We start from the raw sequence: 72089 nt of genomic DNA, 5'->3' as shown, positions 1-72089 counted from the left end.
CTCATTCACATCATACGATCATAGACTTGAGAAAGCATCTCTTTCTTTATTTCGTTTTCAATATGGTTCAATTCTGATATGCATTTTTCTCTCTCTCAATGAAATAGGCAAGGTAGCCTCCAGTATGCGCCAATGGCTAAAGTAATGTTCAGTTTTTAAAAGGATTGGAGGGCCGGCCTGAGTATACGAAGCATTAAGAACACCTGCTCTCTCCATGACATAGACTGACGGGTGAATCCAGGTGAAAGCTGTGATCCCTTACTGATGTTAAATCCACTTGTTAAATCCACTTCAATCAGTGTAGATGAAGGGGAGGAGACAGGTTACAGAAGGATTTTTAAGCATGCCATTCAGAGGGTGGAACGCTTTCGACACCTTGTAGGGGGGAGGGTGCGACTCAATAGTAGGAAGGTGTTCTTAATGTTTTGTACACTCAGTGTATATGACAGACTTAATGTGATCCTTCATTTACAGTATGTTGTAATCTCAAAGGCGGTTCCCCTCATGTGTGCCTGACGTTCGGTATCTTCACTGTATTTCCATTCGATTTATCTATTTGTAACATGAGAATGCAATTATGCGAGCACTGATAATGGAATTACCAAGAGAAAGACATTTATGTTCATTGTTGAAAGACTGACTGAATCTATGGCACGTCTGGCCTAAAAATTGTGATGCCATGGCTTACCTCCCCCACTGGCTTTGGTCTAGGAGTTTAACAATGAGTTTACCTCTGCCCAGATGGCTCATAGCAACACGCAGAGAAAGAAAAAGGACAAAGTGATCACTTTTCACCAAAGCTCTGAGGATTATCAGGACACATTTTCTCTTTCTCTCTCTCTCTGTCTCTTTCGCTCTCTCTCTCTCACCCCCCCTCCCCCCCACACTATTTATTTTTTCTCTTTTTCACTCTCTCTTTCTCTCTCGCTCGCTCAGCGTTCGCTAGTCAATAAAACACTAACTAGAAAAGAGGTCACTGATTTGAGGATCAATCCGCCGAGCCTCCCTGTGGCTTCCCCATCTCTCCTTGGTACTCTGCGTTGTCTCCATTGTGGCCCAGGCCCAGTAAGTAGCATAGTCTAAGCTGAGTGAAAGAAGCCCCAATGTGCTGTGACCCTGGTGGAGAATGGATCCGTGGAGGTAGAGGTGCAGTAATCGAGGTAGTGTATGGACAGCATCCTCTGTGGTATTGTGTGTCCTACGTGTGCTTTTCAAACACAGTCATCAAGAAGTCCAGACTCGGGGAATGATGGAAGATACACATTGAATTGACATCCTTAGAACATTTGATGATTGTCACATCATGTAGGTGTTGGAGGCTTTTGCTCGACGACAATGACAAAGAAAAGACATTTCGACAAATGAAATGCGATAAAGGGGACAGTTTTAATGTAGCATATTATTGGAAAGCAAAGGGATGACATGCTTACTGGTAAATACTTTTGTGTCACTCAGTTCCTGTCATGAGATAATATGAACCAGGTGAGAAAATATGCACCAGGTGAATAACGTGTCTGTTCTTTGGCAGCATCCCGCCAGGCGCACTGTTCTTTGGCAGCATCCTGGCATCTCCTGAGATTCAGCGTACTGAAGATGTACGCATCACCTGACATGTTTCTAGCTTAATGCATCCCAACACTTTACAAATACATCCAATTTCTGTGGCAGGACATTTTTGTTTTCCATTCAGTGTCACAACCGTGAAGTGAAGTTGCCGTATAAACATGTCATAAAAAAGATCAACGATTTTGCACCTGTCCGTTTGTGTAAGAGAGAATATGCTCGAATTGTTTTCCTGCACATTTTGACACATGATAAACAAAGAAACAAACAGAAAAGGATGTCTGTGAAAAGCATTTGAATTCTTAAGAATACAAATTTTGCCCTTTGTCACTCAAATAAAGGAAATGTCTCCAGCTGCTACTCATAGGCCTACTCATATCATGTAAGAACCTGCTATTCTTTTACACAGAATTAACTTTTTTCTAAGTATCCATACTACAGTAAATTGAATTGCATTTGAATACTTGAGAACTTGGAGACCGCCGGAGTCCTGCCGTCCTCCCTTGGTTTGTAAATGTATGAGAATTTCATATCAGTGGAGATCTCCCTGTCTGTTGGGGTGATTGACATAAGCCCATATTAGGAGGTGGTTTTGGAAATAAGTCCATGGAGACGCGGCGGATCCAGGCTGCAGAAGGAGGAGAGCGAGCGCTAGTCTCCTGGAGGAGCCGTGCCTTCTTAACCCCGCTCATTGGTATGCTGATGCGTACACGTTGAGGCACACTCTAAATGGCTGAGCCTTCCAGACTCTCCCCCCCCCGACACAGCGCTGGGCAGACATGATCCCGCTGAGGCCCGGCGACGATATGCAGCGCGGAATACAGAATCATAGAACGAACCCAATTAATAATCACGTAGTTAGTTCATATTTTAGACACTGTCTGTGCAGTGTGCAGCCACAGCGTCGCTCGTCTTGTCAAAGTTTCCAATTGGAAAAGTTGAGATATAGGGTTCAAAGTGATTTTATTTCTTGATATAGGCCTCACTGACAGGCCCATGTTTTTGGTCACATGTGACAGATGCATGGGGTTTTAACTTAAGACATATGATCTTCTGTCATCGTTCCCGTAAGTGAAAAAACACACACAAAATCATGTTACATTTTTTTTAATTTTTCAGATCACACCCCCAGTCCCAGAATTAGAAGAACAACATGTCAGCCAGAGACATATCTGCTGTCAAGTGAGAAGATAGAATATCACGTTACCCTATTGTGACTTTCAACTGTAAGACAGTTATAGACAGATTGTTTTTGTCATATAACGAAGTGACCCTGAACCCTACCACTCTCCTTTCAAACTATTCCGCAAAACTTCTGAAAAAAATCCCTTCAGAAAAAGACTGTTGGAATTTGGTAGACCTTAATGTCATTGTTAAGGAATATTACCAAAAACATACATATTTTTATCTTTATCGTTCTGAGGGACTTCGAGGGTCGAGGTTAGGTTCGACTCTTTGAACATGCTTAATGAAAGGCAACATGAAAGGTGCATCATCTGTTGTTTTATACCGTTTTGTTTCTCGCTATACTACACATGCTGCCACTAATTATACGAGCTAGGTAGTCCTCATACAGTCAGAAATGAAAACTCGACTGTTACTGACATATTCATTTTAAGTTTCTAATCAGATTTAAATATGCAAAGCAGGTCCCGATGGGTTTTCTTTGATATGCAAATAGAGAGTGCAAACAAAGGTGGAGGCGATGTAGATTTTTCAATATAAGAAAATCTCAAAGGTGGGCTCGTCGTCACATCTTGTTAGAAAAGGGAGGAACATTTTTTCCCTATTTCCATACTATAGCATTTAAGAGAAATGTCTTATATTTTCCATGCAGAACAAAATACTTAAACAGAAATAAGTGATATGATATGATAGGATAATTAGTTAGACAGTGTGCTTCAGAGTATTCATAATAGCTGTAATCCCATGAGTAGGATACTGCATGCTCTACAGTCGTACACACAGTAGTTGTGACTCCTATTCATATATCAAAGCCATATCTGATATGGATCTACTGTTTGCCGTCCAGCTGTATCATTGCATGTAAACAAGCCTGACATGGTGCTTTTCTGTGGAGCGTGTCCCAACTGCAGCTTACTGGCCAGTTATCAGTTTGATGGAATGTAAAGGGAAGGTCAGTGTTTCCATAATTCACTCTTACCATAAATCATATTATATGATGTGGATCCACATAGCTATCAACTCTCTCTTACTGCTCGGAGAATGGCAGCGGTATTTTGTTAAGGCATTTTGGCCCTCGGATTGTGGAGGTCACTATGTGTAAAAATGTTTTTTTTTTAAATAAAAAAAATAAAGATGAAGCTCATTTAAGTACAGACAAAAACAATGATCTTTAAAATAGAACACACAAACAGTTTTGTTGCAGAACACACTGCAAGCTGTCCTAATATGGAGACCGTAACAGATGGTTTTATTGACATGAAGTACTTTGTCATATATTGTGTAGGTGAAGACACAAAAGCAGTTATGTGCGTAGACACATGCAGGATTTCTTAATATAGACACTGTAACATTTTATGGACGTACAGCACTTTGTAGGCCACAGTTTATTCTGAATAGTGTTCAAAACACTGTCACCTCTACGTACATTCTTGTTCTTTGCATATCATCCAGTCAAATTCTGTTGCATGGTGTCTACAGCTACTGTATCAGTTAGCACCAACTTGAACAGAACAAACAATAAGTAATACATGGTCAGTGAAGTGGAGCAATGGAGGAAAGCTGACTTTTATTGACTTCAGAAATGGGACTGTCTGACCTTCATTTTCAATTTTAGCCCACAGATTGGAAAACCCTGACTGGTCTCTCCAGTGTCCCATGCGCCATTTTCTGACTCCATGGTGTGGAGAACATGATTTCCCTTACTGAAAAAAACAGGCTTCTGGCAAACAGTTGTGGCAAACCTTTGGCCAATTTGCCACAAAAAATATTTTCACATGCAAATTAGTTTTGTGGAAAAATGTTTTGGCAAATTTGTAGTGACTTGTGAACTTATGGCAAACAATTCTTGGAAATATGTGGCGAACATTCTACTGTTCGCTACAAATTTGCTGCAAACTCCATATGACTACACTAATTCGATCAGGTTTTGGGTTACTGGGTGTTAACAACATTTCAATGTTGAATCTACATAAACCAAATGACATATAACTTTAAATGAACTTGCTTCTCACAGAGAAAATTAAACTAAACATACTACATTTCCAAAATATACTAAACAACATGTATTCAATAACAGATATAAATACAGTGCATTCGGAAATTATTCAGATCCCTTGACTTTTCCACATTTTGTTATGTTACAGCCTTATTCGAAAATGGATTAAAAACAAAAATTGCTCATCAATCAAGCTACAATACCCCATAATGAAAAGTCAAAAACAGTTTTTCAAAATTTTAGAAAATTCAGAAAACATTTAAACAGAAGTACCTTATTTACATAAGTATTCAGACCCTTTGCTATGAGACTCGAAATTGAGCTCAGGTGCATCCTCTTTCCATTGATCATCCTTGAGATGTTTCTACAACTTGATTGGAGTCCATCTGTGGTAAATGCAATTGATTGGACATGATTTGGAAAGGCACACACCTGACATTGCCTGTCAGAGCAAAAACCAAGCCATGAGGTCGAAGGAATTGTCCGTAGAGCCGCATGACAGGATTGTGTCAAGGCACAGATCTGGGGAAGGGTACCAAAACATTTCTGTAGCATTGAAGGTCCCCAAGAACACCATGGCCTCCATCATTCTAAAAAGGAAGAAGTTTGGAACCACTAAGAATCTTCCTAGAGCTGGCCGCCTGGCCAAACTGAGCAATCGGGGGAGAAGGGCCTTGGTCAGGGAGGTGACCAAGAACCTTATAGTCACTGTGAGAGAGCTCCAGAGTTCCTCTATGGAGATGGGAGAACAACCATCTCTGCAGCTCTCCACCAATCAGGCCTTTATGGACGGAAACCACTCCTCAGAAAAATGCACATGACAGCCTGCTTGAAGTTTGCCAAAAGGCATCTAAAGGCACCATCCCTACGGTGAAGGATGGTGGTGGCAGCATCATGCTGTGGGGATGTTGTTCAGCGGCAGGGACTGGGAGACTAGTCAGGATCGAGGGAAAGATGAACGGAGCAAAGTATAGAGAGATCCTTGATGAAAACCTGCTCAAGAGCGCTCAGGACCTCAGACTGGGGTGAAGGTTTACCTTTCAACAGGACAACGACCTTCAGCACACAGCCAAGACAACGCAGGAGTGGCTTTGGGACAAGTCTCTGAATGTCCTTGAGTGGCCCAGCCAGAGCCCAGACTTGAACCCGATCGAACATCTCTGGAGAGACATGAAAATAGCTGTGCAGTAACACTCCCCATCCGACCTGACAGAGCTTGGGAGAATCTGCAGAAAATAATGGGAAAAACTGCCCAAATACAGGTGTGCCAAACTTATAGCGTCATACCCAAGAAGCCTCAAGGCTGTAATCGTTGCCAAAGGTGCTTCAACAAAGTACAGAGTAAAGGGTCTTAATACATATGTAAATGTGATATTTCAGGTAATTTTTTTTATACATTTGCAAACATTTCTAAAAACCTATTTTTGTTTTGTCATTATGGGGTATTGTGTGTAGATTGATGAGGGGAAAAAACGATTTAATCCAATTTAGAATAAGGCTGTAATGTAACAAAATGTGGAAAAAGTCAAGGGGTTTGAATACTTTCCAAATGCACTTTATGCATTGCTTGTGCTGAGAAAATATACTCTGCAGGCCTACTGTCAGTATTTGTCATTATATAGAGAAAATAAGATGTCCACATAGGCCTCTCTCAGGATATCTAATGACTCAATATCTGGCCATATCATGTATGATATCCGGAGGGAATCCCAAACTGATTTGTGCATGAAAGAAAAATATGGATTTCATATTTGTGAAATTATTGAGCATGTGCTGAGAACTCAGAAATGCATCAGAAATCATATTTTCAGCACATCAAAAAGCATTTCAAGATCCAGATATGGACCTCAGCCAAGAAAAGCATATCTGGAATCAATACATTCATCTTGAATGTGCTGAGAAAACACAGATATGCGATTTACACAGTCAGTATTTGTCAACATGATGAGAGAAAATAGGATGTCACATATCTCAAGATATTGAATTGGTCCATATCCGACCATAGGAAATGTCCATGTGTGATATTCAGAGTAATTCCAGCGTCATGTATGTCTAAAAGATACATCTGGATTCAGAGTTTGTTCGGATATGGTGCAAATCCACAAATGGTCTGTATTCTCTAGGATATCAAAAACGTGTCATGCAAAAATATCTCCTGATATGGACCCTTTTTGTCCAGTGCTTGCAACGTCTACATCAAAATTAGAATCATTGCACATTGAGTAAGGCTATGTTTGTTTTCGCAGTAAGTTACAATATTCACTTCAAACTGTCAGATGCTGTTGCTGTCTGCAACACACCGTAATCCCTTTTGTCTGTGTGTGTGTGTGTGTGTGTGTGTGTGTGTGTGTGTGTGTGTGTGTGTGTGTGTGTGTGTGTGTGTGTGTGTGTCAAGGACGTTAGTCCTAAGTACTATCAAGGCATGCATTTTTCTGTCCCCGTCCCCGCAGGAGGTCTTTTGCGTTTTGGTAGGCCGTAAATAAGAATTTGTTCTTAACTGACTTGTCTAGTTAAATAAAGGTTCAATAAAAATCAAAAATAAATGCAGCATCCTGCCTCTTCTCAATTGAGTATGCAAAACGGAATACTCAAAAGCTGCAATATACAAAGCTTTCTTTTTTTACTAAAAGTGTCAAACAGTGCATGGTCACGGCAATGAGAACCTTTTTGTCTCATCAAGAGTAAACCAATTGAAAACCATTTTCAATAGGCTTTGTGTAGGGCCCTATGTAGCACTGCGAAACATTCTTACCTCAGTATAGAGGCATTGTGTCAGTGGTTATACAGTAGGTGTATTGAGGATGTGTATTGCCCATGACTTAGCTTAGAGAGGTTGATAGCATTTATCCCTGAGGGTATTTACTTATTTGTTATTATTTACAAGGTATTTACACCATTCAATTGTAACTTTTCATTCCCTTTTCTTGAGCCTGAAATACACGTTGAAATTGTGTACGGATGAAGTACAAAACAACTACTGTAAATTAAGGTTTGCTTTCTGACATTTGGTTATTTTTCACACATAGCAGCACATAGCCTATGCAGTGGATAAAGAGCATTGTGACATACCAGGAAACTGACAACACAAAACAAATGGAGTGAAATGTATTACCCCATAGTAAAGTTCATCCCAATAGGAGCTAGCATTACACCTGACCTTTCTGACAGCCAAAAATGGCATTTAAGGTTTAAGGCAAAGAAATACAGTCATATTTAACCAAGCCTTCAGAATCTTTGACATTTTCTCTGATGTTGCCACTGGATGGCACCCTGAATACTCCTCTACATCCCAAATGGCACCCTATTCCCTGTATAGTGCACTACTTCTGATCAGGGCCCATAGGGTTCTGGTCAAAAGTAGTGAGTTATACAAGGAATAGATTTGGGACGTACACTCTGCAGTGTTGGCCTTCCCTCGCAGCCTTTAAAGACGTACAATCATCATAGGTGTTGGCAGAGCTCTCAGTATACTCAGAAACACCTCTGAAAGGAGGGGATAGTGACAGCTCAGATAAATCCTGGGTCCCGTCTTGTGCTGTATGTATTGCAGTCGACACAACAAAGATGGATAAAGTTGAAATCAGGGAGAAAACATTTCACTGCAATACACATAATGATATCAAGATACATGATTATTTAGCGGCAAAAAACACCTCTGGTTATCTATGTTTTTATTTAAAAAATGAAGAAAACATTTTCTCCATTACCATGGTATGCATGCAAGCACGCTCGCACACACAAGCACATCCACATGCACGCACCTACACACACACTCACAAACACACGTACACACACACACGCGCTCCCGCACGCACGCACGCACGCACACAGCATCTTCGCTGCCATTCACTAAACTGCAGGTATAGCTCATCTCTGCTGAGCCAGAACTCAAACCAGGAAGTTATAAGCCAGTAGAAGAATCAGGGGGATCATGGGAGGAGTGGGTCTGAAAACACTCCAACACCACTGGAGACCGCCATTCCGCCAGTTAGGCCCACTCGCATTCCCTAATTCCAGTTGGAAACCCCTCACACAAGCATGCACAAACACACAAACACGCACACACCACCCCCACAATTCCTTTCTGTCAGTTTTTCAGACTGAAGATCATATGTGCCCCTAGGGACTTAACATTGGTGGTGATTGGGAGGAGAGGAAGGCTTGACACAAAGACAGACTGCAGTCCTTTACACGTGCTGAGTGCTCTAAATAAACTGTACCAGGAAGAAAGATCCACTGTCATTGTTGGTCTATGTCTCTTGTTGATTCATGTGTGTGTTGTCTATGACTCTCTCTTTTGTTCCCTGCTCTCTCTCTCTCTCTCTCTCTCTCTCTCTCTCTCTGTCTCTCTGTCTCTCTCTGTCTCTCTCTCTGTCTCTCTGTCTCTCTCTGTCTCTCTGTCTCTCTGTCTCTCTGTCTCTGTCTCTCTCCTGGGTGCCATTCTCTGCTACATGTGGTGACGTGACACCTCCATGCCTGACCAGGAGAGCTCATGAGACATGGACCATAGACCATGCATGCGCACACCTCACACCCCTGCCCTCTGGAGTGTTCCTGAGAGGTTCCCTGCTGGGAGAGATGACAGGGAAACAGGGGTCTAGAGACCAGTGTCCGTCTGGTCCTGTAGCCAGTCATTTCACATTCACAACCTTTCAGGACATTCAAATACTTGGGAACTCGTACTTCCATCAGCATACTACACAACAGCCTGAATGTTACAGTAGTAGAAGATACACACCTGTGTTGTGTTAACCTTCAACCATTAAACCACTGGCATGCAACAAATTGCATCTCACTATTGTGTGTGTAGTGTATGTGTGTAAGTGTATGTGGGTATATGTGTGTGTGTGTGTGTCCTTTGCCTGAAAACAATCAATGTTACCTTTCCGCTCATGGCCATTTAGAGAGAGAAAGACTTTGTAAATGAATTAATTACAAATTATTCTAAATGTCAAGTATAGATAAACCTTAATACCCTGGCTCCTCCTCGCTGCAGCAAAGAAGCTTTTAAATGGCTCGCTGCCAGTCTCTATCTGCCAAACGACACCAAGGTTACCGGCAAAAGCGGAAATATTCATAATATATGCAAAACCGTCCGGCGCTACCCATGGACAGTGTTCATTTGAATTCAAGAGCTGATCTCAAACCTTTGACAACTGCTTAAGTAATTAGTTGGACGAAATATTATGCTGGAGACAAAAAAAACAGACTAGAGAATATTTTTCACGTTTTATCTTTGGGTTTGATTCTAATTGAATGTGTTTAGGAAGTTTCAGGTTTGATCTGGGTTTGATCTTATGGGCTGTACACATAGAGAGAGGATATGATATCATTTGTTTTTACTTTTAGCAGATAAATAGTGTATGAAGAAAGAGGGGCCGAAGGTCCGGCTGCCTTCTGAGAATTTGCAGGTGATCGAATAAACCCCCACTTCCCTCCATTCTGCTTGCAAACGGGCAATCTTTGGACATTAAAATCGACGAGTTACGCGGAAGATTAAACTACCAATAGGACATAAAAAACGGTAACATCTTATGCTTCACGGAGTCGTGGCTGAACGACGACAACATCAACATACAGCTGGCTAGTTATACGATGTACCGGCAGGATAGAACAGCGGCGTCTGGTAAGACAAGGGGCAGCGGTCTATGTATTTTTGTAAAAAAACAGCTGGTGCACAATATCTAAGGAAGTCTCGAGCTATTGCTCGCCTGAGGTAAAGTTTCTCATGATAAGCTGTAGACCATACTACCTACCAAGAGAGTTTTCATCTGTATTCTTTGTAGCTGTTTACATACCACCACAGTCAGAGGCTGGCACTAAGACAGCATTGAATGAGCTGTATTCCGCCATAAGCAAACAAGAAAACGTTCACCCAGAGGCGGCGCTCCTAGTAGCCGGGGATTTTAATGCAGGGAAACTTAAATCAGTTTTACCAAATTTCTATCAGCATGTTAAATGTGCAACCAGAGGTAAAAAAAATTCTGGACCACCTCTACTGCACACACAGAGACGCGTACAAAACTCTCCCTCGCCCTCCATTTCGCAAATCTGACCATAACTTTGTCCTCCTGATTCCTGCTTACAAGCAAAAATTAAAGCAGGAAGCACCAGTGACTCAGTCTATAGAAAAGTGGTCTTACCAGGACATGTACTCCGAGCATGTGCTGACCAACTGGCAAGTGTCATCACTGACATTTTCAGCTCATTTAGTGCGGTTTTAGTTCCAACCTCACTCTGTGGTGGTATACAGACAGCTTCGAAAAAAACTGATAACTCTCTGGGTAAATAGTGAGGTCTGCAGCTTATCATGAGATACTCCACCTCAGGTGAGCAAACTTTGAGATCTCCTTAGATATCGTGCACCAACTGTTGTTTACATAAATGCATAGTTCCCCGCCCTGTGTCTTACCAGAGGCTGCTGTTCTGTAATGCCAATAGTGTGTATAACCCACCAGCTCTATGTTCTTAATGTTGTCGTTCATCCACGACTCAGTGAAGCATAAAATATTATAGTTTTTAATGTCCCGTTGGTAGGATATATGCTTTCAGTTTGTCCCATTTATTTTCTAGCGATTGAACGATTGCTAGCAGAACAGAGGGTAAGGGCAGATTAGCTACTCGTCGCCTGGTCCTCTTAAGGCACTCTGATCTTTTGCCTCGGAATTGCCGTTTCCTTCTCCAGCGAATCACAGGGATCGGGGCCTGGTTAGGTGTCAACAGTATATTCCTCATGTCCGACTCATTGAAGAAAAACTTTTCGTCCAGTTTGAGCTGAGCAATCTCAGTTCTGATGTTTAGAAGCTCTTTTCGGTCATAGGAGACGGTAGCAGAAACATTATGTACAAAACAAGTTACGAACAACGCGAAAAAACAAACAAAATAGCATGATTGGTTGAGGGCTGATAAGACGGCAGACCTACCCACCGGCCTCATCATTTAAACAGGCAGGAAGCACCAGTGACTAGATCAATAAAAAAAGTGGTCAGATGAAGCAGATGCTAAGCTACAGGACTGTTTTGCTAGCACAGACTGGAATATGTTCAGGGATTCCTCCGATGGCATTGAGGAGTACACCACATCAGTCATTGGCTTCATCATTAAGTGAATTGATGACGTCGTCCCCACAGTGACTGTACGTACATACCCTAACCAGAAGCCACGGATAACAGGCAGCATCCGTACTGAGCTAAAGGCTAGAGCTGCCGCTTTCATGGAGCGGGATTCTAACCCGGAAGCTTACAAGAAATCCCGCTATGCTCTCCGACTAAGATCGAATCGTACTACACCAGCTCTGACGCTCGTCGGATGTGGCAGGGCTTGCAAACCATTACAGATTACAAGGGAAAGCACAGCCGAGAGCTGCCCGGTGACACGAGCCTACCAGATGAGCTAAACTACTTCTATACTCACTTGAGGCAAGTAACACTGAAACATGCATGAGAGCACCAGCTGTTTCAGAAATATGTGTGATCACGCTCTCCGCAACCGATGTGAGAAAGACCTTTAAACAGGTCAACATTCACAAGGCCCGCAGGGCCAGACAGGATTACCAGGATGTTTGCTGCGAGCATGCGCTGACCAACTGGCAAGTGTCTTCACTGTCATTTTCAACTTCTCCCTGTCCGAGTCTGTAATACCAACATGTTTCAAGCAGACCACCATAGTCCCTGTGCCTACGAACACTAAGGTAACCTGCCTAAACAACTAGCAACTCGTAGCCATGAAGTGCTGTAGCCATGAAGTGCCTTGAAAGGCTGGTCATGGCTCACATCAACACCATCATCCCAGAAACCCTAGACCCACACCAATTTGCATACTGCCCCAACAGATCCACAGATGATGCAATTTACATTGCACTCCACACTGCCCTTTCCCACCTGGACAAAAGGAACACCTACGTGAGAATGCTATTCATTGACTACAGCTCAGCGTTCAACACCATAGTGCCCTCAAAGCTCACCAATACTGGGACTAAACACCTCCCGCTGCAACTGGATCCTTGACTTCCTGACGGGCCGCCCCCAGGTGGTAAGGGTAGGTAACAACACATCCGCCACGCTGATCCTCAACACAGGGGCCTTTCAGGGGTGCGTGCTCAGTCCCCTCCTGTACTCCCTGTTCACTCATGACTGCACGGCCAGGCACGACTCCAACACCATCATTACATTTGCCGATGACACAACAGTGGTAGGCCTGATCACCAACAACAACAAGACAGCCTATAGGGAGGAGGTCAGAGACCTGGCCATGTGGTGCCAGGACAACAAACTCTCCCTCAACGTGATCAAGACAAAGGAGATGATTGTGGACAACAGGAAAAAAAGGACCGAGCACGCCCCCATTCTCATCGACGGGGTTGCAGTGGAGCAGGTTGAGAGGTCCTTTGTGTCCACATCACCAACAAACTAACATGGTCTAAGCACACCAAGACAGTCGTAAAGAGGGCACGACAAAACCTATTCCCCCTCAGGAGACTGAAATGATTTGGCATGGGTCCTCAGATCCTCCAAAGATTCTACAGCTGCACCATTGAGAGCATCCTGACGGGTTGCATCACTGCCTGGTATGGTAACTGCCCGGCCTCCGACCACAAGGCACTACAGAGGGTAGTGTGTACGGCCCAGTACATCACTGGGGCCATGCTTCCTGCTATCCAGGACCTCTATACCAGGCGGTGTCAGAGGAAGGCCCTAAAAATTGTCAAGACTCCAGCCAATCTAGTCATAAACTGTTCTCTCTGCTACCGCACGGCAAGCGGTACCGGAGCACCAAGTCTAGGTCCAAGAGGCTTTGAAACAGCTTCTACCCTCAAGCCTGAACATCTAGTCAAATGGCTACCCAGACTATTTGCAGTGCCCCCCCCACCCCCCACCCCTCTTTACAGCACTGCTACTCTCTGTTGTCATCTATGCATAGTCACTTTAATAACTCTACCTACATGTACTTACTACCTCAAATAACCGATGCCCCTGCACATTGACTGTATCGGTACCCCCCTGTACATAGTTTCGCTATTGTTATTTCACTGCTGCTCTTTAATTACTTGTTACTTTTATCTCTTGTCTGTTTTTTTTAACTGCATTGTTGGTTAGGGGCTCCTAGGTAAGCATTTCACTGTCAGCTCTGTTGTATTCGGTGCAGGTGATTATTAAATTGGATTTGATTTGGTTGTGTGAGAAGACTTTCTTTATGCCTTTAAACCAGATAATTCAGCAAGTATTGCATCCCTCGTTTTTACATGTCTATTCTAAATCAGTAACGATCGATATTTGATCATCAACCACAGGAGGTTGGTGGCACCTTAATTGGGGAGGACGGGCTCGTGGTAATGACTGGAATGGAATAAGTGGAATGGTATCAAATACATGGTTTCCATGTGTTTGATGCCATTCCGTTTGTGCCGTTCCAGCTGTTATTATGAGCCGTCCTCCCCTCAGCAGCCTCCACTGTAATCAACATAGAGTATGCAACAAACCAACATTGCTCTATGTTTCTCCATTTTCCTAGCAGGAGAAAAGCAGCTTTGAGTACAGTAGCATTGACTTGCAGATTTTGGCCAATGCATAATTAATATATGACAACACAACATCCTGTTTTGTTGTTAACAAAAGCCAAGCTCAGTGTCGGACACAAGATAGTGCTGTTATTCTATTGTTCTTTACTGTGCAGGCCTGTTCACAATGGTATTATTAGCGTCTGCCCATATCTCCCAGGTTTGGTGTCATAGTCCTATAATGAGAATCATACTCCAACTACTTGGAACTAGGCCAGAACCCATTGAAAGCCACCCTCCATGCCTAACACATTACCGCAGTGTATTAATCTAAAGAGACTCCGTGTTTGTGTTTACCGAGCTTGATTCACTTCCAATTAGAGGGAAATAATTACACTCCACAGGACAAGGGATGCAGCCGTGTGACAAAATGGGGAAGGGACGAGAGGTTGCTTGTGTCACATTGAGAGAGAAAAAACAGGAAGCAGGACTTTAACAATTCGATTCGATTTAAAGGGGAGCGTTTAAACATGAGAAAGATACATGCGTTCTGGGAGTACGTCTTTCTTTGACACATTTTCATTGATTACAAAAAAAATGATTATTTATTATTAGTTTGGAGATATCCAGGGAAATTGGTGGTTAGTTGTCCTTTTATGTATTCAATATATTAAAAACATGATTCACATTTTAGTCCTTTAGTACACTCTTAGCGATTTACAGTAGTGAGTGGATATATTTTGATATTGGTCCCCCATGGGAATTGAACCCACATCACTGGCGTTGCAAGCGCCATGCGCTACCAACTGAGCTACACGGGACATCATCATTCTTGTTTATAAGAAACATACTTGAATAAACAAATATCAGCAGTTTTTATCGACAACACTGTGATACCAGAATTGCATTAAATTTGAATGCCCTTGGGAATACTCAGTTTAGAAAAGCACCATGGCTAACACATAACACAACCCCACGGGGACCCCAGCCACGAGCTGTTCACTCACTTACCATCGGGCAGACGCTATCGAAGCATGAGGTCTGATACCAACAGGCTCAGAGACAGTTTCTATCTACAAGCCGTCAGACTACTGAACACTTGAACTGGACTGACCACCTGCTCTGATTCTCCACATCTTTTATATATATATATATACATTATTGCTAAACACACATCACAACTACTGCTACCAGAGTCTAATTTATAATAATGCACAATTTAAACACGTGGCCCCCAATCCCCTCTTCCACAAAACATGTGTAAATATTGGACTATAAATTGTGCCTTCCTGTACTACATTTATGCAAAAATGTTTATTCTATTCTACTGAGTCATTTACTTTAAGTTTTTATTCTTATCTCTTATTATTTATTGTTGTTGCATTGTCCAGAAGGAACCTGCAAGTAAGCATTTCTTTGGACGGCGTATCCGATGTGTATCCTCTACGTATGACTATTAAAAGGTGAACGTTTTTATTTTCAGACTGAATGTATGCTGGCTTCAACAGATAACTCTCTAAGGAGAGAACATACAGCAACTCAAGGTATATGGAATGTGCCTTGTTAACATTGCAAAGACATTACAATGTAAAAATGCACAAAACAGATAACTCACCAACAACCAAAAATATACAGTAGCTAAAAGTATGATAATGTGCTTGACTAACATGGGTCCAACAGGCACTATTTGTAAATATGTGTGTGATTGAACCAACCCTGTTAAGAGCTCAAGTGTCCTTGTCTTTGGGACAACAAGGGCATTGTGACCTCCCTCCATGCTAGCTCATCCTGGATGGCCATTCATTCCTACGTCCCTCTATAATAACATCTCCATCACATTAAACCGAGCTAGGCTGGAAAAACCTCCACATTTCTGCCCCTGCTTTTTAAACAGGTCGTGTATTGCAGCAAGCGCTCTTTGAAAAGCCTTGTACAAGTCAGTGCAGAGATAGGGAGAGACCAGATGTGTACGAATGCCGGTGTAACAAAAGCACACCTGATTTTCAAACTGGGACAGCTCAAGGGAAGTGGAGCGGTTAACGTATTCTGAATGGTCAGTAGCAAGGCCAGTGCTCCGATCCGTCTTTGGATCCACCCAGTGGAGGCTGACAAGGTTGGCTTCTATTTGATTCGGGGACGGCAGCGCGAAGATGAGGAGGCAACATTCATCTGGACTCACTTTTCCTCTAGAAAACCGGCTCTGGAAACCAGACAGCTGTAGAGTTAGATGGATCAACATTCTGAAATAGAGAGCTATGGAGAAAAAGATACGGACAGACAGACACACATACATCTATATTGGGATACTACACACACATACACATGCGCAAGCACACACGCACACACACACACACACACACACACGATGCTGATTGCCCTGTGTTGTGATAGCAGCCTTCTCTCTCCTCACACACACCTGGGGCTCCTACAAGGTTGCTACGGGGTTGCTACGGCGTAGCTGTCCCGGCCAGTCGCCATGGCGAGGGATTGATGACACCCATTGGCTGCTGAAGGTGTATACATCATGTCTGTCCAGGGCTGCAGTAACCAGATGGACCCTGACCATCCATTCTCTGTCAGGGACACAGCTGCCCTGCTCCGCCCAAACCCCCTCGCTCTTGGGGATCTAACAAGTCTTCATTGCTCCATAGGAAGGTGGCAGGGATATATAGTGTGGGATATAAGGGTGGAGGGGGGTGAGGGGGCGAAAGCATGCAAACTCAATCACCAGGTTTTCTGGGGAAGATGAGGCAATGTGTATCAGAGTGGAGATTCTTTAGTACCAGGATTTTTGAAGTACAGCCTTTATTTGTGTTTTTTCCTTTTCTAACAGCAAATGTGGATAAACAGTACCAATTGTGTTATGTACTTTCCAAGGTTTTGGGCTTTTCTGAGTGAATACTCAGAACAGAGAAAGTATCTGATTAATTGTATACTATTTTGTCAGCTTCATCTTCCCCCAATGGCAGTTTTAAGAGAAAGCCCTTTCCCTTTGTTTGACAATGACAAACTGTAGTGTTCAGAGAAGGAATGCTTGCAGAAATATTATCCAATATCATAGTTTTTGTGTTATTTATATTTTGAATTAAAATGACACATTTTGTGATATACCCGATGTATTTGATGTATCATGATAAGTGCAAACAGAGCATAATGTGGATGTATGAGTGTGTGTACATGTGGGTTGTTTTTTGTGTGTGCGTGTATGGGTCTATGCAGCTGTGTGTTTGTCTGTGTTTACGTCTGGCCCCCCTGAGTATATGCGTGTGTACATATGTGAGTGTGTGTGTTTGTGTGTTCATGTCTTGCAGGTGAGGGTTAGCGCATCTTCCGCCCGAGTTCATTGGTGCCCCCTGTGAGGAGCGGAACGAGATCTCTAGATCTCTTAACACAGAGGACCGTGTGGAGTTCTTCACTGTCTACCCACTCCATTATAATAGTCTGGCTCAGCGTGACTGACAGAGCCTCTCTGTGCTGTGATTGAGTGTATCGATCTCCACCGCCGGCCGCACTACTCCGGACGCCAGGGAGGAGGAGACCAACAATCAGATCCTTCACGCGCAGAAAAAGCCTTCCTCATCTGCCTTAATCATTCCATCAATGATTAGCGGCAGGCTACTGAGGGCTCTGACAAAGACATCTCCCACTGAAAGGGTTTCTTTTATTTTTTCTTCTATTCCTCGACTATGCCGCCTGCCCCTTTTTTCATTGGCCTTTTTTTTGGTTTGGATGGTGTGTGTGTGTGTGTGTGTGTGTGTGTGTGTGTGTGTGTGTGTGTGTGTGTGTGTGTGTGTGTGTGTGTGTGTGTGTGTGTGTGTGTGTGTGTGTGTGTGTGTGTGTGAAGGGAGGTTTACAGATGGGTTTAGGGGCTCCTCCTCCTCACTGAATAACCCCACCCAGTTGTCTGCCAATCGCCAATCCCACACTGCCCCTTCCTTCCGCCACACCCCATTGTGCGACACTCAATGAACTGGCAGCGGTCCAAGTCCATTCCCTCCACAGTGCTCAGTCAAAGCTGTTAATCAGACAATGATCCTTCCTTTTATCTGTAGTATTAGAGCTTATGTTTGTGGAAGCAAGATATTGTGACTGATTAAGAGATGTGGACGGAGTGGGATTTCGATGATATTGTTATAGGATTATTACAGATCTTGTGGGATCTTGTTTGGGGAATAAACAGGGCATACACTCATGGACATGCAGTCAACCCTACAGTTAACTGCATGAATCCTATTGGAAATCTATCTCTTGCCCTCAGTCCTTCGCAAGGCCTGCGTTTACACTCCTTATTCAACAGGATAAAAATAGCATCACTTTCTCCTTTAGTTTACCAAATGTATTGACCATATGAATATCTCTCACTGGCCTTTTTGGTGACCTTTCATTTTACTCAGGAGTATGGTTCTACATTTTGTACCAGTATATTCATACCTTGATTTTTTTTTTTTTTTAAATGTCCACAAATATTTTTGGGGACATACTTTCCTTCAAGCTTATATGTTGCTGTTCCAAATTACAAAGCATTTATTCAATGCCTTATTGATTTGCCGGGATTTACAGTGCAGACATGCCATTGTACCACTGTTATGAAAAGCAGCAGAGAGGACTCCTATTGTGTGTCAACACAATCCCTCTCTCCTGAGTAGCTCTCCTACCACGACAATAGGCTCTTCTCGCTCCACATCAGCCCGGCCATTCCTCCACTTATTCACTTATTTTATTCACTCTTCACTGATAGAATTGGACATTTGTCTCACTTTGGGTGGAAACTCAAGGTTGCAGCTCCTCTTGCCCACCTAAGTCAGGTTCGCTGAATACCCATTATCGCCCCACACTCTAACCACACGCTGTCTGAAGGCTGCGGAGGGGAGAAGATAAAAAGAAAGCAGAAAGGTTTAGCTATAGCTGCTACAGCACTTGTGAGATCTTGCTGCATCTTAATTCCTCTCTTCCCCCGAGTCTGTTGAATAGGGAAATTCAGAGGCAGCGACTACAGAGGGAAACGGAGACAGAGGAAGAGCACTGGTCGAGTTAATTAACTGATTGGTTAAGTCAGTGGCTCAGTGACCACAGTATGTTGCACTACTCGCTGTTCAATCCTTTATTAATCTCAGTTTATTAGCTGTAAGGTCCAAAGTTTTTCCTGGTCAGGCCCAATTATAATGACACCAACAGCTGTGTGGCCATAGCAGATTTGACCATGTGGATGACTACATGGTACTGATTAGAGGTCTAACACAAACACTCTACTGGAGACACACATAAATATGAAATGCTTTTGGATAATTCTTATTATCCAAGTCATATTCAAGAATAGTCTTTGTTAGGCTACACTGTCTTTGTTTTGCCTTTTTTCTTTCCATATACAATTTTCCAGATAGGTGTGATATTATTATTTTCCAATTTGCATTTAGATCTAGACGTGGAATAAGAGCATTTGTTTGATTGACTGAGAAGCGTTTCCTGGTTCGTCACAATAGGAAGTCTAGCACATGATTATACCATGGCCCTTCATCCAGGAGGAGAACACTAGTCGACAGCCCAAATGTGCCCATTTTCAATTACCTCCTATTAGGAATTTCAATATCCACCCGCACTACAAGAGGCTTCTCAAACCCACCCTCTAACCTACACACACACTCAATACAGACCCCAAATGGGCCACTACGAGCCACTACGAGCCCGCAAAAACATGGCCGTCATTAGAGCGATGCAGTTATGTAATTTTGGAGACGGGTAATTGAGTGGTACTCTTCTCAGTGGAGGTCCCGCCTTCGTTCCCTCGCGAGGAGTAGTGGGAGAAGATACAGGAAGGTAATCACTGCTTTTACAAGCTCCACTTCTTATGGATGGAGGCTGGTCCTTGTCTTTGGTGAAAGCATCTCTTCAACTTCCTCCTTCAGAAACAATGTTTTACTAGCAAAGCCACAGGTATGTAGTCATGTTAGAGTCATCCTCCGTAGTTTCTAATTCGCTTCAACGGTGTGACCCTATAAGATGGTTTGGTTTGGTTTTGGAGGGCTGAGGTGCAAGTGCATGATCAAATAAGAGGAAGGAACATATGTACAGTATATGTATTTTTAAGGCCTATATTTGCATGCATAATTTTGAGCAGATGAGTACAGTACTGTCAAGTATACTTTGTGTTTTGGACAAGCTACCATGATGAGCAGAAAATACTGCAAAATTACAAAATGGTTGTAGGACTAGGCTAACGTTATTAGGGGTTTTCCCTGGACATATTGAAAACACGTTGGGCTAACAAACCAACCAGTAACCAGACTGCGTGAGAGAGTAAACTGTGTAAGTAGTGGCATCAGTCTTCTCTAATGTCCTGCCGCCAGTCTGTTCAGAGTGACACCAGACAATGGCACCTTTCTCTGGGAAACCAAGGTGCATCACAAATATCACCCTATTCCCTATATAGTGCACGACGTTCGACCAGGGCCCATAGGGCTCTGGTCAAAAGTAGTGCACTATATAGGGAATAGGGTGCCATTTGGGACCCATGCCAGGTTCTTCAGGAAGAAGAGTGGTCAAAGAGATGCTGATCGACAGAAATACAATCTTTCCTCATGACAAACAAGAGGCAAGGGATCCAATTAAATTCACATTTTTAAGATTCTCTCCTCAACCCTGGAGAGCGTAGCTTTTCCTCTAGGATGACTTGTGTTCAACTACGTTGCCTCTGTTTGTTTGTCAGTGGATTAATTAATGAATGGTTGTTGCAGTGGGTTGGCACTAGGGAGGGGTTTGTGGGAAGAATATTGTTGATTAATTAATATATTGTATGTACAGTGTGTGTGTGTGTGTGTGTGTGTGTGTGTGTGTGTGTGTGTGTGTGTGTGTGTGTGTCCTTTTGAGAAGTGTAACTTGGTAAAAAAGAAATGGTTGGATTTGATATCATTTTAACATTCGGTCATAAAGAGCACATGTTAAAACTACTAAAAAACATGTTTTCCCGTCTCAAGCGGTTAAATAATAAAATGATTGTAGTAGGTGCCTATTAAGTGCCAAATAATGTAACAGTGTTGACTGTAACAGGGTTGACGATTTCATCTGAAATCAGCCATAAATCCCCCTGTGACAGGGGGAATGGAAACTTGTTGTGTACAACAGGGAGGGGCAAATGAATGCGAGCTTCACAACAAATGGAATTGTTAAAACATTTAGAGTCTGTCTATCTATGGGTAACAGGGCTGACGTGTTATGCTTGACCTGCTCAGTTCCCCACCACAAAACACAAGAAAATGACCAAAAAGAGTAGAACCAGCTCACCTGCGTTTACACTGTGATTTGACTGTTAGATGTTGAATGTTTCTTTTGAAAATAATATTTAAAAATGAATAATTTGCCCATATTAAAACGAGAGTTCAGTTCCAGTAACAGGGTTGACCTTAAAATGAGGGACAGACGTAAACCCCTAATCACATGAAATAAATAATAATGATCAGAAAAGACTTTGTCAAAGGAACAAAAAAAAATAGGACTTTGTGATGTTGGTGAAAACTTTGATCCATTTTTGAGCTAAGTGGCTTAAGATCTTCCTAAAAGTCACGGAGGGACATGTCAGAATGCTACATTTTGGCACTTTAGCAAGCCTTTATTCATATAAAAAAAATTCTGAATTATTCAACTCTCCATGCGGTCTATATCAATGGGCACTTAATTTATTGTAACAGGCTTTTACAATTCGATATTTGTTGTAAATTTCTACTTAAACTATCACAGGTCGCAAAAGGCACTCATTTCATGGAACGACACAGATATTTCTATCCTGCATGTATACATTTACAGCATGAAATACCAGGTCTAGTCATAGCTGTTAACTCAGGTCCAGAGCAGTTCATTTTTAATAAGAATATTACAGACTTGTTGGCAGCATTGTTTAAATGGCACATCACATATGGTAGAGGAGCTAGGAGCTGTGAGACCCACTGTTGAATGTGATGGATAGTGAAAAGGCCTTTAGGCTAGCATCATTTTTCAGGCAGTGTTTCTACTTATCCATGACTCATCTCCCATCTCTCTCTCTCTCTCTCTCTCTCTCTCTCTCTATCTCTCTCATATCTCTCTCATATCTCTCTCTCTCTCTCTCGCTCTATCTCTCTCATATCTCTCTCTCGCTCTCTCTTTGCCTATCACTCTTTCTCTCTCTCTGCTTCTCTCTCTCTCTCCGTCTCTCTCTCGCTCTCTCTTTATATTAATGCAACGACTACATTGGTGGGGAATGAGATGTGATATAACTGGTAAAATATAGCTTAAAACATTCAGATGCATTACAACATACTCTAACCCATTCTCTGATATTTCTATACAACCTGTGGACCAGCTGTGCATCTGCCATATACATATACAGAACAAAACTCTCTGAACTTGGCCTGCTGGAAATGAATGGAGTCTCACAGTGTTCCAGAATACCCGAGAAGGAGGCAGGTTTCATGTTCCTGTCATGCAGGTTTCCTTCAGGACGTAGTCACGTCCACTCAGGTTCTCCCCACGCTGATGACAGACCAGCACGCTGCTTCATATATTCTTCATGGGAATGAAAGGAAAAAGAGGAGGAGGGGGGTGGAGAGAAGAGGAGGGGAGAAGGAAGTGGAAAGTGATGGAAAGAGGAGGAGGGGAATGAGGTGGAGGATGAGGGGATGAAGAAAGTATATAAGTGAAGAGGAGGATGAGGATGAGTGAATGAACAGCAGCAAGAGGACGGAGAATAGGAGGAATAGGAGGAGGGAGAAAAAGAGAGTGGGGTCTGGAGTTTTGATGGCGGTGCCTTCAGGCTCCTCCGGGCGATTAGAATCACTGTCTTCTGAGAAGTCCCCTACGTCCTCGCTTAGCCTGGGCCCCTGGAGCGGAGAGGAAGAGAGGGGGCCCGCAGGCTGCTCTGTGATCATTAGGATTCACACTGGCTTTGACAGCAGGTCTCCCTAGCCACGGACACTGCATATTTAGACCCAGGGATGGCTCCCTCTCCCCCTGCTTGTTGTGAGGGAGGGCTGGGGAGACGGTAGCCATGCAACAGGACTGAGGAGCAAAGGGCTCAGGCGGAGAGTTGGATTTGAACTACATTTACATCGACATTTACTATACTATTCACTTCTCTGTGTAAGAGAGCGGCTTGGAATGTGCTGTTGTTATTGCGTCGGACATTTGTTCTGTTGTTACTGTATGATTCACGTTGTTTTCTTAGAAGATGACGTTGGTGATTCATTCTGTATGATTCAGCCCAATTCAGATGAGTCTGAAGGCCTTTTATTGCAGTGACCAGTAACCGGTTATCATTGTGTGTTGAAACAAATGGCATAAATACAGGATGGAATTCTTGTCTTCCACATGCTGTAAGTGGCTCAGGTGGTTAGAAAAGGACACCCCAAAACACCCCTTACCTCCCCCACCTTCCCCCTCCACCTCCAGCTACACAGCTGTTGTGCTGGTATCGATTTCTCCGGCCCCACTCTTTCCCCAGCATCGTTATATAGGCCAGGGGAACAACCATCGGGCCCAGCCAACAGCCTAGCAGATGGACAAACCTTTACCCGGGCTCTTTCAGAGCAGCAGTAGATGGATGGAACACTCCTTCTAGGCCCAGAGAGAGAGAGAGGCCCAGGGAGAGACTCAGAGAGACAGTGTAGTTGTTTTAATTGTTTGTGGTGTTAGTTGGCCTGGCGCTGTAGACTCCGCGCTGCAGGCTGGCTCTCAGGGGAGCGGCACCTGGATGCAGGTCGTGACCCCGGTGCTAGCGATGGAGCCTGGCACACAGGAGGATCGAACTCAGGTACATATCAATTAACTACCCAATTAACAGACACAAACAGAGATGCTGGGCCAGATACTGAAGGGACAGGACAGGAAGCTGGGTAGCAGGAGAACAACACTGAGCTGTTTGTCTATATGGAACCAGTATGCTATTAAGGGCTGTTCAGCTCTAGCCGAGGTGGCATTGATTGTGACTGGAGCATTGGTCTTGAGAGGGCAGGTACATGAAGGTTAAGAGAGAGACTCAATCTGGCCATTAGGAAATATGTGCTACAGCAAGTGTTGAAGAAGCTTTTTTGTCAAAGAACGGCCAATAAATTTAGCCCGACATATTGATCAGAGCCTGTGGAGTACAGCCTATAAAGGACAATGTTGCTACGCTAAAAGCTGAAACATTGTTTACTACGTGAAGATGCTCCTTAAAATGCAATCTATGCACTTTATAGTCACTCTGTGACAGGAGGTTGAGTGCTCAGTTAAGGAGCGCTGCCATTTCTGTGGGACATTCAATGCCCACGTCTGTTGTTTGGAAAGGCCTGTCTGTCAGGGAAGCACAGCTCCTGGTACAGAGGAGAGGGTCATGTGGCTGACAGTGCTCAACTAGTAGTTATGGCAGCCCTGCCACGGCTCACTGACTCCACACAGTCACAAGGAAGGAGATGAGAATCATCAACGGTGTCCTCTTCTGCTCCACACACACAGGCACGGGCGTGAGTGGCGCGCACACATACACACACACACAGAGAGACAGACATGCATGGACGGATGCACATCCCACCCAAACACACACCTACTAACCGGCACGCACACACATATGCACACAAGAAACCCACAGGCAAAACTCGTACGCAAACACCTTTACTTTGTCTATCAAAATACAAATAAAAATGGCTTGAAATACCTCATCAATACGCCATAATGAATCAGAAGTATTTTAATTTTACTTTTGCCATATTTACAGTAAATCACTATGCTTTTAAGCCCTTTATATTAATTTAATTGTTTAAGCCAGGCTGTGGCATAGTCGGCAGACTGCTATCAGACTGAAAATATGTCTCACCCCATGAGTGAATGCCCCAGTTATTAAGAAAAGCCAACAGTCCTTTAATCTCCTTTACTACTTAATGCTCCCAACTAAACACTACAGTGTGGAAGGCAGCGAAGCCTTCAAGTATGAAGCATGAATATCTGCACTCAGGGGTTGGCCAATAAACTCTATTATAATGCATCAGGATCTATCTGGGGACCACTTTGTTCTAAATGTATCATATCATCGCTGTTCGAGACATGACTTCACAATCTTGTGATGTAAGTATTTTTACAATTCATGAAATTCAAATACTTATGTTGGGCCGTTAATTTGAACTATAAGCCGTAGGAGGAGAGATTTACAACTGGATGCTGTGTGGAGTTGAGGGTCGTTTTCATTTTCTTCCATTAAAGGAGTCAGTAGAAAGAGGGATAGAAAACGGGAGAGGATTGAGCCGGTGCGAGGCGAGTCTGACTGTCTTACTCTGAACTTCCCTATCCATGTCACTGAGGCATTTATTTACATCTGTTTGAATTGCAAAGGTCAAATTCCTACACATTTACATGTAGTTGTGATAATGCAGCTATCCTAGTTAAGACAGGCTTCTCCTGGCCTCCTGGCTTAGCGTGCTCTGTAGCAAAGCACTGCATTTTGCATGAGCATATAGCCCCTGGAATTCTACAGCAGTGTTTACTGATGCTTCCTGAAGGCATCGCGCTACACACTCTCATGCCTGATAAGATGTTCTCCTTGTAAGACGGGAGAACAGGAACCCACAGTGTGCTGGGGGTCAGGACAAACAGACAAAGTTCTCTGTTTCAAACTGGCATCAGCCACTAGATTAAAGTACCGACCGTGGAGGCTCATGGGTGTTGCGGCCAGCCTTTTACAAAACCACGTCTCCTCAAATCAACCAATCACAGATGATTTCACCCTTGTTTGTGGTACAAATTATTGTTTGACGGTTTTAGCCGCTGTTACTGTTGTATTCACAAAGTGCAACGTCGCCTTTGAAATTAATTTGTGCTGCAGAGGTTTTTACGGTGTCTTCTCACAGATCTGTGCTCTTTTGCGTAATGAAAAACGTCACCCTCGGTGATTGCTCCGCAGACAAATCAGCTCATTCTATACCTGTACTGCACCTCCACTCAAAGCCGTGCACATCCTCCAAAACATTGTCTGGGCGGGGATTTCCCGACGGCCTCACCTTAACCCACAATAATCTCCCATAAGTGGCCTGTGGTCTCGCATTAGCAGTCATTTGTCAGACGACGCGGGCCAATGTTACGGGTTCAAACTGAAATTGGAAATGCCTCAGTGCACCCCAACGGCCCAGCTTTGCTTCTCTCTTTACTCTCTGTAACCCAGGCCAAGATACCATTATCTTCAAGGTATTCTAGAAGAAATGGCTTCTGAATCTTTTGGTCATTTCAACTGTTTTGGTGAGCTCTTTGTTATCTCGCCAAGGTTCTTTTAACAATGCTCAGGCTCTGAGAGGAATGTTTTTAGCGAGCACAGATGCAATTCAGAAGTCATTTTGCAGAGAGATTGGAGAATTAAATCCAGTGTGGTTTTTGAATGTAGTCTCTGGTATCCAACAGCACCATGAAGTGAAAAGATGTAGCATAGACTGCATACAGTATGCGCCTTGGGTCCTTTTCTACAGACAGCTTGATGACAGCATGATAATCACTATGAGAATGTGAGTCATTTAAAAAATCAGAAACAAATGAAAATAGAATGAACTGGAACACCCTCCACTCATACAAGGAACATATACGTTTCTGGTGGAATGTATCATCACTGATTATCACTATAGCAACATTATTTTTCTTTATTTAATCACATTGTATCTACTCCTATTGTTGGAACACCATTGTTGTTGTGGTTGTGTCTGTATACACATGGTACCGTGTGGACACAGTAGTAGGACACTATCTGAAAACCAGGTACCTTCCCGCTGTGGACCTGCAGCACTGTTGAACAGCAGCCTTCATTGGGCCTCAGCTATCTGATTGAGTCCATCCAAGTGGAGCGCTATTGAATCAGGAGAGTAAACCTCAGGGACATGGTCTAGCACACCCAGCTACACACACACACACGCGCGCGCGTGTGCGCACACACATGCACACGCTGAACATACACAGCCTCCTGCTAATTGTGTAGACACATTGGTGACCATGAGATGTTGTGGAGTGCTGCTGTCTGTGCTGCACCAAGCAAAGTAAATATAATACCGTGCTCTCTGTGACCTGTAACCCCCGCACTGTAACAACAGGAGGTACACATTCCAATACTGTATGAGGTAGACCTGCACTGCACCTGTAATAACCCATCACTGAAATACCATATCTCTAAGAACCAAGATGCACAAATCCACAAATCCACAAATCCTGTAATGTACTCAAATGTTACCTCAATTTTTTGGGGAAATTACACATACATTTGGGGCAAGTCAGGATTTGACCCTAATTGAAAGATTTGAGTGTGATACTATCAGGACAATCATTCACTCATCATTGTTTTATTCCTTGAGATTTTGAACCATTACCAGACAGAGAATATACAAGATGCCTAGTGTTTCAAAAGGACTGCACCACGTCTGCTAAATGGCATGTATTACTGTTATTATCATATGAAAAGGCCAGAGCAGGACTGCACCTTGTGAAAAGGCCTAGGTAGGAGACAGAGAGCCATAGCGGTCAACGAAGCCAGCACTCTCCCACTCTCAATTAAGGGAGAACTCAAGAAAAGACCTTTCAAGTAGTTAATTAGATGAAGCCAGGCGTTCATTCAGCGGAAGACTACGCCACAAACAATGAAGTGGTTACCAGTCATGGTAAAAAAATATGGCGTATCACCATGGAGATGTGAGTTGGCTTCGATATCCCAACGTAAAAAAGTCATCAGGTTGAAATGCAGATAGGATGTCATTATAATTTTTTGGGGGCCTAATGACGGTCATTATGTGCCAACACTGATTGAATTCCATTTGTTAGTTCCACATTTGAGCCGAGTTGGAATAATTACCATTTAAGTGTCTCCATTAAAATTAATGTAAAATTGTTCATGGCCCAGACGTCTCTGGCTTTTTTGAGACTAACATGTTATTCTTTGATTGAGAACTGTTAAGAGGATGTTCTTTAGTTGTGGTTCTGATATAGAACGAAGGAAGAATGTGAAATGGACAGGTGATTTTATGTTGATTTAATTTGAGTACATTTAAATTATTGCATAGTGTTAAATCAAATATCATATGAATTAATGTCATTTAATCATTAAAGCATACCACATGGAAAACATTCGACTATTTAACGGTCTACAATGTACAGTGCATTCGGAAAGTATTCAGACCACTTGACTTTTTCCACATTTTATGTTACAGTCTTATTCAAAAATCGTTTTTTTTTTTTATTCCCTCAATCTACACACAATACCCCATAATGACCAAGCAAAAACAGGTTTTTAGACATTTTTGCAAATGTTTTTTTTTTTTTACAGAAATATCACGTTTACATAAGTATTCAAACCTTTTACCCTTTACTTTGTTGAAGCACCTTTGGCAGAAATTACAGCCTCTAGTCTTCTTGGGTATGATGCTACAAGCTTGGCACACCTCTATTTGGGGGAGTTGAAAAACATCCCAACATCATGATGCTGCCACCAACATGCATCACCGTAGGGATGGTGCCAGGTTTCAATCTTGGTTTCATCAGACCGGAGAATCTGGTTTCTCATGGTCTGAGAGTCCTTTAGATGCCATTTGGTAATCAAAAAACAGGCTGTCGTGTCTTTTACTGAGGAGTGGCTTCCGTCTGGCCACTCTACCATAAAGGCCTGATTGGTGGAGTGCTGCAGAGATGGTTGTTCTTCTGGAAGGTTCTCCCGTCTCCACACAGTAACTCTGGAGCTTATGTAAATAAGGTATTTCTGTCGATTTTTTTTTTTTTTTATAAATGTGCATAATTGTGCACAATTTGTTGCTGTGTGTAGATTGATGAGGGAAAAAAGTAATTGAATCCATTTTAGAATAAGGGTGGAAGGTAACAAAATGTGGAAAAAGGGAAGAGGTCTGGATACTTTCCGAATGCGTTGTGTTGACTACACTATGCACGCTTAACAATTCTGACCTTATCGTGTATGGATTAGACTGCAATCTAATTGGCAAACACTTCTCAATGTGATCATCTTTCCAGTATGCTCCGAGTGATCCACTGTGCTGTATTGATATCATGTGCTGTATTATAAATAACCCAATCAACAGCAGTTGATGCAATGACACTTACAGCTACCACCTAAAATCTGACTGACACGACATGTCTGCATGTTCATGAAAAGGATATGCTTTGTCTGTCGTGTTTCGCAGGCCTAAAGCATGTTTCTATTGAGCAGCAACAACAAACAGCAGCATGTCTGGTGTCCTTGCCCGCTGCAGTGGGAGTCCTCTCATGAGCCTGTCCACCTGAGTGGCTGTAAGTGTGTGTTTGCGCACACACACACAGACACACACACTCCCCTAATACTGCCATTCCCTTGCACATTTACACAGCAGCAGCAGCGGGCGGCCAGCCTACCAATGCACTCGGTGAGGGGATTTGGCCAGCACCTAATCAATCAATGACAGATTACCTCGAAAGCCACTTCCACAGCCATTAAGGCAGGACAAATGCAGAAATGCAACTGAACAACTTGGAGTTTTAAGCCAACAGTGGGACTTCCTGGTTATTTGTCAAAGTCACTGCTGCTGAGCTGCATGACTGGGTGCACAGAGCGAGTGTGTGGGGCGACTCACGTAGCAGACAGAGGCAAACCAGCCAGGCGGGAGAGAGAGAGTGTGTGTGTGTGTGTGCCTGAATGTGTGCGTGCGTGTGTGTGTGTGTGTGTGTGTGTGTGTGTGTGTGCCAGTACACGCGTGTATGTGTGTGTGTCCCTATGTGTTTGCGCCTCTAGCCATGACTCAGTAGGCCCAGTGGCGTTTACAGTAAATCACTTTGCCTTTATTTCCAGATTTAGTAGCTTATTGTCAATAGGCTCCGTTCAATCTAAGCTCCGACCCATCAGGCTCTTAGTCTCAGTCCATAAAGGACAGCAGGCCACACACCAGCAGAGACACACAGGCCTTTCAGCCTGCCTACTCAGTCTATTTCCTTTCTGATTCTCTGAACACTAGGCATTATGGAACAGTGACTGAGTTTCATTGTAAATACTCTCATTTTTCTCCCTTAGGCTTTCATTGCTTTTGAGGGTGTTATATTTATATCAGTGTTCTCTATTCACTGGGGCTTTCTATGCAATGTAACTGTACTTGATAAGAGACGCCAACACAATCTTATTTCACATAGGTTCTATTACCAAGGGAACGTGTTGTGTTGCACATGTATTGTAGGGAATTTAGAAAGGAGAGATTTGTATGTTAGATTTCAGCTTCCTTCAAATTGTACTTGACATCTTTGTCTGTTAATAAATATTGCAGGTTAAATGTTTGCATAATGATTTATAAGCGAGGAGTACAATTATATCTGTGATTTGAGGATTATAGACATCAAGGAAGGAAAATAGATTTGTATTCTTAATGTATGTAAAACACATTCTCTCAATTTAAATGTTTGATCTGTGTGACAGTTGATAAAAGTACTTTGCCTTTATACAAAGCTACTTGTTTTGTTTTTAAGGACGAGACGCATCTCAAATTAAGCTTTTTAAGATGTTTTTGGATCCGGCACTTCAGTGGCCTACTAAATAATGCATAATCCAATCATAATGTGACACCAGACAATGTTTTTCTTTTCATTTTCATGATGACTGGAAAAGAAAACATCTATTTTTCCTGTAATTGCTGTAAAGCAAAAGTACAGCTTGTGGTCTTGAAGTGATGAAGGGTGACATCAAAGTCCTCGGACGGAGGGGCTGTAATCCAGACAGTCACGTGACTAGGAACCCCTTCTCTAAACCCTGTGAGTGTAGGGAAGGAAAAACGTTGTCAACGTCGAGGGTGTGTATGTGTGCGTGTGTGTGTGTGTGTGTGTGTGTGTGGTAGGATGGAAACGAGGAGGGTGGAGTGAACATCTACTGTGGGTTTAGCATCACTGTACACCCCCTCCTATTCAATTAAGAGCTAAAGCTCATTAGTGGTAGCACCACATCATTACCTCTGAAATGGTTAATGACTTCAAATCTATTTAGATTAATGTAGCAGTTAAATCACGGCTAGGCCTGCTCAAATTCAACAAGGCCATGCTTACACATACAGTATACACACACACGCACCCACGCACACACACACACACACAGTCTATCTAGCCTATCCATTACGCTTAGCAAATAATATTGGTGGTGGCGGACTGAGCTCTCTTGCAAATTCACTTTCAAATTGGACTTGTGGTTCATTTGAAAACTAAATCCGAATGATAGATGACTTTGGGGGATTCGTACACTAGGTGGTATTTTACAGATTAGTGTCAAATATTTCATGCTACCGTTGAATATTCAGTGTCACCTGAATTGCTGTCTTTACTGCAATTTGCAAATTAGATGCAAATATTCTGCCTACCACAGGAGGGTAATTTATGTGTGGAGCCTACACAGTACTTTCTACATCAAGTCTGAAATACTCTAGGTACTCCACCATTTCCTACAAAAAATTATAACGTGGTAGATCCAACAGAAAGGGACAAAAATATTACAGAAATAGAGAGGAACCAACAAAATTCTGAAGAAATTCGGAGTGTATGTGACGTGTGGATATTATACGGGAAGAAAAGGAGACGTCAAATAATTCCATGTGTCCTGCCTGCTGACACAAGGACAAAAGGCCGGACACAAGGTGTGTGTATCCTTGCGTGTGTGTTTGCATGTGTGTGTGTGTGTGTGTGTGTGTGCGCGCTGCATGTGCATGCATGTGTTTGTGTATATTTGTGTGTATGCATGTGTGATTGTATATGTGTGCATTTGTGTGGGTGTGAGTGTGTGTTTACACACCCATGGCACCATCAAGAATCACAGCAAGGCTGTATCTCAGAATGACCTCCAAGCCAGTCAGCAGCTGTGTGGACCTCACAGCCACGTAGGTACACCATCACAGTGGCTGGCACACACAAAGGCGAGCCAAAACCCCCTCCATTCTCAGCCCCCAAACCCTCCTACTGATTCAACCCTCTGTCTCTGTTGCGTCACTTTCTATCACCACAGCAGTACCACTCCTAGTAGTGTGACTCACATTCAGCTGTGGTCTCCTATCAGCCGCAGTCCAGTTTAGAGTCCAGATTTCAACATAATGGGGAGGGGGAAATTCTCTCAATCTGTCAAATACTTTTTTTTGCAACAAAATAAAGGTGAGATTTACTCAACATGTGAACAAAACATGCAAATACGGTGAGTGCACAAAACATTAGGAACATCTTCCTAATATTGAGTTGCACCTCCCCTTCTGCCCTCAGAACAGACTCAATTCATCGGGACATGAACTCTACAAGGTGTCGAAAGCATTCCACAGGGATGCTGGCCCATGTTGACTCCAATGCTTCCCACATTTGTGGCAAGTTGGTTGGTTGTCCTTTGGGTGTTGGACCATTCTTGAAACACACGTGAAACTGTTGAGCTTGAAAAATCCAGCAGCGTTGCAGTTCTTGACACACTCAAACCTGTGTGCCTGGCACCTACTACCATACCCCATTCAAAGGCACTTATATATTTTGACTTGCCCATTCAACCTCTGAATGGCACACATACACAGTCCATGTCTCAATTGTCTCAAGGCTTAAAGATAATTTTTTACCTGTCTCCTCCCCTTCAGCTACACTGATTGAAGTGGATTTAACAGGTGACATTAATAAGGGATCATAGCTTTCACCTGGATTCACCTGGTCAGTCTATGTCAAGGAAAGAGCAGGTGTTCCTAATGTTTTGTACGCTCTGTACATATCTGCTTGTCTGCTTGTCTGTCGGTCTGTTGGTCTATCTGTCTGCGTGTCTGTCTGCTTGTCTGTCTGTTGGTCTGTCTGTTGGTCTGTCTGTCTGTCTATCTGTCTGTCTAACTGTCTGTCTGTTGGTCTGTCTCACTGTCTGGAGGTGTACCTGGGGACCACAAGGTGGTAGACCTACATTGGAACCTGTTTTGGGAGGTGTGATGGGAACTGGAGCACTGGGATTTGGAATAGCTCCATGCTGAACTGATGATGTCCAAACCAGAGGTCCCCGTAAAAGGCCAGTGAAACCCTACAGTATAGAGCCAGCCCTAGCCAGTCAGTCAGCCAGCCAGGCCATGTGTGATCAGGGGTTAAATTGAAAGGGAACAGAGTGGAACAGATGGGAGCATACAGTGAGAATTGAAGTGATTCTCTGTTCAAAATGGTCATCGAAAGAGCAACCCCTTTTGGGGACAGTTTTATAGCACTTTAAAAAAAAAAAAAATCCCAATTGAACCTCTTTGTGTGTCTAGGTGTGTGTGCGCGCGCACAGTCACACATGCGCGCCTGTGGACGTTTGATTACGTTGTGCATGTGCGTGTGTGCGTGCGTGCGCGCGGGTAAATGTAGACAATCTCAGACATCTCACTATTTTTTTTATTAACCTATTCCCTTTATTTCAACTGTATACAAATACAATTCCGGTCTCTCATTAGCAGGACTTTGATTGTGTAAATAAATAAAAGATATCAGCCATGACGATTGGGATATTTCAATTGAGCCTTTATTTGACACACTGAACTTCATCTGACAGTTGTTCCATCTTTGACGTCTTGTTTAAATATGATCTCCCTGCTGATGCTCTGATAGTGTGTTAACTGGGACAGTTCAGCTCTAATTAGGACTCAGATAGATAATTCGACATTGGTGCTATAATTATCATTGGGAAATACAGAACTAGGACCAGTGGAATGAGTGCGTGTGTCTGTGTGTGCGCGCGTGTGTCACACAGCAATCACACAATGGGCTACGTTCCCAGATTGTTCTCTAAATATGGGACAATGGTTATTGATTTCTTATTTGCAATTGTTTCAACAAAAATGATCAGCGCGCTATTATATATAATCCATAGATTAAAAGTATATGTTTAGACAGATCCAATCTCGTAGCCTACAATAGTCTACTGTCGCTTTTACTTGAACACAATCACGAGCTTCTGCTTATTTCCCAATACAATGTTGCCTCGATGTCTGCTGGTATAACAAGATAATAACCTTGCATAATTACCCCTTTACGCGGGACTTTGAATGTCTGGTCTTTACAGCTAGACGCATGCGCATTGCGAGGCATACTGGTCAGTCTCCGAAGCAGCTGTTTTAGGGTTTGAAATTCCAACATGGCAGTGGCTGTGGTCAGTGTTGCCTGCGCTAACTTGGAATGGTTTTAAATCCCACGCAGCCTCGCTTAACCCACCGCACAGTCATTCATCAGCAAGCTCTACCGTGGATCGATGTTACTCTAACCCCAGAGGTCGACCTGTCGCACATACAGGTAAGCCTTTCCAGAACTGGATTCGAGATGTCCGCAATTAAAGTAGCCGATATTAGGCGAGTCTTGCCTTAGCAGGGAACCCAAGCGCTTTATCGTAAAGACACCACCACCCACCGAGACATAATGAATCATACGGGATTTAACCATTCGCTGTTAAAAACAAGTTTTATTGCTTTTGCAATGCATTTATCAACGAGTTTGTTCGTTTTAGGATCGTAAAGTAGCGCATTTGCGTTTTGGATTAGTGTCACTTAAAACCGCATGGGTATGTTGTGTTCTTATGTAGGCTATCCAATTGCTATTGCTCGGTTCGAATGACAGTGCTTGTGTATGGGGGGTGCTGGGCCGATATTTGAATTGTTTCAAAGTAGCCAACTTTTATACACGCATACGGTGATTACAACAAGTATCCCTATGCATCATATCGTTCGCATCAGCGGATGCAATATCATAGTCCTTGTGACACGCCGTCTATTGTTAAAGCACGAGAGTAGCCTATGCTAGAGCTTGTGTATTTTTTTATCGGGCGAGAGCGATATCGCATGGAACTTTCTCGATAACATAATAACAGCAATCAATGCGCAAATGATCTGGTGTGAACCAAGTGGGTGCACCATCATATGATTTGCTCCCGCCTCTACAGCGCTATCCAACAGCGTTTTGCTGCCAGGGTCCACTTCCCTTGTAATAGTATGCGTGTAGGTTAGATGAGTATTTAGTAGCCCTGACTATAACGACTCACGTTAAACTGATATGTGAGAGTGGAGAATAGTGCTTCTTATGTAAAACAACCTTTGGAATTCCTCCTCGTCCAAATTCCAATTCCAATTCCAATGCTCTCCCCTCTTCTTCCCCGTTATTCGCAGCGAGACATGATCAGTAGCAGCAGCGTCTATGGTAGGTTCTTTTTGTTCCAATATTTCATTTGATTAACTGTTGTTATTTTTTTTTTTTTATTGTGTTTGTTTTGACCGTGCTTGTTTTCAAGCATGCGTTTTGTGTCAGTTTCTTTAAAATAATGACAGGAAATATGACTGATGTATGATGAGATATGTTGCATGCGTGCACATTGTTTGGTGAGAGTTTAGCAATGAAGGCCTACATGTTGATTTTTCCATGCTATCATCCTCAGGCTTGTGTCCAAATTAAAACAATTAAAAATAAAAAAATATATAATTTTGCATCATACTCTATCTAGGCCGAATTGTTGCCACTCTCGGAAAACAAATGATTACTATAGTATACATAATGGAATATTCCTGGCATCAGATGGTGGCCGTGAATGCAAACGGACCCTTGACGTTTGTCTGTGCTGCCTTTAAATGCACATAATTATGATGCCGATATGTTTTCGGGAACTGCTGCACCCACAACCCCTTTCACGCGCTGAGCTTGGGCAATAGTAGGCTAACAGGAATGTCTCCCAGGTCCACTTGTTATGTAGGCTATATTTAGAATATATTAGTCTGCTTAAATTATGACTAATATACCGGTAAACGTGTTATACTAATCTTCAAACGTTGTTATTACGGATATACTACTAGTAAATTAGTATAATCAAATTATTAGGAGAATAGACTGGAAGGTTAGCTTTTGTTAGTCTCAGGTGTGGCAAACAAACTGTAATGTAATCAAAATATATCCGTCATTGATCAGTAATTTGTTTTAATATAATGTTTATCTTAAACCAGAAGCCTACCCTACAAATAAGAATTATAGATAGTAATTATTTGTTAACCTCATCAGAAATGGCAAACAGCAGTAATTAAGCAGCTATTAATAGCACGTTAAGAGGCCATCTTTGTCACCATTAGCCCTTTATCAACATTGAACACTGAAATATATAGCCTAGTTAGGTTATTAGACACATATTTCAAATTGATAAAAGGATATTGATATATTTTGCATCAAAACCAAAATATCCCGAATGAGCATGACAATAATTCCACTTCATCCTGAATATGTGAACATAGAAGATTTAGGCCTATCCCATTTCTGGACTGGCTTTGTGACGTTGATCCGTATGCGTCGTACAAACTATTATATGAGGTGTTCATTCCAAAAGGGACAAGAATGAACTTTTATGAAGTCACAAAAAAAGAATGTTTGTGGTTTAGGTAATGTAGTATAACATTCATCGCACGGTAGGCCAGATAGAATGTTATGCACCAACTCTAATTTGTATTTCTCTGTATGTTCATGTTAAGCTACCTAGAAATAACAAATAGGACTTAGGCCTACTTTCTTCAACATCAACATGTTGTTCATTTGCCGTGTTCATTTGTCACTATGTTTTCACTTGTTGTTTTATACGTTAGTATAGAGATGAATGTTAATATTAGCCTCTCTCTCTCTCTCTCTCTCTCTCTCTCTCTCTCTCTCTCTCTCTCTCTCTCTCTCTCTCTCTCTCTCTCTCTCTCTCTCTCTCTCTCTCTCTCTCTCTCTCTCCTCTCTCTCTCTCTTAGAAACGCTTCACAGTTCGGGGTGTAGTTAGTCACATATGTTGGTTGACTATCCTTTTCCACCCCTTTACTTTACTAATTCATTCATTTAATGTAAATCCACTATATATGATAGAATAGATTTGTTTTCATTAGAATAGCCCACATAATGCAGCTTGTTATAGTGTAGGCTAATACAGCCAATAACTTCTCTGGAATAAAGATTAAGACTGTTTCAGATCGAGATATTCCGTTGCGTTGCAAAAATGTCCCTTGCTGTAATGCTGTTGCTTGATTCATTCTCAAATTTATTTTGCTTGATATATACAGCACATCTGTATTCCTGTTTTCGATTCTATTACGCACATCATGGAGCCTGTTTGCAAATCCAAATATCTCAGTTTGGGCCCCTACAGATGAGCGGTCTCTTGTCGCATAAGTCAAGGCAAAAGCCTGTGTGAACATTAAACACTATTTATTCCTTTTTTTTCTTTAAATCAGCCCAACTATCTGTACTGATATTTACTGGATTTAATTTGGTTATTTCCTAAATAAGGAAGTTGACATTCTACGCTGTTTAGTGTAGTGATGGATAGTTGGTATGCACTGAGCAGTCCCCTAACGGTGTGTTTCTACCCGGTGGTTCTCCTGATAAATTGATAGAGTGAGGGAAGTTGTGGAGGCTACAGTCACAGAGAGTGACTTATACCCCGTGTCATTTATACTGGCTGTTGCTGATGTAATGAGAGTCGTGTGTGTGTGTGTGGGACGGGGGGTGGAGTGTGTGTAGGTGTGTTGGGTGTGTGTGTGCGTGTGCGTGTGTGTGCGTGTGTGTGTGTGTTTGTGTGTGGGGGACGGGGGGTGGAGTGTGTGTGTGTGTGTGTGTGTGTGTGTGTGTGTGTGTGTGTGTGTGTGTGTGTGTGTGTGTGTGTGTGTGTGTGTGTGTGAGTGTGTGTAGGTGTGTTGGATGTGTGTGTGTGCGTGTGCGCGTGTGCGTGCGTGCGTGCATTCACTCTCACATGGTATTATAATGTTATAAGATCTAAACACTAAAGTTCACTATCCACTACACATCCCTACTATATTAGAAACTGAACTGACAGCACCACTGATTCCCCTCATTGTGTACGTAATGCCTCATTTTATGTCTATGTCAGAAGAGTCGTGATAGTTGCTCAAAGAGATAATGAAGGGGATAGTAGAGATATTAGAGAGGGTTAAAGAAAACGGTCTTCGCAAACAGAGACACTAATATACAACAGTCTCCTCTCGAGTACTTTGTTTATCTAGCTAGTGATTTCCCCTCTGACTCAGAGTGAATACAGAGAGCGGTTTGGCGTTAAGGCTAGCTGGACTATTCCCTGTGGGACTAAAGACAGGAATTAGCCTGACAGTTTCAAAACATCTGTAATGTTTACCATTAAAGAAGCCCTCTCTCTTCCAAAATTACTCCCTTGCATATACTGAACCCTGGGGAATTACTGCTGTGGAAGATGTATGTAGATGGAGTCCTTGTAATGTTAAAGAAAGAGACACTTGTCAGACGCTCTCTCTCTCTCTCTCTCTCTCTCTCTCTCTCTCTCTCTCTCTCTCTCTCTCTCTCTCTCTCTCTCTCTCTCTCTCTCTCTCTCTCTCTCTCGCTCTCTCGCTCTCTCGCAAATATCAGTGGACTTCTCTCGTCTGCCGCTCCTAACAAAGGCCGGCTTCAAATGAGATCTAGGCAGGGTTGTCATCTTTTAGCAAATATGTTAAGTGTTGTCTTTTGTGCTCTCCCCGTTTCAGCGAGCGAGGAATGACCCCAAGGGAGCCTGGCTCATGCAAATCCCTCTCCGAGTCTCTCTCTCGCTCTCTCTCTCTCTCTCTCTCTGTGTGTCCCCGAAAACTAGTCCCTGGACTTGTGGCAGCTGGCTATGTTGTCTTTGTGCGTGTCTCTCTGTGTGTGCTGACAACTCTCTCAGTGATCTAAGTTAGAGAGGCACACAGCGCTGGAAACGGGAGGCAGCTGTCTGTTGCTACGCTGTCTGTGAGACGGAGGAGCGTTCGTTCTGCCGCTGCAAAGATGAACGGCCGCCAATCCGTAAATCCTTGACATCCAGCCTGCCCCTCCCGGCTCTCCTCCTCCACTCCCTCCTCCTCTTACTCCTCCTCCTTCATTTCTTTTGGATCAGTCTGTCAGCTCTGGCTGTCTGTTTAGATGTTTTTTTGTGTGTGTTTGGTGTTCCTCTGACTGACAGTGTATGGGCAAAGGCATTCTTTTGGAAGGTATGATAGTCCCAGAGACAAACGCCAAAATCCTTCCTCTAGCCATTTGAACAGTGATCTGTTTGTTCTTCCCCTCCCTCAGACTGTCATCATGCTGTTATCATTCTGAATGCTGACAGCCCTGTGTCTTGTGGGGGTTTAGGAGAGAAAGAGGTCTCCTGATGTACAGTATCTGGTTTAGCACAGTAATACTTTTACTGTATCTGGGCTAAGAGCAGATATACATTGCCTTCAGAAAGTATTCACACCCCTTTACTTTTTCTACCCCATAATGTCAAAGGGGAATGATGTTTACTGTCATTTTTACAAATTAATAAAAAATGAAAAGCTGAAATGCTTTGAGTCAATAAGTATTCAACCCCTTTGATATGGCGAGCCTAAATAAGTCCAGGAGTAAAAATGTGCTTAAGAAGTCGCATAATAAAACAAGCAGACATTTGATACACACTTTGGATGGTGTATCAATATTAGAGGTTGACCGATTATGATTTTCCAACGCCGATACCGATTATTGGAGGACCAAAAATATATATTTGTAATAATGACAATTACAACAATGCTGAATGAACAATGAACACTTTAATTTTAACTTAATATAATACATAAATAAAATCAATTTAGTCTCAAATAAATAATGAAACATGTTCAATTTGGTTTAAATAATGCAAAAACACAGTGTTGGAGAAGAAAGTAAAAGTGCAATATGTGCCATGTAAGAAAGCTAACGTTTAAGTTCCTTGCTCAGAACTTGAGAACTTATAAAAGCTGGTGGTTCCTTTTAACATGAGTCTTCAATATTCCCAGTTGATACGTTTTAGGTTGTAGTTGTTGTAGGAATTATAAGACTATTTCTCTCTATACAATTTGTATTTCATAGACCTTTGACTATTGGATGTTCTTATAGGCACTAGTATTGCCAGCCTAATCTCGGGAGTTGATAGGCTTGAAGTCATAAACAGCGCTGTGCTTCAAGCATTGCGAAAAGCTGCTGGCAAATGGAGGAAAGTGTGGTTTGAATGAATGCTTACGAGCCTGCTGCTGCCTACCACCGCTCAGTCAGACTGCTCTATCAACTGTCAAATCATAGATTTAATTATAATATAATAAACACAGCAATACAAGCCTTAGGTCATTAATATGGTCAAATCCGGAAACTATCATTTAGAAAACAAAACGTTTATCCTTTCAGTGAAATACGGAACCGTTCCGTATTTTATCGAATGGGTGGCAACCCTAAGTCTAAATATTGCTGTTACATTGCACAACCTTCAATTTTATGTCATAATTATGTAAAATTCAGGCAAATTAATTACGGTCTTTGTTAGGAAGAAATGGGTGTTCACACAGTTTGCAAGGAGCCAGGCAACCCAAACGGCTGCATATACCCTGACTCTGCTTACACTGAACGCAAGAGAAGTGACACAATTCCAGGCACTGATTGATTATATGCAACGCAGGACAAGCTAGTTAAACTAGTAATATCATCAACCATGTGTAGTTAACTAGTGATTATGTTAAGATTGTTTTTTATAAGATAACTTTAATGCTAGCTAGCAACTTACCATGACTCCTTGCTGCCTGCACTCGCGTAACAGGTGGTCAGGCTGCTACGCAGTTCCTCGTGGATTGCAATATAATCGGCCATAATCGGCGTCCAAAAATGGTGATTACTGATTGTTATGAAAACTTGAAATCCGCCCTAATTAATCGGCCATTCTGATTAATCGGTCGACCTCTAATCAATATACCCAGTCACTACAAAGACACAGCTGTCCTTCCAACCTCAGTTGCCGGAGAGGAAGGAAACTGCTCAGGAATTTCAGCATGAGGCCAATGGTGATTTTAAAATAGTTACAGAGTTGAATGGCTGTTATAAGAGAAAACTGAGGATGGATCAACAACATTGTATTTACTCAACAACCCCAACGTAATTGACAGAGTGAAAAGAAGGAAGTGCGTGCAGAATAAAAATATTCTAAAACATGCATCCTGTTTGCAATAAGGCTCTAAAGTAATGCTGCAAAAAATGTGGCAAAGCAATTCATTTTTTGTGTTAATACAACACATTACTGAGTACACTCTCCATATTTTCAAGCATAGTGGTTGCTGCATCATGTTATGCGTATACTTGTAATCGTTAAGGACTGGGGAGTTTTTCAGGATAAAAAAATAAAAGGAATGGAGCTAAGCACAGGCAAAATCCTAGAGGAAAAACTGGTTCAGTCTGCTTTCCACCAGACATTGAGAGATGAATTCACCTTTCAGAAGGACAATAACCTAAAACTCAAGGCCAAATCTACACTGGAGTTGCTTACCAAGATAACAGTGGATATTCCTGAGTGCCCAAGTTACAGTTCTGACTTAAATCTACTTGACAATCAATGGAAAGACCTAAAAATGGTTGTCTAGCAATGACCAACAACCAATTTGACAGAGCTTGAATAATTTTGAAAAGAATAATGGGCAAATGCTGCACAATCCAGGTGTGCAACGCTCTTAGACTTAACTATAAAGATTCACAACTGTAATCTTTGCAGGTGCTTCTACAAAATATTGACTCAGGGGTGTGAATACTTATGTAAATCAGACATTTCTGTATTTAATTTTCAAAACATTTGCAAAAAATGTCTAAAAACATATTTTCCCTTTGTCATTATGGGGTATTGTGTATAAATGAAAATAAATAAATGTAATACATTTTGAATTCAGGCTGTTACACAACAGAATGTGGAATAAGTCAAGAGGTATGAATACTTTCTGAAGGCACAGTACTTTAGGTATCACCATATACCCAGTAATAAGGGGAGGGATGTCTTTTTTGTATGGATGGATATTTTCATTATGGTGACGATAGTCAGCACTTTGTATTCATTTAGTATTTTGAGTATGGTATTTTGAGTGGGCCCCATTATTGTAAAATCTATTATTATTCATTTTCGTAACGTAAAATACATTCAACATGTTCGCATAGTGGTGGATCCATTACAAGTGGGTTTCAGGGAGGTTTTTTTTCTGACGTTGTAATTGTGTATGGTGCAGAAAGACAAGTGTGAGAGCCCAGGTGTGTGTTGAGATTTGTGGTCGTAAATTAGTAGACAAGTAAAGGAATCAGTGTGTGGCCTGGAAGGGGAAGCAGTGTCAGACAACAGTCCACTAGTGACCATCTACCGTTTAAAACACTTTACCCATCATGCAACTATACCCATCTGTGAACACTGAGACAGAGAGCACACATCTCGGGAACATCTCACTGTTTCTTCATCCAGAGTTCAGCGAAATTCACCTTGGTGTGAATACAGGAATTAAAATAATATCTTCCCTGTGCATGGCAAGTGCTCAAAGTGTTTGAAGTTCCCCTGTTTTTTTATGTAATGCTCAATTTTCATAGGTTTAATCAAATCGAAGCTATGGATTTTTTTACCTCTCTTTTTTTCACTGCCCATTTGGAATTTTAATCAGTAATTTCTCACCCCGCGTGGCTCTCTCCTGCTCAATCTCTCCATACTACCCATGGCTAAGATTCTCTCTTAGATATTAACACATTCTACCGAGATGATGGGAAAAGTTAAATATGCTAAAGACTTATTAAAGCTAACGTCCCGCTACCGGATATTCGGCTTCGTTAGATCCACAATAGACCACGGCTTATCCTGTACATTGTATTTTCAAATGAGACCTTCTGCAATTCTAATTAAGTTATTGATATGGACATCTGAGTTAAACGGTGCATTGATATGCGAAGCGGCCTCGCGTTCATTTGCCTGATGAGGGAACCAGTTACTAAACGATGACTGCTTTTTTCAGGGCTGCTGGGGGGGAGAGAAAAAGACAGCAGCAGAGAGAGCGAGAGAGGGAATTGAGTCATCTCTCATCTCTCTTCTGCCTGTGATCTGATCCTATATCTTACTCTGTGCGTCTCGGCTGGTGTACAGCTTGATTAGGCAGACGATCATTGGAGAATCGCGCAATCTCTCTCTCTTTCTCTTGTCAGCCACGGTCAAGTAAGTCCCTGTCTGGCATTTTCATTCACCCAGCCCCTCTCTCCGCAGAGCTGTGTATGTGTGTGTGTGTGTGTGTGTGTGTGTGTGTGTCTGACAGCTTGGCAGGCTGCCAGGGGGTGGCACAAAGGACCTTGAGTGGCTGGGCTGGGTGTGTTGTGTGTGTGTGTGTGTGTGTGTGTGTGCGGCACGGCCAGCACGGCAGCCTGTGGCCTGTCTCCGGGAGGGAAGGGTGAGAATCAGACAGCGAGGACGGAGGAGAAAAGTGTTTTGTAAAGTGCCGCGTCCAGCAGAAGCGTGTGCATAATCAGGTTGATCTGCGGGGGACCTGTGGAGAAGGGTGTGTGTCTGTGTGTGGCAATGTGTATGCAAGCATGTTTGTATCATTGTGGGTGTGCGTGCCTATTTGTGTGCTAGAGTCTCTATCAGGTTTTGTGTGTTTTGTGTCGGGTGAAGGGTTTGGCTGCATGGATAATGTAGGACGGTACTGTATGCGCTGGGTAATGAGATGCAGCTCCGAGCTCCTCAACCTAGTTTCATACATTATCCATACCGGCAGATACACGTGTGGTTTTGACTTGTGAGTGGGTGTGCGTCAGTCGTGGGAGTTGTTTTGCGTCAAAGAGGGCAGAATCTTTTTTTTTAAGACACCCGATTCAATTGCTTCAATTATTTTAAAAAGGTTTTGTTCGACGTGTAGGAAATATATCCTCTTATACTTTTAACTCACCACTCGCTTGTTTTAGTCTCATTAGATAGAAAACATGCAAAAAATCAGTGTGTGTTCTTCTTGTATGTGTTTCTGTTCTTAGAGTGTGTATGGCAAAAGAACCTCATCACATTTAGACAGAGTGTTGAATTGAGAGACTTGGCCAACTTCCATCCTCCACCCGGTCGACACATTAATCCTGTTCTCCACACTCCTCTGGGCCAATGAGAACCCTGGGGGGTCTCAATGACATGATTACTAATGTGTGCTTTGGAAAAAAGACTGCCATTGTGTTCTGCAAAGCTCATAAACCACTGTATGATTTGTCCATTGTTGTCAAATCACTTTGCTTTCGCCAGGAACTAGGCATTTCACTGAAGGCTTAATGCTTTTGAAACCATCAGCAACGTATTCGAGTTCCTCTTTTGTTACTTTGGCCGGGAAACTGCCAAGAGCGCTACTCTGAATATTGTTGTCAGGAAAGAAAAGGGGGTTTTGCCAGAAGAGTCCATTGAGCAGACTGAATGGACCATTCATATTTAAGAAGAATTACCCAGACGCCATATTGTTGGCGCAACAAGGCTAAACGCTCTCCAACAAGGGCGACATTGTGGGTATTTTGGCGAGGTGTGAAAGTGTAGAAAGCATGGGTCCTTAAAAAAGTTTTTTTTTAAACTGCGGTGGGCCGTATGAACGGAATAAAATCATTTTTGCAATATTATGAAAAGGGGTGTGAGTATTTTTAAAGTGGTAGTGGATAGGACTGGTAATTGGCAGGGACCTCACGGTACAATATTATCACCATACTTAGGTGTCGATACAATATGGATTGTGATTCTCACGATTCTATATGTATTGCGATTCGAAGATGGAAAGAGACGGAGAACAAGCCATAAAGGAAAACATTTTTTTTAGTACAGGTACAGCCAACTAGCGCAAAAATAATATTGCAATATTGTCAAAACGATACGACACGAAATATCGTTAAAAAGTAATATGCCGATATCTACAGTAACTATCGATTTTTTCCCCCCCATCACTAACTGGTAACTGTAGATTTATCTTAGGGTCAAACATATTTGTCATTTTAGAGATGATCGTTTTATGGTTGATCTTCAAAGCACCACATTAAATTCACAATGTATTGTTACGTAAGCAAAGGTTCACTTACTGTTCGCTGCTCCAAAATGGGTTTTATTGAAGCTAGTGATACAGCAACATTTTAACTGACCCATATTTGTCCTGTGCCAATGTCAGTTATCCCTCTCTTTTCATGAATTTTACAATGTAACCCAGTTATTTGCTACAGAACACCTTCCCCCAGCATTCTCCACTGATAATTCTAATAGCAGAATATTCTTAACAAACTTTAGAAGGTACTACCCAGCTAACACATTTTGGTTCCAAGAACGTTGTAGGAAAACCAAAGGAGAACCTTTAGGGAATGTTACGGGAATATTCTGTGCTAGCTGGGTACAGTACCACACCTTTGAATTTGTTCTGTAAGCACTAGAATACCTGCTCCCTTGGAAGGCAGTCCAGTCCCGTTTACAGTACGGTATTAGCTCGCTAGGCTATAGGCCTTAGCATAATGTCATCTAGTCTAGGGCCTTTATGTCACCCTGGCCATGCATTCACCCGGGTATTAATCACCACTGTGGATCTGCGTCTTAGAGGATTATCAAATTTATTGTTTGGCTGCCCGGTACTGTAATGGGTGTTTAATTACTCAATAAAAGCGCTTTTATGGATTCCAGTCCTCCCGTGTATCGAGCAAATGGTATTGATCTGGCTCTCCGCTGCAACATGATCGCCTGTGAAGGAGAATCAGAGCCACCCGCCTGCCTGCCAATGGGCCTGCTCGTTCATTAGTAGCACATTACATACTGGGTTGGTTCAGACATAACGTTGGTAAGATCAGGGTCTAGACAAGACAAACAGTTAGTACCTTAAACGTGTAGATTTCCTGATATTACACATTCGTCATAAGGTAGTCTGATTTCAATAGAATCATTATCAATATGGCTATGTGGTGTTCTGTTAGCACAATTAAGACTCTCTTCCGCCGACTTGCTACAGCCTAGCTGAGATAGAGTTCAACTCTGAGACGTCTACCTGCTAAACGGCTTGTTTCTGTAATCTGTATGCCCATTGTGGTCTCCCAGGCACGACGCTCATAACGCCGTATTTCTCCAGCCCTCCCCCTAGCGATTACAGGGGTGTGAAATCATCCTAACATGAGGGAAAATGCACGTGTTTTAGGAGATTATAGTAGTTGAGTGCTATCTTTAAGTAGGTATTTCATTGTGTGTGCGTGCAGTACCGAATATCTGTTTTGCGATCTCTTGATTTTTAGGCCACACCTGAATAACTCGATAAAGACTACATCTAATCCTTAATACTGTAATTTGGGGTTCACCGGTGAAATCATTGGAGAGTAAGCTTATAGGTCACCTAAGACAAATCAATCTTAGTCTCTCTCATATCTTCAAGCATTTCAAATGAATGTTTCCCCACTTAACAGTGAGACAGAGGAGTCAGTGTGGAGATGTTAGTGAAAAAACTGCGTAGCGTGGGGGAGACGGACCTCGACAGACCATAATAGCAGCATTGTCCAATATGGACTACAGTGCCTTTGTAGATAAAGGAATTTTCATGGCGATTCACTTGAACACAGACATGAGCGAAATGTGCTCGGACTGTGGATAATATGAAATTGTCCTCACCTCTCGCAACTATAGTTTAAGTCCTGTTTACTGTGCCGCTAGTCAGGGAGAGATCTTTTGCGGTTGTATTTAACAGATATTAGATTTAGAGCTTAGTGTCTGTGTACGGCCACATCGATCATCAACCATCACTCCATCACTTGTAAATAACCTGAGATGATCATTACTTCAGTCCCGGGGTCGTTGTTTTCCACCATTTTCACATTGAGGACCACAATATATCTTTCAGACTGTCAAATATCCCTAGCTTCCATTAAATATCATATAGATTGCTATATGGTTAGCAGTCAAATCATTATTTTGATTAAAAGATAAAGGAGGCTCAGTTGACGTTGAATGGGTTATCTACATACTTGTGTGCACTTGCATTCGTCTATGTCTGATTAATGTACATGAGCAATCTGTAAACATAAAGATATGCATATTCCCTCCCCTTTTACCCTCATGTACCCTCCCAGTACCACCTCTGTGGTCAGAGTGAGTATTGGAGAAGACTATTCATTCCGTGCTGAACCAGTGAACTAAGTAATCTGAATGTGCAAGAGGGACAGGCCTATTGGTTTACAAATCAATTGGCTGCATGTCCATGCCATTAGGTTGACATGTTACGGATGCAGTAAGAAGTGGTCGTAGAGGCAGGCTGTGGTTTGTTCCCCTGCTCCCCTGGACTTAGTCAGCTACTAGACTCGCTTATCTCTTTTTTCCATTCATTCTCTCTGCCTTTTCTTCGCTCCACCACTGTTTGGCTATTCTCAGTGGATGAGTGCTTCAGGGGATATTGCTTACGGGAAAGTGTTTGTGTGTGTGGTGTGTGTGTGTGTGTGGAGAGAGGAGATATTTTGGCCAATGAACCCTTGTTTAGCTCCATCCTCTAGCTCTGCTTTCTTGGAGTGAGTAAGTGCTCCCCAGGGAGAGAGGGCTGTAGTTTACCCAGGCTTAATGCACACACACACACACACACACACACACACACACACACACACACACACACACACACACACACACACACACACACACACACACACACACACACACACACACACACACACACACACACACACACACACACACTGGCTCAGTGATGTGTGGTGCTGTGGGATAGAAAACAAAAGTAATCTTAACAGATTCCCATGTTGGACACGGACTCATAGCCTCATTTTACTTGGCTGAAGTCAATTTAGGAATATGTTTGAATAGCTAATTTAATACACAGTTCAAAATTGCCCCCGCCCCTATAATAAGGCCCGTAGAAATGTTTTATATGTAATTCACTACAGGTACCTGTGTGAGCTAGTCTAGCTGGGCTAGGATGTTGTAATTCACTACAGGTACCTGTGTGAGCTAGTCTAGCTGGGCTAGGATGTTGTAATTCACTACAGGTACCTGTGTGAGCTAGTCTAGCTGGGCTAGGATGTTGTAATTCACTACAGGTACCTGTGTGAGCTAGTCTAGCTGGGCTAGGATGTTGTAATTCACTACAGGTACCTGTGTGAGCTAGTCTAGCTGGGCTAGGATGTTGTAATTCACTACAGGTACCTGTGTGAGCTAGTCTAGCTGGGCTAGGATGTTGTAATTCACTACAGGTACCTGTGTGAGCTAGTCTAGCTGGGCTAGGATGTTGTAATTCACTACAGGTACCTGTGTGAGCTAGTCTAGCTGGGCTAGGATGTTGTAATTCACTACAGGTTGTCATGTACAAATCTTCCCAGCGTGAAATAGTCCCCAATCGTTCTGATTGTGAAGTCAAGTTGTAAACATTTTCACAGCAGTCAATAATTGCACGCGCATCTGTGTGGGTGGCTGAGATCGTGCATATGTTTCTCTCACACCTCCTCGCCCTTGATTTAGCTAGCTTACTAGCATAATTAGCTGTAAACTGGTCAAGATGACTTGTTCTCAGAGATGTGCAGTTTTAATTTGTTTGTATAGCTAACTAACTAACTAACTAACTAACTAACTAACTAACTAACTAACTAACTAACTAACTAACTAACTAACTAACTAACAAACAAATATATGCACTGTCAATTGAAAACGTAGCGCCCAAGTCTTTGGAATCGCAAAAAATCTCTCCTCACATCAACCCTCAGCACTTTGACATGTGAATCCGGGTATTTATATGCTGACCTCACGCCTCAACAAGCTTCTGATTGGTCAGAGTCAATACTCCTGGCCACCATTGATTGGCAGATGTGTGAAGCCAATGCGCATGCCCACAGAACAGTTTTTCGAGGTCGAGGCAGGGTGTGAGAGAAACATCCACATGAGCTCAGCCATCCACATAAAGAGATGAGCTCAGCCATCCACAAAAAGAGATGAGCTCAGCCATCCACAAAAAGAGATGTGCTCAGTCATCCACATAAAGAGATGAGCTCAGCCATCCACAAAAAGAGATGAGCTCAGCCATCCACATAAAGAGATGAGCTCAGCCATCCACATGAAGAGATGTGCTCAGCCATCCACAAAAAGAGATGAGCTCAGCCATCCACATAAAGAGATGTGTTCAGTCATCCACATAAAGAGATGAGCTCAGCCATCCACATAAAGAGATGAGCTCAGCCATCCACATAAAGAGATGAGCTCAGCCATCCACATGAAGAGATGTGCTCAGCCATCCACAAAAAGAGATGAGCTCAGCCATCCACATAAAGAGATGTGCTCAGTCATCCACATAAAGAGATGAGCTCAGCCATCCACATAAAGAGATGAGCTCAGCCATCCACATAAAGAGATGAGCTCAGCCATCCACAAAAAGAGATGCGCTCAGCCATCCACATAAAGAGATGCGCATGCAATTATTTAACTGGGAACATTTTCGCGCTGGGACAAATTTTACAGCATGACGTCACAATCAGGACACAATCAAAACGATTGAGAACTATTTCACACTGGGAAGATTATTACATGACACAGGTACCTGTGTGAGCTAGGCTAGCTGGGCCACATGCTAGCCCAGCGAGCCTTGCTCAGCTGGTACTCTACCCTGCACCTTAGAGACCTCTGCCCTATGCACATGGTCATTGAACACTGGTCACTTTAATCATGTTTACGTAATGTTTTACCTACTTCCTATCTATATACTGTATTCTAATCAAGGCTCATCCTATATAACTACTGCCGTACACACCTTTGCTATTCATATACTGTCCATACTGTCTATACACAACACTATATACACTGTATATATTTATACTCCCGACTCTGACATTGCTCGTTCTTTTTCTTAATTTCTTTATTTTTATTTTGGGGATTTTTGTGTATTGTTTTTATTGTTACGTATATTGCACTGTTGGAGCATGAGCATTTTACTGCACCTCCGATAGCATCTGCAAAATATGTCTAGCAACCAATAACATTTCATTTGATTTGTAATTGGTTGTGAGCTAGGCTAGCATGGCTATCATGTTGTAATTGGGTTAATGTGTACCTGGTCTTCGAGGGTCAGTCAAGTGAGCGTGTCAGTGTGGTGTGTCGCATTTCCTTTCCTTTATTTTACTTTCCTCTCTCATGCTCTCTCTTTCTGTTAGCCTCCCCCCTCTCTCTCTCTCACTGATTGTCTGAAAGTGTGGCCACAGTAAGGTAGGAGATGACTGACTTATTGCAGTACTGTGTTGTCCAGAGGAAGGGGGTAGACGTTGCCCATAGCAACTGATTTTGGGTCAGTTATTTTCACCAAAGCTAATGATGTCATCTCCTCAGCACCGTTAAGGTTCATTGCACTCTTTCACTTTGACCCTTGCGATGCCATTTTAGTCGTTCTCATTCAAATCAATGTTCTTGTTTTTTGAAGTGAGATACTGGTCAAATGTTTGATGGTGCACACAAGAAAAGTGTGTTTCTAATATCCGCTTTATACTGGTTTATCTGTAGTACAGCTTCGACCACTCTAACACCTATTGGGTACATTAACGGTGAATGTGATTAAAGCCAGAGATCGATAGAGACTGACACACTGCTGGGGGGGTGTCACCAGAGGTGTGTGTGTGTTTATGTGTGCTCGTGTGTGTGTGTGTGTGTGTGTGTGTGTGTGTGTGTGTGTGTGTGTGTGTGTGTGTGTGTGTGTGTGTGTGTGTGCGTGTGCGTGTGTGTGTGTGTGTGTGTGTCATGGTGCACCCACCCCAGTAATGGGAGAGCAGACGCTGCCTGTTAACAGGCCTACAGCTGCTGTCAGGCACTCTCTCTAACTCTGTTAGGGCCCTTATTGATTGCTCATTATTACTGTTCCCTGAAAGATGAGCTTCCCTTATGATTACATTAAATCTGCTCTCTCTTATTCCTCTGAGACACCGTCTGGCTTATTGCTTCCCCCCATCACGTTCCAACCTCCAAGATGCCATATTAAGGAGGAGGTAGGCATTTTGTAATCGCCGCGGTTTTGACTGTTTAGTTCGATCCTTCCAAATACCTGTCTGGAAATTGTTTGAGGAATTGACTAGCCCGGTCTCTCTGTGAAACGGAAATAAGCGATGATTGATATTCTTTTTTTGTCAATTGTAATTATACTTTTTGCCAAACTTACAATAATGTATTTTTTTTATTTCCTCCCCACTAATTTGATGTAATTCTAAAACAGTCATTGTAAAACAAAAGGGAAAATAGAGGATGGGAGATGAAATAATGACTAATGACACATTGACAGTAAGAAAATAGTTTTCAAATGAAGCAAGTATCTGTGTCTTTCCTCTTTCTGTGGTGTGATATCATGAGTGAGTTGTCTGAAATATTGATCAGTCAGTCACGGGCTGGTTCTTGTAAAGTTTGGACTTTTTTTTCCAAATCTACCCCTCAGTCTCAGAGCTGCATCAGAGGCCATCTTATCACTCAGTCCCGATGAATTATTCAAAGGAATCGACTGCGTCAGTTCAGTCTGAGGACCTGTGATGATGTTACGCTGACTGCCTAGCTGGCTTGATATTCACTCAGAGAACCGTAATGGATGTCCTCGTAGAGTCAAACTAACAGCTCATTCCAACTTCCAAAGACACAAATGTCTCGGGAGCAAAGAGACTGAAATATGTGTTCTGTAGTTTGGTTGGTGTTATTTATATTTTGAGTGTGTGTGTGTGTGTGTGTGTGTGTGCGCGTGTGTGTGTGTGTGTGTGTGTGTGTGTGTGTGTGTGTGTGTGTGTGTGTGTGTGTGTGTGTGTGTGTGTGTGTGTGTGTGTGTGTGTGTGTGTGTGTGTGTGTGTGTGTTGCGGCTCCTCAGCGGTAGACTGGGGAACGCTAGTGAGAATCTCTTGCCCCCTCGACACATCTGGCTCAGTCTCAATGCCACAGATCGATGGCCATATTGATCCACTGTTTGAGTGTTTAGACAACCTGTGTGAATTCCACCAGAATGAAATCCACATTGAATTCAAAGTAGAGGTATTTTAGACTACAAATGAGTCTGGAGTTTTACAAAATTGTTAAATATTATGAGCAATATTGACGTAAACGCATTTTTCTTATTCCGTATAATTTCAGATATGAAAGAATTGCAAACTGTCAATAATGTCCTTTTATTAGGTGTGTCTGTATCCCTTCATGTAGATTTTTGTTGGATGAAAAACCCGCCTGAGGTGGCAGTGCCTGATGTGAAGTGTGAAAGACTTGACACCTTTGACTTCCAAACTGATCCCATGCGTTTACAGTTCAATATGGAGGTTGGGGTTATTTCAGAATGGTGCTGTTCAGTAGTAGAGACGGGCTGTGCTCTGCTGACAGCAGTTTTTAATCTGAGCCAACTCCTGTTTGGAGCGGGCCTCTCTGACCCCCATCTCACCAACACGCGGTCGCCCGCCTTTTCCTCTTTTGGAGGATTGTCAGGGTGGCTATCATCAGATAATTAGCAGCAGCAGAACTCTTAACTGGTGACTCCTGTCTCTGTTGGAGGGGTTTGCACGGTTGGCTATGGCAGTGTAGAATTTATTCTGACACAAACAACTATCAAGAAGTGCATGCATTTGATGCACGCACGCACACACACACATTCATTCACAAACAGTGTCACTTTGACAGCCACGGCTGGCTCGTCTGTCAAAAGCTTAACGTTACCGTGCCTGCCGCAGCACACACACACACACACACACACACACACACACACACACACACACACACACACACACACACACACACACACACACACACACACACACACACAGACAGAAAGCCAGTGACAACAGACAAGGTGAAATATTGTTGGGAATCTGCTTGCGTTTTCTAACATTCAGGAGGAAATCAGTGGCTGGTGTTAAATAACCATTGTGACAAAACTCTTTTAAATGAAGATAATAGTAATTGTAGATATTTCTTGTACGTTAAATGTACCAAATTGGCTTTAATTGACATTTGATTTCGCTGAAAAATATTTTTCAATAGCTTTAGTGTTTACGATGTTGATGGATTATCTAATGAGAGATCACTGCTGTTTGTATCATGGCTGTGCACCCCCCAAGTCGACACCACACTGGCACTCAAGGAATTACAGAGGAATATGAACAAATTGGAAATAGCAAACAGCATATCTTGAGGCCACATTCGTTGTAGCCGGGGACTTTAACAAAATAAATCGAAGGAAAGTTCTCCCAAAATTCCACCAACACATCTCTTGCTCTTGCAGGAAAAATAAGTTGGACCATTGTTATTCTCCATTCCGAGATGGATACAAAGCCTACCTTCGACCCCCTTCGGAAAATCAGACCACACCTTTATCTTGCTCCTGCAAGTCTACAAGCAAAAATTAAAGCAGGAAAAAGCCATGGTAAGATTTGTTAAATGCTGGTCTGACCAATCAGAATTTATGCTACAAGACTGGGAAATGTTCTGGGGCTGCCTCTGACAATAACATCAATAAGTATACAGACTCAGTCACAGGGTTCATCAGGAAATGCATAGAGGATGTTATCCCAACAATGACTATTCACACATATCCCAAAAAGAAACTGTAGTTCAATAGCAACATCCGTGCAAAACTGAGAGCGCGGACCAACGCATTCAAATTGGATTTCTGGGAATATGGATGAATACAATAAGACCAGCTACGACCTCCAGAAATAAATCAAAAGACGAAAAAAGACAGTACAGGGATTGCATTTCGACGACTCTGACGCTAGACGCATGTGGCAAGGACTACAAACCATTACGGACTACAAGGGAATAACTAGCAGCACTGCGAACACAGATGCCTTTCTCCCAGACAAGCTAAACAACTTCTACTGTATGCTCGTTTCGAGGCAATCAACACTGATCCTTCTACGAGGCCCCCCGCTGCTGTAGAGGACTGAGCTCTCAATCTCTGTGACTGACGTGAGTAGGACCTTCAAGCATGTGAATACTCGCAGAGCAGCTGGCCCAGACGGCATCCCCGGCCGCGTCCTCAGAGCATGTGCAGACCAGCTGGCTGGAGTGTTAAACCTCTCCCTGTCCCAGTCTGTGGTGACCACATGCTTCAAGATATCCATCATAGTCCCTTTACCCAAGCAAACTAAGGTAACCCGCCTAAATTACTATCGCCCTTGAAGAATATTCAACGATAAATACACAACGCAGAGAACTAGAGATCTGTTTAGAATCTGTGTATGGGTTCCAGTTCGGGACTCATAGCTAGCTACGTGTGGAAAATTATTATTGGTACAAACTATCTATACATTGAAGCCTGAAACGGGGTGCTTTGTTTTTGGCCATTGGCCAAATTTTACTATAGTGAATTCTAGTTGGTCAACCACAGGCTAGGCGTCGGTATAAACTACATCTTGTCTCTTTGTTCAGCGGGAGAAACAACGAGAACACAAAAGAACGAACATCGAACATCCACTTTCAAGCATAACAACAATGATTTGTTCTCTGTGAATAAATATATTTTTCTCCCCCTGATTTGCTTTGGGGTCTGTGTTGTTGAAGAATAACATCAACTGCTAAAACCCTGTAGCACTCACTTCTGTCATCATGAAGTGCTTCGAGAGGCTGGTCAAGGACCATATCAGCTCCACCTTACCTGACACCCTGGACAAGAGGAACACCTATGTGAGAATGCTATTCATTGACTACAGCTCAGCATTCAACACCATAGGCCCCTTCAAGCTTGACACTTAAGTTCAAGGCCCTGGCTTTGAGGACCATCTGCAACTGGATCCTGGACTTCCTGACAGGCAGACCCCAGGTGGTGAGGGTAGGCAACAACACCTCTGCCACACTGACCCTCAACAAGGAGGCCCCCCCATGGGTGCATCCTCAGCCCTCTCCTGTACTCCCACAACTGCTTGGCTACGCATGACTCCAACACCATCATTAAGTTTGCCGACGACGCAATGGTGGTGGGCCTCATCGTCGAAGTGACAACATACAGGGAGGAGGTAGGAGCCCTGGCACTGTGGTGACAGAGAAACAGCCTCTCCCTCAGCGTCAGCCAAACCAAGGAGCTGATCGTGGACTACAGGAAACAGGGGGAGGAGCACGCCCCTATTGTCATTGACAGGGCTGCAATGGAGAGGGTCAAAAGCTTCAAGTTCCTCAGAGAACCTGACATGGTCCAATTACACTACCACCATAGGCGCCTGAAGAAATTTAGCATGGGCCCTCAGATCCTAATGAAGTTCTACAGCTGCACAATCAACAGCCTGGTATGGCAACTGCTTCGCCAAAAACCAGAAGGCCCTACAGAGGACCTACTACATCCCTGGGGGCGACCTTCCTGCCTTCCAGGACATCTACACCAGGCGGTGCCCGAGGAAGGCCCAAAAGATCATTAAGGACTCCAGTCACCCGAGCCACAGACTTTTCACTCTGTTACCATCTGGCAAGCGGTATCGGAATATTGGTTCCCCAACCAACAGGCTCCAAGACAGCTTCTACCACCAGGCCATCAGACTGCTGAAAAACCCAACCTAGCTGTCTCCCTGGACAGACCTGCACCTTAGAGACTATTTGCACCGGAGAGACTATATATGGAACATAGTAATTATTTGCACTGACTACCCACATATCCAACCCTTAAACACAAACACATACACATACACATACACACAAACACCCATAAACACACACACAGAAGCACACACACACAGAAGCACACACACACACACACACACACACAGAAGCACACACACACACACACACACACACACACACACACACACACACACACACACACACACACACACACACACACACACACAGTCAACGCTGCTGTTCTATTAAATTCTATTGATCTCACTACCCACTTTATATTAGTAAATACAGTGTAAATCCATTCCTTTATTACTATGCAACTACCTCTTCTATTACTTCTGTTCTTTCGGACTCTTCTGATTGTCACTGGTTAATGTACTGCATTGTTATTATTGATCACTGGTTAATGTACTGCATTGTTATTATTGATCACTGGTTAATGTACTGCATTGTTATTATTGATTGCTGATTAATGTACTGCATTGTTATTATTGATCGCTGGTTAATGGACTGCATTGTTATTACTGATCACTGGTTAATATACTGCATTGTTATTATTGATCACTGGTTAATATACTGCATTGTTATTACTGATCACTGGTTAATGTACTGCATTGTTATTATTGATCACTGGTTAATGTACTGCATTGTTGAGGGAGCTAGGACATAAGCATTTCGCTGCACCTTTTATACCTGTAAATTGCGTTTGGGACAAATACATTTGATTTGATTTGACCATGAGATGTGTGCATATGTTGATATTCTGTCTCATTTAGTACCTACGGGCCGTGAATCTAATGGCCTGTTCTGTGATTTCGTCGTCATGTGGATTATTCTCTGACTACTACATTAGAATAATGAGCGGGGAAAGAGCCTTTCTCTTCTCGTGTCTCTTTGTGCTGCCGCGGTAACGACCCCGTGAATAGTTCTTTTGGATGACCTATCAAAGTCTTCTCTCCCCAAGCACCCAATAGATGGTACTTCCAGAAATGAGTCACTTGAAAATGATCATCGTCCAACACCGTATAAGGTAATGGATAACCATCACACTCCATTTCCCTGCCTCCTCACCCACACAAACGCAGCGCTCTTGAAATATGATGCATCTTCTGTGCTTAGCAGGCACTTAATGTCTGAAAGAAACCTGTTCGCGTTGATTTACTGACCGCAACGGTAAAAAAAAAAAAGAGTGCGCCTCGCAACGTTCAGTGTCTCGCCGCTTGTTCACTCAATAATTATCTCATTTTATTTACGCAGACAGACAGCTTTAGACGAGGTGAGAGGCTTCCCCTCCATTATCTGTAGGTGGGCCTCTCTCCCTGTCTTTCTACTACACCCCCTCATAGTCCACAGTCCCTTAACGACGTCCTCCACTTCGAGGATTTCGATTTCACGAGGCACACACAGTGCACATAGACATGTAGGCACGGATGTGTGCGCGCGCACACACACACACACACACACACACACACACACACACACACACACACACACACACACACACACACACACACACACACACACACACACACTACACTTGTGTTAAAAAAATAAACGTTGAACTAAATGACACAATGACTCTCCTCTGCCGGTTGTCCAATCAATGTGGTTTCTAAAAGGATTAGGGCCTTCAGTCTGAAATCTATTTTAATTACTTAACCAACAGGTAAACAAAGTCGCGGTGGCACCGCCGGTATAGATCCAGGCGTCTGGGGTGTATCAATACCACCTAGCCCTGTGTTAACCCCGCAGGCCCCCCAAAGAAAGGAGATCTTGGGCCCCTCCCAAATGGTACCTTATTACCTATAAAGTGCACTATGTTTGACCAGGGCCCATATGGCACTGGTGGAAAGTAGTGCACTGTATAGGGAATAGGGTGCCATTTGGAACAATGTCCTGGACTACGCCACCAGAAGGATCCCATCACCTCTAACAGGTTTAGAATATATGTAGATGAGGTCCCTCAGCAGTGGCTTACTGTTTTCTACCGTCCTGAGAATGTCAGCACATACTGGGGACGTATTAGGACATGTCCATGCTTGTTAAGATGAATCTGCAGGATTGCAGTTTTTGTGTGTTCGTGTGTGGTGTGTGTTGGAGATGAGGGAGGAGTAAGATTATGTTGGCTAACAGCGGTGAAAGGCGTCGTCGGCGTTAACGCTGGGTTAAAAATGATCTGGTGTCTTGTCTCAGTGTGCTACAGGCCCGGTGTGTGTTTATGTGTGTGCGCGCTGTGTCTTTGAGAATGCCATCGTGGGTATAACCGGGTGATTAGGCACGGTGCGCCAGTCACAGGAAATGGACTGTCTGAATGACGGGCCCGACTGCATTAAAGATGAATGGCGAGGCGCTAGGGCGTTAACGTCCCCGTGTCGCCGCCGCGGCTTAGAGCTCACTCTGAATATCTCTCAATTTCCCCCCTGACTGACACGTGAAGCCATGCACAATTTCCTTGATCCGGAGTATTTGTTTAACTGCGCTCTCCGTTTAACCCAGAGCTCAGATAGTACGTCTAGTAAAAGGCAATTTATCCAGTGTCAATTTATTATACAGCTCAGGGGAAAGTGTCACTATATTTGCCTAGGTAGATTTGTTAGTGCTCAATGGAGTAATCAAAAGTGTCTGTAATGTCATGGGACATGGACTCTTCGTAACATTAGATCACTTTTAAGGTCTGAAACCTCTGGCAAACTTTTACTGGAGAATGAACTATCACTTTAACTATCCCTGAAAGTTATAGTTTGTAGAGCAAATCCATACGTGAGGGAGAAAACTTGGTCCAAGTGTTATGAGCAGGGATGAGGGATCACCAAATTACTAGGAATATTTAAAGGATATCTGTCGGATTTCCTAATATTACCTGTCACTCTGAATTTCCTGAATTCCAGTTGGTTTATCCGTTTTTTAATATAAAATCGCATTTTCGTTGATGACAGCTTATCTTTTGTGTCTGTGTTGGAAGTGGAAAGTCACTGCTCGCTGTATGCGCTTTTAACTTGCTCTGTTTTTGTTGTTGTTGTCCCTCAGTCGAGTTGTTGTCATGGTAAGCCACTGAACAGTGGTTGGGCTTCAAAATGCATGCTTCAAAGACGGCAACGCTTGGTTTTTGTTTATCTTTACAGTTTCAGAAGAAATGGGGGGGATGCTTGGTCTTTGCTTGGTCTGTGGGGGTTCGTAACTAATTTGTCAGGCTTTGGGTTCAAGATATTTTATTTTAACTTTGTTTTATATATATTTCTGTTTTGGAAGTGATCTGTGAAGTGACAGATAATATTTTTTGGGATGAAATGATCTAATCCTCAGACATTGGAACTTAAACTTTCACGCGAGGCGTTTCAGCTCCATCTTCTCAGACACAAAGTACCTATTTAAATCTGCATTTACATACCAACAGAAGAGAAACAAATACTTCAAATATAACTTCATTTGTTCTGTTGTCTTTGAGGTTGAACCCCAGACTCCAAAGTCCTCGCTTTCTCTTCTGTTTCAAGCTTTATAACAGGCAGCTTGATTCTAAGTGGAGTTTTTTGCCTGACAATCTATTGTATACAGCTACCCGCATTTCTGAATAGAACTATGAGTATTAGCGGGCCACTACACAATAGTTACCTTCATTAGAAATACACAAGCGTTTATGAATCCAGATGACAACATTGATGCAATGTTATAGCTGGGTCATACGCTAAGAGTCAAACTGTAACTTCTTAGCTTAGGGACCTGACATCAGTATTTGTAAGTGCAGAGGTTCAATCAATTAACCAAAACACTGAAGCAATTTTGATTGCAGTGTCTGACACTCATTCACGACTAATTACTTAATTAATTGCATTTTAGAGGGCTTAATCACATTATTTTACACGGCAGGTAGTGTGTGCCAATACGCCATCGCCACTGGCTTAGGAACAGTGTCAATGTGGCAGCCTCATTAACAAGGTGACACACACACCCCGGCACGCACGCACACACACACACACACACACACACACGCGCACGTTACACACACAATATCTCGCTGAATTCGAGGTTAAATGATGCCCTCTGCTCTGTCTGACGAGGATATCAGTAATTGCTTTGACCATTTCCTCGCGAAATTGAATCGGTCTCTTATTCTCATTTGATGAAGTTAGATCACTTGTCAATCAGTCGCTGCCACAAATTCAGTCTTTCACCGCATTTCATTTCAAAACCCCGCTGCTGAACATGTTCCGAATATATTGCGGCATAACTTGTTTTGCGTGCGTAATGCGAGACGACTCGTCGAAAGCGAAGGATCTTTGATGTGTGTTTGTAAACGCACGGATGTTAATTATGACAGGGCTGAAATAGGTAGTCCGCTCAAACACACTCTGTGCAGAATCACACTGCAGACGGACTTCAAAGAGCTCATTAGTGCTTTCTGAAGAGCTGTTTACTCCACACACACACACACACACACACACAGAGAGACACACACACACACCCCTTTCTAATATGCAGCCAATGTCCAGAAGCAGAAATGAGTTTGATTGGACCTTCTATATGACGGACAGAAAAGACACAAACGTGCCTTGATGCTCTTAGGACGCATCCAAATGTTGCTGGATGTTGTTGCAGCTGAGTGCGTTGATGCTCGGCCAGACTCACTCTCTCTCACTCTCTCTCACTCTCACTCTCTCTCAGAGCACACACACACACACATAGTTTGTGATCAAAGTCTAGTTGCTCTTGACAATTTTGCTACATGGTCATTCATTGTGATCCAAATTCAATCTTACATTAGATGTTAATATTTAGAGTGTTTTCAATTCGAGAGGCATAATATATTTTTTTTATAGGAGATTATTCGAGATTTGTGTATTCCGTGTTTTAACCATCACATAGACTACAATGTACGATTCAAGTGCCAGTCTCAGGGCCTTATTCCATGTGTTTGTGGAAGTGCATGAGGTTCAAAGCCTTGAGTTCAAACTCATATGCCCTCATCTGAATAACGGGAGAGTAATCAGTGTTACCTGATTTAAATAGTGCAAGTTATCATTTGGCCCTCATTTGCATAGTGGAGGTAATCACTGTGGGTGCATCTCAAATGGCACCCTATCCCCTATATATTGCACCTCTGGACCAGGGCCTATAGAGCTATGGTCAAAAGTAGTGCACTATGTAGAGAATAGGGTACCATTGAGACGCATGCTGTGGCTTTACATTAACCCCCTGATTGGAGAGATGAAGGCACTGATGGAGCCTGACACGTCTCTTAGAAGTGTTGGGTTTATTGAGGATGGAATTATAAAGATTCCATGTTTTCTAAATGGATTTAAATAAGATAGGAGTGATTGAGGTTTTCTATGTTAATATTACAGTGATAAAAGGGAGGGGTAGGTGGTTGTTTTAAGTGGGCTGGAATTTGGAAGATTTGGAAGATGTGTTTTTTTTGGGCCGCGTAGAAGGTCGTGTGTGTGTGTGTGTTTATCTGTGTGTGTGTTTATCTGTGTGTGTGTTTATCTGTGTGTGTGTGTGTGTGTGTGTGTGTGTGTGTGTGTGTGTGTGTGTGTGTGTGTGTGTGTGTGTGTGTGTGTGTGTGTGTGTGTGTGCTTGTATCTGTTGTTTTCTTGCCAAGTTGCCAGACTGGCACTGCATACCCTCTCTCTCACCCTCTATTTCTCCTATAGCTTCTCTCTCTCCCTTTGTCCCTCTCCCCCTCTCTCATCCCCCCTCTCTTTCCCTCCTTCCCTCCTGTGTGTTTCTCTCCATTGACATGCTGGCAGCTGAACCGTGGTCCCCAGAGCAAGGCCCAGTACACAGTACTAGGAGTCAGACTGTGAATTCTCCAACACAGGCAGGGAGGAGGGAGGGAGGGAGGCATCTCTAGTTAATAATAACACTGTGAAGAGAGAGACTACCTAGCATGCTGCTGTGAAGAGAGAGAGAGAGAATGCTGTTAGGGTAGACCAGGGTATTGTGAGAGAGATACAAGAAGATATACTGTTGTGTTGAAATATTGACGAGAGATACTATATTTTTAAGAGAGTATAGAGGCCGTGCTGTTAGAAGGATATTTTTCTCTCCCAAACTGTTACTACCATAACCTCTGAACGACTTAATACTCTGCTATCTACAATTGAAATGACCATTCTTCCAATAAATGACATTTAGCCCCAAAATTGAAATGCCATCGAAGTATTTTAGAACTTTGGACAAATATTGCAGCTATCGTATAATGGGGAAATAGGGAGGTTTCAGAACCTCACAATTAGTATAAATGATGTGAGAAATACTGCAATAACCACCCACATAGCTATCGGGTGTAATGTCTTGCTGGGTACAAATATTATTATCAACCGGAAAATCGCAGAGTTTAGAACAATATTTGCTGCTGATGCTTGTTTTAAATTTGAAATGTATTTAAAACTGGATGCATTATGTTTTAGAGTTCTCAAATGAGCTGCATTGGCAAATGAATACCCTTTTGTTGTTAACTCCCATCCCTGCCTAAACTTCAACTTTTTGAAATTTCGGCAATTAGTTTACTTCTGTGTCTAACCTCTAAGCCAAAAAATATACATTGGGTAAACATTCTAGTTGTATATTCAAACACGTTTTACTGTGCAGAAATATAATTGTTTTACAAAACAAGAAAAGAATACAGATGCTATGTGAATAATTATCAATAGCAACAATTATTCCCATCATGCAGCAGTGTCAATGAAACGTCATGTCATGAAACACACCACACTGCTCCACTCTTTTAGCTGATTGCCGTTTATTGAACAATTTGATCCAGGTTGAAGTATTTCCAAGCTCTTTCTCTCCGTCGAGTTTCATATAGTCATTACATAAAGGAGCGTGACATGCGTGCCAGCCCTGGCAAGACTCCCCTCGGCTTAAACCTTGTAAATGAACACAATTAGCACATCGTCATCCTGCTAATTAGCTGCTGGTGTCTGGGTGAGACGTCTGGGAGAGAGAATCAGAGAGGAGTCTGGGGAATTCCCCCGCTCTATTACCAAACAAACACCATGCTACGTTGACACGCCGAACCTACTGGAGAAGTGTGTTTGTGAATATGCGTGTTAGTGAATGTGTATGTGTGTGTTCACGCCAGTTCCACTTATAAACCCCCCCCAAGAGGTACGTCGGTGGTACGGTAATTGTAAGACATGCAGTGCTTAAAGGGCCTCCAACAGTGGATTCATAAGACATGCTACTGAGACTGAAGAAAGAATGGTCACAAATGATCCTCATAATCCGCTGTGTGTTAAATCAAATCAAACAGAGTCCGATCTGAGAGGAGGCTCCTACGACGATGTGGGTCTGGCCTTTGATAGCACCCTGCTTTGATAGTGAGATGTGTGTGTGTGTGCGTGTGTGTGTGTGTGTGTGTGTGCGTGCGTGCGTGCGTGCGTGCGTGCGTGCGTGTGTGTTAGTATTTGCAGATAGTCTTTGGGGATTATATAAAATAGTGGCTCTTGAGCCTCAGAGGCAACAAAGGGAGCTAGGTGACTGAAGTGTGTGTGTGAGACGGAGCAAACGAGCCAGAGGCGGGGGGGAGAGAAAAAGGGATGAGGACAAAGATGGGAGGGGGTAATGAGAGAGGGTGGACAGGGAAAAAGAGCAAGAGAGAAAGGGAAAGAGAAAGGTAGGAGGCGAATAGAGATGGAAAGGCAGAGAGAGAGTGAGAGAGAGAGAGCGAGAGAGAGAGAGAGAGAGAGAGAGAGAGAGGTGGCGGGTTGGAGGTGCAGTCCGGCACTGTGCGGTGTATGGCGGAGGCCTCATACACAGGGTGTTGTAATTCATAGCCAGCTGTGGCTCTGGTGTGTGTGTGTGTGTGTATTGATGAAAGCAGCAGAACACTGCCGGCGGGGGGAGATTGCTTTGCTGCACTAGGCGAGGCGCGTTCTGAAACCATCTCTGGCCGCCTGAGATGAGAGAGGGATTATGGAGTGACCTGCCATGTCTGTGTCATATTGTTATGTGCAGGGTGCATTATTTTGTCCTAACCTGGCAGCGGCCAGCCCGGTCCCAAGGCAGAGAGGCGGTGTCCTTCATGTGATCTGTCAGTACTCGTGTCATATTTACCATCCGTGTTCCAAGAAACAAAAGAAATGCGAGAGGCGAAAAGAATCAGACGACTTAAATGTCCAGAATTTTCGTTAGTTAGTCATTTTCATGGATATAATATTTACATTTATTTAAAGATGCACTTTGCAGAAATCGCTCTGCCGTTTCCTGGCTGCAAAAATTATAATAGTTAGGGTTAGGGTTCATTTCAGTTTATGTGACAAAACAAGCAAGTATAGTATAGAGAATCATTGTACCATCTAAACCGCTGTGTAATATATTTTCCATAACCAAAATATTGTATTTTTTGCTGTTTGAAGCTGGTGTACAAAACCGAAAGTAAAAAACACAAAAACTAAGCTTAAGAACAGAAGGCATGAAAATAGCCCACATAGAACAGATCTACCACTTCTTAAACTTGCTTTCAATGAGAATGACAGATCTATAAAACTCATTTCTATGTGAATTTGGCCGGGTCGCCCAAAAAGTGACATATTGCATCTTTAAGCCATTCCCTAAATGAAACTGATGGACGTCACATATAAAATTATTATTCACAGTAGTTATTATACAATATACAGTAGCACGTAATGTCAAATTTCATTCAACTAGAACACATTTTGCTCAGTAGTACCTCAGTCATCATGGATGTTAATTATTGATCATGATGTGTGAATCACGTCATAAATGACCCACTGTATAACCTCCGAGCTCAGATTCATATACATATTCATGAGTTGTATTCTCGATTTTATATTGAAGAAATGGCAGCAGTGAATCTCCATGATTAAGCAAAATACAGTGCGTACTATCATAAGCATGACAGTGTTTGATCACAGTCAATAAACTGTCATCACATCACAGCCATTAAAATCAATCTGTTGACAGCATAACGAAGACCAATTGACAGAGAGCCTAAGTGAAGAGATGCTGAATTTTGAGTGGCTGTACCTTGTCTTATAAATAAGACCAACCTAACTGTCCTGTCTGTCTCTATGCTCTTGCCGTTGCAGGCCTAAAGATGCAGTGGACCCCAGAGCACGCACAGTGGGCGGAGCAGCACTTTGACATCACCTCCACCACGCGCTCGCCGGCCCACAAGGCCGATGCTTACCGGGGCCACCTGCAGCGCGGCGGCAGCACCTACCAGTACGCCTGGGCCAACGACGACATCTCTGCGCTCACCGCCTCCAACCTGCTCAAGAAGTACGCTGAGAAGTACTCTGGCATCCTGGAGATGCCCAGTGAGAGGGCCCTGCTGAACTCCTACGCCGATGCTGGGATAAACGGCAGGAAGGCAGAGGGCGAGGCCTGGCAGGAGGGGGTATACTGCGTCCCCGAGGGGATGTCCATGAGGAAAGGAGGGGTGGCGGCGGAGGTGGCTGGTATGTGCAGCTCTCCGTCCCCGGGCCTGGCCTCCAGCGGCCTGACAGAGCCTGGTTACTCCAGCAGCAGCTGTGGTAGTCACACCGCCACGGCCCTCCACTCCTCTGCAGGCTCCTCTCAGGAATACGGCCCCAGCTACAGTGGCTCCTACCTGGGCTACAGCTCCCAGGTCACCACCTCCCCGCTGCATAGTTCCGGCCTCTTGCAGCCCCCTCCTCCACCCCCCCACCCCTCCCTGGTCCCGACCTACAATGGGGGATCCTCCAACCTCTCGGGCTACAATTACCCCCATGCTGGGTACCCCTCCCAGAGCGCTGTGGGGCCTGGCTACAGCCCCGGGGGAGCCCCCCCTCCATCCTCCTACCTAACGTCAGGGATCGCCGCTCCCACCCCCCTGCCCCCCTCCTCCACACTCCCCGGGTACCCCTACCAGTCGCACAACCTTGGCCCCATCGCGCCCACGCCTCTGAACGGCAGCTCGTCCAACTCTCTGAAGAGAAAAGCCTTCTACATGACAGGGCAAGGAGAGATGGACTCCACTTATGGAAATTTTGTCTACGGCCAGGCGCGCAGCTCCGCAGAGAGCCCCATGTACAGGGTACCGGACAGCAGCATCTCAAATGCGGGCGGAGGGAACGGTTTTGACAGGAACGCTGACAAGTCATCTTTGCCGTTTAATACCCAAAAGCAGCCCATGGCCTCTGAGCAGTCTGCGGGTGGAGTACTCACCCCTCCGTCATATGCCTCCACCCGGGGTGGCTCGCGCTCGGCCGACTCCCTGGGCAGCTTCACCTCTCCCTCCCTGAGCGACCAAGGGGACGAGCACCGCCTGCACCTCTCCCACCTCTCCCTGACGGGGGAGACCTCATCCTCCCGGCCCGCTGAGGAGCAGCTGAAGAGCAGCGACCCCCACCTCCTGGACATGGTGACCTCTGAGATCCTACAGCAGGGACCCCCGGTGGACTGGAGTGACATTGCAGGCCTGGAGCTGGCCAAGGCCACTCTGAAGGAGGAGGTTCTCTGGCCCATGCTACGTCCGGACATGTTCAGCGGCCTAGGTTCGGCCCCGAGGTGCGTTCTACTGTTCGGCCCCAGAGGGACGGGCCGGACGTTGCTGGGCCGCTGCATGGCCAGCCAGCTGGGGGCACCCTTCCTGCAGCTCAGAGGCTCCACCTTGGCCACCAAGTGGCTGGCAGAGGGTGACAAGATCCTGCGGGCCTCCTTCCTGGTGGCGCGCTGCCGCCAGCCCTCAGTGCTGTTCATCAGCGACGTGGACATGCTGCTGTCAGCCCAGCTGAGCAACGAGAGCCCCGTTCACCGGCTCAAGGCCGAGCTCCTGGCCCAGCTTGATGCGCTGCTCCTTGGGCCGGCCGATGACTCCAACAACCACGTCCTGGTGGTCTGCTCCACCAGCAAGCCCCAGGACATGGACGAGGGGCTGCGACGGTACTTTGGCCGGCGGGTCCTGGTGCCGCTGCCGGACGGTTCGTCCCGCCACCACATGCTGAGCCAGCTGCTGTCCCAGTCCCAGCGCAAGTACTGCCTCAGTGAGGAGGAGCTGGTGCTGCTGGTCCAGCGCACCGAGGGCTTCTCCGGCCTGGACGTGGCAAGGCTGTGCCAGGAGGCCCTGGTGGGCATGCTGCACACCTCCTCCCAAGGCCTGGACCTCTCGGTGAGCATCATGCCCACGGGCCAGATGCGACCCCTCACCTACCAGGACTTTGACAGTGTTTTTTGCAAATTCCAGCCCAGCATATCGCAGAAAGAGATCGACACGTACACCGAGTGGAACAAAATGTTTGGGTGCGGTCAGTGAACCTCGGGGGGAAAGTCCTCAAGAAAGAGGCTTTGGGAATTCTTTGACCTGGCTATGGTGCTAACCAGAAAGGAAGGCACACAAGAGGGGCGACGTAACCCCCCCCCCCCTCCCCACACACACACACACGTGAGACCTGACACCAGAGGTGGAGAAACATCAAGAGACTTGGTTGGAGTGATACCTGATGGTTTTGCAGGTAACGAGCAGAGATTTCATTAGGATGCTTGACGCTGCTAAAGCCAGGCATAGTTATACACATTAAGAAGGGGTCAACTTGAGAAGAGACAGAGGAGGACCCTGTGTGTATATATACCTTTGTTGTTGTCCCCTAAAATGTAGTTGGCTAACCAAGTGCCTGTAGTGGTGCTTTCTTAATTCTAATATCTTTTTATGTATTATGATTTTCTTTGCCTCACAATCTACATTAATGGCATGTGCTGATATTATGAGCTTTAAACTTCAACAGCAAAATTAAAATTAGAGTGGCGGTTGCCATTTTGTCCTGCCATTTCACCAAGTATCAACAGTATTCCTCAGGGGGTGACAGTAATCTGGACCCCCGATCCATGCACTTCATCTCTTTTGATCCTCTGTCTGCAAAAAACTCAGGAAAGTGTTTGTGAATTGTACAGTACCTCAACGTCATCACCACACAAAAGCACTACAATCCTCTGAGAGTATTAAGACCAAGATTTTTGTCATTTATATAATATCTAGAGAAACAGTGTTAGGTTTACCTCGAACCTTCTAGGGGAGACGGTCGAGGAGATGAAAATGAATGTAACCAGATTTAGTTCTGGAACGACGGGACAAATAAGTCAATATGGAGATTTCTCTTTTCTTAAATGAAGAATTTGGTGATGAGTTCAGTTTCCATTTTAAGGTTTTTAGAAAATGCGATGCCCGAGTGTGTTTTTCTGATCCTGAGTTGTGTATTGATTGAATCAAGAGAGTTGTTCACCTGATGTTTTAAGGGGGCACTGATGACCACGTATAGTGGGTTATATGAATGTTAGGGGAATGTTGTCAACAACGAACAACTCTTTAGATGGAATGATGGACTTCAGTTGCTATTGTGTTATCACAGGAAGCCATAGAATTACTGTAATTGACGATGAAGCAGAAACGCCACCAAATGGAAAAAAAGCGAACGGTGCCGTGACACAGTGTGTGATTCCGTATTTCCCAGAATACTTTCTGTTCTACCTCAGTTGGTTTCAACTCATCTTGGAGGCAGCAGAGCAGTCGGGGACAGCCTCAGATCCAAAATGGCCAATTGCTAATTACTGCTATATGTCAGCCAGTTGAGTCAATTTGAATGAGAAAAGGCTGCCAGCTTTATTCATCACCAAGGTCAAAGGTTCAGCACCAGGGCTCAATTCCAAACCTGTTTTCAGTTCCTTACCAGAGGTCCTCATTGGCTTATCCAGGTACAGATCTGACATGATTAGATTGTTCACAGCACTATGGCTATAATGATTGATCTCTGGAATGCTCTGGAGATTTTCGGTCATATTGCTAACACCTATCCAGTTGTGTCATATCTGCAAGGAGACTCAACAAGGGCTTGCGGGTAGGAGCTAGGTATTGTTAAAGGTATTTGGCCAATCGTATCCTCATTGTATAGTATGTACACACATTACCCCAAGCACATTGTCAGGGTGGATATACCACTAATTGGACACTGGTCCTGGCTATTAAAGGCCCAGTACAGTCAAAAACGTGATTTCCCTGCATTTTATATATATTTCCACACTATGAGGTTGAAATAATACTGGGAAATTGTGAACATTTTAGTGTACGAGCTGTTTGAAAAGACTGCCTGAAATTTCTGCCTGTTTTGGTAGGATGGAGTTTTGGCCATTCATGGTGATATCACCATGCGGTAAATTAGTTAATAGACCAATAAGAAAGAGAGTTCCAAACCTCTCTGCCAATAACAGCACACCACTCAGACCACTCCCAGAACGTCCTAGCAAAATTCTTGCTTTAGAAATTGCCCTTTGCTGAGAAGCTATATTTGTTTATTTTTTTAAAAACCATTTTAATTGAAAGCAATCACAGTGAGGTACTTCAATGTTTCCCAGAAACGATTTGATATTGAGATCAAACCAGCTGCACTGGACCTATGAGAAACCTTCAGTCAATCTACTGTGTTCAGTTCCAAAAGACCCACAGAACAGTGATTCATAGCTCATTGTGTTGCATTTCAATGCATTTTGTTGCTCTTCTTTTGTTCTCTGTCCGTGACTGTTGCTATGCACAACCATGGTGGTGTTGATGTACCGTAGGTGTAATATTATTGTACAACAGCTGCACTATAGCGTTCCTTTGTGTGTATTTTTGTTTCGGCGTTCATAATCACTGGTTTGCAATCCCCGAGCACTGAGATTGCCAGTACCATGTTGCTTGCCTTTACGTTTTTGTTTGTTTTGTCAGCTTGTGACTAGTGTAACGTTTATCTCTTCCTATGATTGGTATTATTCCCAATTCTAGTTTGAATACCTTTTCCATTTTAGCACTCAATGGAATTTAGATGGAACTTGCTGTGACTGCACATTGCACTAGTCTACCACGATGTCTCGGCTATTTAAGATTGAACACTTCTTCAATTTCTCTCGCTTGGGTAGATAAAACGGTAGATCCACTGAAGTAACATGACCATAATATAACCGCTTACATGGCCTTTGAAACTTCGACTCAAATTATACTTCACTCATATAAAATATCGGTAGGTGGATGAAATGTACAATGTTTTATTGATATACTACACACAAACAAACCTTTAAACACAAAACATCCACGTCGACCTCTCAGATTTAGTTTACCTCTGGAGTTACTTAAGAATTACCTGAATGCACTTTCACAAAACTTTAATTCATCGGAATGTTCAAATGTTTCACAAACTTGATACAGTGTCAACAGACTGATTCTCACAGCCTGAGTGTACTGTATGTGTAAAAGCTCATTACTAGAAGGCTTGTTCTGGAAATAGAAAATGGAGTCTCGCTCCCTACTCCTTGACCCTCAGCCCAGGCGTGTGAATCTCACTTCTCCACTCACTCACACTGAGGAGAGGAAAGGACACGCTGAGGTGTGTGTGTGTGTGTGTGTGTGTGTGTGTGTGTGTGTGTGTGTGTGTGTGTGTGTGTGTGTGTGTGTGTGTGTGTGTGTGTGTGTGTGTGTGTGTGTGTGTGTGTGTGTGTGTGTGTGTGTGTGTGTGTGACAGCGCGTCAACAGCACATGGAAACTGCAGTGCAGTCTGTCAACAGACTGACCACAACGCGGTCTATCCCATAATTCAGTCTGCCCTCTCTAAACTGAAACCTACTGATGTACATGAGAGCACAAAAAGCCCATTCCTTCACATATACAGTACTTTCGAAACAACCAAATCACTTGAATTGTACTATCCAACCAATCTTCTTGTCTTTTTATTGTTGCTATGTACTTTTCTCTTGGCTTCTTTTTTTTCTTTGTACCAGAACTGGCAAACAATGTTATTGGTGGTTTCTGTGTTTGTTTATTTTTCCCGCTTTCTCTTCAATCATTTTATTATAGTGTTTTTTGAGACATTTCTACCTCATGGCTACATATTATACATGTAGTATTTCATTTATGTCTTTTGAATGTCCTACATTTGTTGACAAATCGAACAAAAGAAAAACAAAAAGGAAGTGGGTGGGAGCAGGAAATCACAGGTCCTTGAGCTTGAGTCTACCTCAGAGGCACTGAGCAGAGGAGATGGTGGTATAGTCTCACGTGTGTGTCTGACAAAACTGGACGCACACTCACTCAAGACACCGAGCGGCATACAGACACACAACACCCGCAAGGGAACATTTCTGGTGGACGGGAGGAAACTGCTGGACTTTGCAGGTCCTCTCCGAGGTTTCTCTTGATGCATAATCCAATGCGTTGCTTTAATCTTTGGTGAGCTGTAGTTGTGTGATTGTGTATATTACGTGGGCACACATGAATATGATTTGGTTTGTGTGGGATTTTATATATAATTAGTATATATAAAACACACTTGCACAAAACTTTAACTGAGTGTAACGTGTTTCTGTTGTACATATTTATATACACAAATACAAACAAAATGCACCACATACATGTTTATATGTGTGAATATGTTGCCATACTTGCAGTCGACTTAAATGTATTTTCATGTAATCTGTCTGAGGTACAAAAGACAACAACTGATTCATTAAAGATGTTTTCTTGAAATGATATTTTCTTTTTGTATTTTTTAAGATCTAAGGTCTTCAATTGAGTTTTTGTGTTCCTTGAAAATAAAGCTTGTTTTCATGACATCCTCTCACTTTGTTGAATGCCAACATAACAGTACATAGTTTACACTCTTAGAAAAAAAGGTGCTATGTAGAACCATATAGGGTTCTTCAGTTTGTCCCCATAGGGGAACCCTTTTTGGTGCTAGGTATAACCCTTTACCTAAAACCCTATATGTATGGTTCTTCAAAGAACCCTCTGTATATGGTCCTACCTAGAACCCTCTATGAAGGATCCTACCAATAACCATTTTATAATCTAAAGGTTCTTCCTAGAACCCTCTATGAATGGTTCTGCCAGCCTTTAAATTCATTATAACAATACAATATGCACTGAGTGTACAAAACATTAGGAACACCTTCTTACTAATGAGTTGTACCCGCTCCCCCCTTTTGCCCTCAGAAGCGCCTTAATTCATCAGGGCATGGACTCCACAAGGTGACGAAAGTGTTCCAAAGGGATGCTGGCCCATGTTGATTCCAGTGCTTCCCACAGTTGTTAGCTGGATGCCCTTTGGGTGGTGGACTATTCTTGATACACATAGGAAGCTGTTGAGCGTGATACACCCAGCAGCGTTGCAGTTCTTGACACACTCAAACCGGTGTGCCTGGCACCTACTACCATATCCCGTTCGAACGCACTGAATGGCACACATACACATTCCATGTCTCAATTGTCTCAAGGCTTAAAAATCCCCTCCCCTTGAAGTGGTTTTAACAGTTGACATCAATAAGGGATCATAGCTTTCACCTGGTCAGTCTATGTCACGGAAAGAGCAGGTGTTCCTAATGCTTTGTACACTCAGAGTTAGGATATCCAACAAGTGGAATTTGTATCACCCGCAACCTGCCTTCAGAATGACTGCCAGCGTAGGGAAGATTGAATACTGAGACTACCTCAATCATCTAAACTGGAATAACCATCTCTTTAACGGGTTCAATAAGTCCAACTACTAACATATTGGTTTAGTTAAAAAATATATGTTATTCATCTTTGTGTAGCAGAA

The 72089-nt window shown here is 43.3% G+C and overlaps 1 protein-coding gene across 2 annotated transcripts; it reads left to right on the top strand.

The window, feature by feature from the left end:
- Positions 1-34307: 34307 nt before the first annotated feature.
- LOC106574564 (fidgetin) lies at positions 34308-71104 on the top strand. 2 transcript variants are annotated; one of them, XM_014150546.2, is made up of 3 exons: positions 34308-34484; positions 35351-35381; positions 64599-71104. In XM_014150546.2, exons 1-3 carry the CDS (start codon positions 34371-34373, stop codon positions 66785-66787), a joined length of 2334 nt encoding a protein of 777 aa, XP_014006021.2. In that variant the 5' UTR covers positions 34308-34370; the 3' UTR covers positions 66788-71104. The 2 variants fall into 2 exon arrangements, with proteins under 2 accessions (XP_014006021.2, XP_014006023.2); XM_014150548.2 differs by lacking the exon at positions 35351-35381.
- The last annotated feature ends 985 nt before the right edge of the window (positions 71105-72089 follow it).

This window comes from Salmo salar, chromosome ssa16 (genome assembly GCF_905237065.1).
Source record: "Salmo salar chromosome ssa16, Ssal_v3.1, whole genome shotgun sequence".
In the NCBI taxonomy this organism is placed as follows: Eukaryota; Metazoa; Chordata; class Actinopteri; order Salmoniformes; family Salmonidae; genus Salmo; species Salmo salar.
This window is presented reverse-complemented; position numbering and strand designations above follow the sequence as displayed.

What these genes read in the sequence shown, in the direction of transcription:
- LOC106574564 (XM_014150546.2), top strand. Translation starts at nt 34,371, where the DNA reads ATGGTTTTAAATCCCACGCAGCCTCGCTTAACCCACCGCACAGTCATT. An exon ending in TCGACCTGTCGCACATACAG is followed by an intron (nt 34,485 to 35,350) that starts GTAAGCCTTTCC and finishes CGTTATTCGCAG; the next exon opens with CGAGACATGATCAGTAGCAG. An exon ending in CAGTAGCAGCAGCGTCTATG is followed by an intron (nt 35,382 to 64,598) that starts GTAGGTTCTTTT and finishes TTGCCGTTGCAG; the next exon opens with GCCTAAAGATGCAGTGGACC.